Raw genomic sequence first — 72,089 nt, forward strand, 5'->3', positions numbered from 1 at the left:
TTCCAGTAAGCCACTGAGAGCGACAGAGGTAAAGCAAGCCCCAGGGATAGCTAGTGTGGAAGCAGCCAGGAGGAGCAAGCAGTCTGCCTTGAGAAACCCTTGAAAATAGTTCAGCATACAGCTCAGGGGTGATGTACTGTGCTCTCAGTCTGATTCCAACCTCTGCAACAAAACTTGGAAACATAAATACAACAGACAATAGAGAACAACAGAAAGAGACCATACAAGAGCATAGTCAGGGAAGACCAGAGGCACTCTGACATGTGGTGGCCACTTTCATTCACACACCAAAACCAGAAGTACAATAGATGTCAACTCTGTCCCAGAGACTAGGTCTACAATTGTGTCTGATATTGAGTTTGTCTCTCCAAAACAGAATACAACTCACAAATCAGTCCATGCTTCAGACACACATTTGGTTTTGCTTTCAATTTACAATTTTTGGGCAGTTTTGGTCAATGTTTCTGGGGACTTATCAAGTCCACCTTGAACTTGCTCTCTCTGGGAACTATCCTGAACCAGTGGGCATGAATCTGGGGTCTCAACTGTAATTAAAAGATTTATTGAATAGCTGCTAACAGGATAACAGCCTAAAAGCATAATCTCTAATGTGAGGGAAGGGTATGGGGAAGGCTTTTACTTTGAGGTAAAAAAAATACAAGTAGATCTTCAGTCTCTACATAAAGAGGCAATAATTGTCTGTGCTGCTAGTGTAAGTAGATAAGGCAACTCAAAACAATATTTGTGTCTCTGCATACAAACGTTACAGAAGCAAGGCGATGGTGGTGCACGCCTTTAATCCCAGTACTTGGGAGGCAGAGGCAGAAGGATTTCTGAGTTTGAGGCCAGCCTGGTCTACAGAGTGAGTTCCAGGACAGCCAGGGCTACACAGAGAAAACCTGTCTCGAAAAACCAAACCAACCAACCAACCAAACAAACAAACAAAAAAACCAACCCCCCCAAAGACCGCCCAAAATAAAAACATTACAGAAACCAAAATAGCAGTTTTGTCATATCATAAGACGTATAATGTCATGTTTACATTTCTGTGTTGGGGTGACTGAGTAAAGCCAGCTGTGAACTTATTATTCAGGGACTGAAGTCAGAGACATATGGCTATTGAGTAACAACATGGATGCTCAGCATAGAGTTTCTTTAGCAATCACAGTCACATGTCAATGTCTTTAATGTGTGTGGAATTCACATACAGTGTATATTCTTACCAGTTCTTTAGTGCTTGGTACCCTCAAATGTCAAGCACTTACCACATGCAGTGAATTAGCTTCTCTTCCTGGTCATGTCCACTTTGTAAGAGACCTTCAGATAAAGGATGCTTCCTGCCACTCTTCTTCACTTGCTCATTGGTTTCGAACAGCCTGTGCACAAAATGAGTGCTTTGCAAATAAGTGGTGGAGTCAGAGATCATGAAAGAGCAGTAGAAGAAACATGAAGGCAGGTGAGGTATGTGGGCACTTTTAAGCATAAAATCTAGCATGTGGAACAACAAAATTCTAATTGTGGGTGAGCGCATGTCCTCTTGTATTTCCCTACGAAGGATGCAGCAAGCTAAACTACATGTTATGAATGGTGTGATGGTAGGACAGTGAGCATCTCTGCCCACTTCTTAGAGCCAGTACTATTTTTCAGTTACCTAGCAACAGGTACATCTAAAGAAAAGTCTATTTTCTCAATGAATATATTGTTATGACACATTACTATAGCAAGGGGAAACTACTTCAGTATATATAGCATTAGATTATATAGACCTGATGTAAAAAGAAATACATTATTTCTCAGGAGACAAAACGGGTCTTAGCAATATGGACATCCCAGGTAATCAGGACAAAGGGGCTGAGACCAGCATAGCTAAGAACTAACAGTGCTTTCATATTTGGTATTGTGAAATCATTTGTCACTATGGAACCTATATATATGGAGAAAATAAAATCTGCCAAATAAAAGATGAGGAAACAGAACATGAGAGTGAGAACCCTCTGGGTAGCTCGGATTTCTGGCCTAGAATTGTTTGAAGACCTGGAGCTGTGAAGGTAGAGGACACGGACATGATGTTTGTACAGATGAAGAGCCATGGACCCACTGCTACAGCCCATGAGACCCTGGAAAATGACATCACGAAGAGCCATGAGAGAGAGGAACAGCCACTTAACTGTGTGCCTGGATGGCAGCATATAGCAATACCCAGTAAACATCCCAACTACAGACCTGTTGACACTACTGCCTGCTGTGATATAGTGCAGCAAGTTGGAGCTTATCAGGGAATTAAAGATCCAAAAGAGGAGGAGAAAGGCAAGAACTTGCCGTGCTGCCTGTGGTTTGAGCTTTCTCCAAAAGTTAGTCCTGGGAGTGATGGTGACAGTCTGGACCACACTGAGGAAACAGGTGGTGCAGATAGAGAGGCCACGGGCAACCCTTTCTAGATAAACTATAGTTTTACAACCAACACCACCTAGGAAGTTTCTAATATAAAAAATTGTAGCTATGTTTCTGACCCCTATGCAATAAATGATGATTGTGTTTACAAAAGCCAAGTGGATGAGAATAACATCTATATTTTTGTTCTCAAGACCCATGATGAAAGTATACATATGTCTCACAAATAAGATGATGTTTCCTAAAACCCCAAATCCAGTAAGTGAAATGAAAATTATTCTTTGGATGAAGTCACTCCAAATTATCTTCATGTTTAAAACTAGGCAAAATCTGAGAAACATAAGGAAGTAAACATGATTTAGTTCATGCCTGTGGGTTTTCTGTTTTCTTTAGTCAAAGGAACAGTGTATTATGTAAATACAGAGTTCTTTGCTACAAATGCCTGATTTTGTTCTTGGACCCTCTGTTCGTTCTTTCTTTCACTGACATGGAGATGATGATGATGATGATGATGATGATGATGATGGGACATGAGCACCGTGCTGATGCCTTCTCAGTCTTCACAGAAAGTAGTTCTTTACATTCTCCATCTCTAAACTTCTTTCCATGAGAAATCTAAACAAAGGACGACATCATTCAATTTCCAAGCCATGATATTTATGTATTACCTTTGATGCTTCCCTTCCCAGATCCTCTTTGCAGACCTGTACAGACTTATCCCTTAAGAAACACATTGCACTAATAAAAAAATATAGCTAATCCAAAGAAGGGCAATGCTTGCTCAAACAGGGTTGCTTCCCAGGGAAAGTCATGTGAATTTTCTTTGTCTTCAACTCTGACTTGACCTTGGCAATAAGTAACACATAGATTAATTAGATGCTGTTTACCAAATTTATCTCTGAATTACTTTCAGCTTCTCCTAAGCCCATGACATACTGGATTTTATCCTGTGACAAGGGTACAAGTAACATGACAATGGTACATGTAATGTTCTCCTTGCAATCTGATTTCCAGGCATGATCCTTTATAGCTTAGTGCTGCCCACATGTCACACATGTGTCTCCTACAATTTCCCTGAACCTCAGGACGGTGCTGTCTGTTAGTCTGCTTATATCAGCTCTGTGTTGAGAAGACGTGACAGATGCTTTAGTATATCAGTTACCTTGTATTTTTAAAGATTTTTGAGATATTAATAAAACATATTGAAATGAAGAAGTTGGATTTTTTTCCTGAATAACTTCCCTCCCAGAGTACAAAAACTATTCATGTTCATCTATTCAGGAACTGTCAAAGAGAAATTATATTTTATTTCTTTTTAAATCTAGTAATTTTTTGTGTTTGTGTGTTTTGTTTGCACATATGTCTGGACACCACTTTTGTGCCTGGTGTCTGCAGAGACCAGAGAAAGGCCTTGGATCCCTGAAACCTGAGTTGTACTTGGTTGTTAGTTGCCATGTGGGTTTTGGTAATTGAATTTGGGAATTCTGCAAGAGCAGTGAGTGTTCTTACCCACAGAGGCTGGTCTTCACTCCACATATGTATATTTTTAATTAGCTTTCACAAGCTTCTTACCTCCACAATGCTAGAATGAATCAATTCAGTGTGAGCTCAACCAGTTAAATGATGGTTCTGATGTGGTGGAGGTCATACCTATTCTAGAAGTTTAAGGAATACCAGAGCTTTAGAAAGAAATTTCAGGATTCACCAGAACATGCTTTGTGAACACCCATTATGAATTAAAGTTTTGGAGTTCCCAATTCATATATTCATCACTTTGAGCAGATTATTGTTTTGGCTTCCTTAAAAACTATTTTTATGTAAATTATGTTTTGTACAATATATGTATATTTTAGAGAGTCAATGGACTAGCATAGATAATACTTAGGGAAGTGCCCAGAATATTTTAAAGATCAATTTTCTAAAGTAGGTTGTTAAAAGTAGTATATAACCTCATGGCTGTTTAATTCTCATACTTCATGGTTTACATTATGTTTAGACAATAAATGAAATCATGATAAAGAAAGAGTGCTCCATGTACTGAAGTCACCAGAAGTTACACAGCCCAGATCAACGTTCTCAGTCTTGGGATAGAAAATCACACAAATTGTGCAGAAGCTGTGAGAGCAAGAGCTTCCTACTCCAGGCTACACTGCAGGTGCCCTGTGTCCTGCCCCTGCGTGTCCTGTGTAAGGAGCAGATCACCTCTAGTAACTACACACACTGTCCTTGTGGACACTGAGACAACTCTGGATTGCATTTAGGGAAAGATTGACCATCTTCTCTCTAAATCCTGTCACTGTCCTCTCTCTGAGTGACAGGGAGCTCACATCCTTCCCCCCAATACATTGGCCCTCCACAGATTTCTTTCTATGTCAAAGGAGCCCCATTCCCCATGTCATGGCAGCACTCACCTGTGCAGTCTGTGCAGGGCTCAGGGTGAGTGTCCTCACAGCACAGCCAGGCCCTGTTTATCAACCTCAAGTTCTTGTGCTCAAGCAAGGTGTCAGGATGTCCCCATCAGGAGTTTGGTTTCCTCAGGGGAAAAGGCTCTTCTGTCTCCATCCCTGAGGGCAGCTCTGCCTTCTCCTTGGTGCTCTGTCATTTGCTGAACCCAGAAACTTTATGATCCTAATTACAGTGCCTGTGGCTAAGGAGAAGGGTGGTGAACAGTGCCCAAGGGGTTCTGGCCCTTTGGACTTAACTCCAGTCTTGTCTCTTTCCCTCATGTACCCCCAAACTGAGGACTGCTTTGAAAATCCAAAGTGATCACTTTCTGAATAATTTTCAAGCATATTATTTAGTAATAATAAAGTATCATTGAGTACTACAGCCATGAGCTATCATCAGTGTCATGTTCAGACACAGTAGCGAGGAGACTGTGGATATGCTGTGCTCTCAGCAGTACATTGAATGGCTGCTGCATGCTCTATAGTTGCTCCTGAGTATTTTTTCTGAGTATTATTTTCATTTTCTTTTCTTAGAAATTTTTGTATAGTGTATTTTGTTAAGATTATTCCTTTCTGCCATTAACTTGCATATTTTCCATACCTTCCTAGGCACCTTACTTTATATTTGCTCTTTTGTGTTATACTCACTCCCCCAAGAAAACCCACAAAGCTTAAAACCAGAAAAAAAGAAAATCAAAGGAATCAAAGAATAAATCAAAGTAGGGGGAAAAGCTCAAACAAAACAAAACAAAACAAAACAAAAGCCCATAAAGCAAACCAAATCATGGTGTCCACTTTGTGTTAGATAACTATTCCTGGACATAGGGCCTGCCCTAGAGTTCTGTTAGAGAGAAGTGTGTGTCGCCTTTCCAGCAGTTACTAAGTGCAAATAGGTTTGTGTTTAGTGATGGGATCCCATGTCCACTTCCCTCTCTCAGTGTTGTGACCCTGGCTAACTTGTAGTTGTGTAGGACTTGTGTGCTGCTACATTTGTGTTAGTTCATGTGGGCATCAATCCTGTTGTATTTGGAACACACTGTTTCCTCATAGTATTCTATCCTTTCTGGGTCTTCCAGTTTTTGTGCTCAACTCTTCTGAATGGATCTCTGAGCCTTGAGGAGTGGGAGTTGATGAAAACATCCCCTTCAAGGCCAAATGCCTCTAAGTGTCTCACTCTCTGAACATTGTCCACTTGCAGGTCTCTGTGTTAATTCTCATCAACTGAAAGAAGAAACTTCTCTGATGAAAGCTGAAGGATTCACTGATCTATGGGTCTATCAATATGTCGCGGGGAGACAATTTATTGGTTCCTTTTTCTAGTAGTAGATTTTTTGTTAGGCACATGGCTCATCTAGTCTCATGTGTCTGACCACTTTAGCAGTGTCAGGTATGGATTTAATCTTATGAAGTAGTCCTTAAATTCAAAGGCAAAGTGATTGGTTACTTCCATAACATCTGTGTCACAATTGCTGCAATATCTATTGCAGGCAGGTCCCTGTTGTAGAGAGCAGTGTTTGTTGCTATAGTATAGTGATGATTACCCTTCACTTCTGGTGATTTGCAGAATACCTTTAAGTACTGTGAATGCTAGTTAGGAGTCATGAAGCTAATTTGGAACCAGGTTGACTTCTCTGATGACATACATGGCTCCCTCAGTAAGGACCTTACCATTGAGTTATGGAGAGCAATCAATAGCCTAGGCAGTATCCTATGACATTTGGAGGAGGGCCCATAGGACAACTTTGGTCAATGACTCAATAGAATGTTACCCATTCTTGGCCTGAGAAATTTTACTTATTGGTATAAAATGTCTACTTGGGACATTTCTCCCCTTTTACATGCTGACATCCTAAAATATGTGTGTATTTTAGAAAGCTTGTATAATAATAGGATTCTATATAACTTTTCAAAAGGACTTTAATGTTAGTTGTCCCTCCCTATGTTCTCTCCTTTACCCTTCATTTCCACTTCCCTTCCTGTTTCATCCTAATAATATTGTATTCTAATTCCCTTTCCTTGGTAAATCCCATTCTCTCTCCTGATCCCTCACTAGGCACCTGATGTCTGTAGTTATATAGATTATAGCACATGTAGTGAAAGCTGGAAGAGCTAATATCCACATATAAGAGAAATCATGTAATATTTTTCCTTAGCATCTGGGTAACCTCTGTCAAATTGATTGTTTTCAATTCCATCTTTTTATGTGTAAATTTCCTTTTTTAAACAGTTGAATAACATTCCACTCTGTAAACACCACATTTTCATTATGCATTCATCAGCTGATGGACATTTAGGCAGTTTCCAATTTCTGGCTGTTATGAGTAGAGCAGCAATGAGCACAGATAAGCAAGTGCCTGTAACGCGCGCCCCCAAAATCCCTTTTCGCCCGCGAATAAGGACAGGAGGCGATAGTCGGGTTTACTGCCACGAGGAACTTTTTACTACTGCACACGATAAAGCGGAAAGACGCAAGAAACCGGAAGAGGGTCCCTTAAATACACCCTAGAGTGACGTATTCACTCCTGAATGGCTGCTTGCTCACTACCCAATATTACGCCTCGGGATAGGCCAGTGGTTTGGCGCTCTTTCTGCCTAGCAGCTGCGCAGAATGATTGTTTATTGCTGGGGAAACATGTGGCCAGCGCCATGTTGGAAAAACGCACGTGTGCAGCCACAGCGGCTCACTACATCTCTCCCTGTTTAAATTATTAATATAAAACAGCCTTTCGCCCATTGAACGCAGCACCAACTCAGTGAGGGAAAGCAGAGGCCTGATCCCCTGTGCAAAATGAGATATTGTAATGGGTTTAATTCCCATACCCAATCTCGATATCTTTTGACGGGGAAAGGAAGCCTCTATCCTGGGGCGCCACCAGGAGGAGGTAATTGGCATCAAACCTTTGTGCAATCAGGCATGTTTTCGGGAAATCTATCCACACTCGTGGAACATTCTCTGTCGAGTACCCACTCGCTAACACCTCTAACTGCTCAGGTACCGGTTATTTAGGCAAGGGCTGAGTGGACAAGACCTCTCATCTACCCCAGTGCAATGGGCCAAACCCCTGGTGTGCATAGACTGAGAGGGTCTCTGTCATAGGCTATTTCTAGCCTAGATCATCAAATTTCAGGGAGGATGCTTGCCCCAAGGCTGCGCGTGCTTAGGCTTAGAGCTACCTTGTCACATTTTTGCTGGGCTTGAGCTTATAAACCATCCATCTATGAATACTAGTTCACATCCTAGAAGTGTATCACGCAGGCCTATTCCGGCTCTTTGGAAAGAAAGAAAGAAAGAAAGAAAAGGCAGAAGAAATTTATTTTTAAGAAGTAAAATCTCCACGGGCAGCAGGTTTCATCCGCTGGAAATTCGAGCTTGTAATCACAGCTGTATCTGGTCCAACTTCCCATTCCACTTTCCTTTTAAGTAAGTAGAAAGATTATGGCTTTAAATAAATGTATCATTCACAAATCTCAGAGGTGAAATACCTGGATATGGGGTCATTGAGACACAGCTCATTTGAGCCACATCTGCGAGCTGTATCAAATGTGCTTGGAGCGAATAAACTCTCTGAGCGAATAAACACATCCACTTTTTGTGGGAGGGTCAAAAGCCTCAGAGGTTTTTTCTGAAATTTGATTAGCAACAGTAGCTGCTGTAATTTGATTAACCATGTCTGAGTCAGCTGTCACAGCTGCAATTTGTAGGGATGGTAATAGCAGCGATAAGGGCTGCAGTTATATTAGAATCTCCTTTCTTGTCAGGATAAAATCAAGGTCTCAGACGTCTGAACGGGGATAGGGATCAGAGTGGTAAACTGGCTATTAGACCTGCTTATAGAAAAGCAGACCAGCACTGTAATATAAAGCGAGTTACATTGGTACAAGTTAGCAGCAGCAACACCTTTTAAGAAGGCAAGGGCATAGGTTTTTGAGAAGCAGATAGGTTAACCATCTAAATTTACTGTATATACTAGGAACCCGATTTTGGAGAGTCCAAATGGGAGCTGAGAGCGTCTGCAGATGAATCCTTCGGGGGGTCTTTTTCAGGAACCGCGAGTCGCCGCGTCAGTCGCTCTGGCAGCCAAAATGGATTGTCTTCCCCCTGTGGAAACACACAGACCGCTCCCCGGGATCTTATTAAAATAGGATCCGGGCCTTTCCATAGACCAGTCAAAACATCTTTCCATTTTACCATTTCTTTTGGCCTAGTTGGTTCCAGGCAATGGCGATCAGCCGCTGTATTGTCTTGACTGTCCAAGTTCAGAAAGTTGAGGGTAAAAAGTGCCAGAGAAATAGTAGCTCGTGGCACCATGGGCAGAGCTTCCTCAACTTCTCCCTTTTGTTTTATCAAATAAGTTTTAAGGGTGCGGTGAGCACGCTCAATGATGCCCTGTCCCTGGGGGTTATAAGGAAGACCCGTCAGGTGTGTCACTTCCATATGGCGACAAAATTGTTGAAATTTTTGAGAAGTGTAGGCTGGCCCATTGTCCGTTTTAAGGATTTTAGGCTTTCCCCAAGCACTCCAAACTTCGAGGCAATGTTGAATAACATGGGCCGCCTTTTCTCCGGTCAAAGGAGAGGCAAATATAACTCCAGAACAAGTATCAATAGAAACATGCAAATATTGTAATTTACCAAAGGATGGGATGTGGGTAACATCCATTTGCCAGATTTGTAAGGGCCTGATTCCCCGAGGGTTAACTCCTGTATGGGGAATAGGTAGGAATTGACAGCAGTTTTGGCATTGAGTAACAATATCTCTGGCCTCCCTTCTAGAGATGTTAAATCGACATCTTAATGTCTCAGTTGTCACATGAAACCTTTTGTGAAAAGCTTTAGCCAAATCTAACTTTGGCGAAAGTGCAATTGCAATTAACCTTGTGGCTCGATCTGCCAGGTCATTACCACGGGTCATAGGTCCCGGTAAGCCTGAGTGAGCCCTAATATGAGTTATAAAGACCGGGGATCTACGCTTAGCCAGGGTAAGCTGAATCTTTTGAAAAACTTCCACAAGTCTGCTAGATGTCTTAATTAACCCAGCAACTTCCAATGCTTTTACTGCATTAACCACATAGAAGGAATCTGAAACAATATTTAAGGGACCTGGAAAGATTTCCAGAACCTCTGACACCACTAAGCATTCCACCATTTGAGGTGAGGTTTCATGATATTGTTTGGATGTAACTTTATCATTAACCACATAGGCACCTATTCCTGTTTTTGACCCATCCGTATAAACTACCATTCCATCTGGGAGCGGCTCCTGAGACACAATACGTGGAAATATGATAGCTTGAGTTAAAGCAAATTGTAAGATGGGATGCTTAGGATAATGATTATCTATTTGACCATTGAAGGAAGTAACTAGCACTGCCCACACATCAGAGGTCGCCGTTTGGACTTGATGAGCAGTATAAGGCACTATTAAAACCTTAGGCTCTCTTTCAAAATGAGTAATAGCCACTTTTAGCCCTTGAAGGGCAAGCTGAGCAACTGCATTTGGATACCTTTCAATGATCTTTGTAGGAGACGCATTAGGGTGGACCCATAACAAGGGCCCCTCCTGCCATAATACAGCAGTTGGTAAGTGTCTAGTTTTAAAAACACATAAGTCAAAGGTTTTGGTTTCATCTATGCGTTTCAACTGGGCGTCTTGCAAAGCGTTTTCTACTACTTGCAGAGCACGGCTCGCAGCTGGTGTTAAGGCCCTTGGTGAGGAAATATGAGCATCTCCTTCTAAAATATCAAATAAAGGTTTCAGCTCGGCCGAGGGAATTTTTAAAAACGGTCTTAACCAATTTATATCACCTAATAATTTCTGAAAATCATTTAAAGTATGTAAATGGTCTCTACGAATCTCCAATTTCTGAGGAATTATCTTTTCTGGATAGATAACTGTCCCTAAAAAGGAACCAATCTCTGAAAATTGAACTTTCTCAGTAGCAACATGTAGACCCCACTGTTCTAAGGTTTTTAATAATAAGGGGTATGAGGTCTGTAAAGTACCTAAATCCTTATGACACATAATAATATCATCTGTATAATGAGCCAGCAACAGCGAAGGAAATTGCTTCTTAATTGGCTCGAGGGCCATTTGTACATACAGCTGACATATGGTAGGGCTGTTCGCCATGCCCTGAGGCAGGACTTTCCACTGATATCTCTTATCAGGTTCAAAAAGATTAACAGTAGGTAATGTAAACGCAAATCTTGGCCTATCTTGTGGACATAAGGGAATAGAGAAAAAACAATCTTTAATATCTATAATTATAATTTTCCACTGCTTAGGCAAGGCAGAGAGTAGAGGCAAACCTCGTTGCACAGAGCCAAATAGTCGCATCTGTGCATTGACCGCTCTTAAATCATGTAAAAGCCTCCACTTCCCGGATTTTTTTTTAATAACAAATATAGGTGTATTCCAGGGGGAGGTAGAAGGTTCTAAATGACCGAGCTGCACTTGTTCTTTAGTTTTGTAGCAGCTTCCAATTTCTCAGAGGATAATGACCACTGAGGTACCCAGACGGCCTCCTCTGTGAGCCAGGGTATGGGTATAGAGCCCTCAGTGGCAGCTAGGAAAAACCCAGTCCTTGCCTTCCTGCGTTTGATTCTTGTGAGACAGGATCTAACCTTCCTTGTTCGTTCCTGCCAAGACCTTTCCCTTCTTTAAATCCCATGTTTTTCATAATGTTTACAGCTTGTGGGGAGTATTCACTGGTCAGAACTAGCCCTAGGCCCTGTAAAATGTCCCTTCCCCAGAGGTTGACGGGGAGGGGAAGCACATAAGGTATAAAACTTCCTGTCTGACCCTCTGCTGCCTTCCAAGTCAACGAGCGGGAGCTGACTGCAGGGCTGGCTTCATATCCCAATCCTTGTAGGGAGTGAGATGATTTCTCTACAGGCCATGCCTTAGGCCACCAATTAGCGGAAATGATACTTTTATCCGCTCCTGAGTCCAGAATTCCGGTAAATTTCTTCCCCTCTATTGCTAACTGTAAGGCGGGTCTAGTTTTAAAATCAACCACCAGATGAGCGAAGTCAGTTCCTGAGGAACCAAGCCCCTGAGAACCTCTAAGCTTCTCAGTGGATGGAAAACAATCATGTAAGCTTGGAAGAACAATCAATTGAGCGATCCTATCTCCAGGGGAGATAGAGAATATACCTTGTGGGCTAGAATAGAGAACTTGAAGTTCTCCGGTATAATCCTGATCTATTACACCGGGGTGTACCACAAGCCCTTTTAAGGTGAGAGAGGAACGGCCTAATATAAGACCAACGCTTCTCTCTGGCAGGGGGCCTCTGTAATCGACCTGGATCGGCTGCACCCCCATGTGTGGCATTAATAAGACTCGGGAGGTGGAGCACAGGTCCAGTCCTGCGGAACCCCTTGTGGCTCTGCAGCGAACAGAGTCTCCTGAGTGTTCTGCAGTGTCCCATATCTTTTGGGGCCCTGGGATCTCGGGCCCGCATATCCGTTTTTTGAAAAATTTTCCTCCTTAATGGCTGACAGATTTGGGGGGAGAATTTGACCTTTTATATCCCTAGTAGAACGGCAATTTTGAGCCAAATGATAGCCTTTTCCACACCTAGTGCACAGTTTCGTTGGTATTTGATTATTTGGGCACTCCCTTTTTCTATGTCCGGCCTTCCCACAGGCATAGCACCGGGCCATATGTTTTGAAGGGAAGGTTCCACGATTCTGACCCTTAAGCAGCATTGCCGCCATTTCTAAGTTCGCTGCCGCGAGCCCTGCATTAGTAAGGGGACCTCCCAATCCTCGGCACACTCTTAACCAATCTTGTAACCCCTTAGCTCTCCGCGGAGCAATAGCGGCTCGGCATTCCGCCGTGGCGTTTTCAAAAACCATCTGTTCTATTAGCGGCATCGACTGTTCTGGATCCCCAAAGATTCTACCCGCTCCCTCGGTCATCCGCGCCACAAAGTCAGAGAACGACTCATTAGCTGTCTGAATTATCTTGGACAAATAAAGGTTACTGCCTTCCTTCCTAGGGAGGGACTTCTACGCCTTTATCGCAGCTGCTGCTGTCTGCGCGTAGACCTGCCAAGGATGAGCGGTCTGGTCATTCGCGTGTACGCCAACTCCCGCTAGCATATCAAAAGTCCATAATTCCTGTCCCTCAGTATTTGCATTAATCCTAGCTTGTGCTTGTAACGCCTCATGCCACAAGGCCTTCCACTCTAGGTATTGGCCCATATTGTTAAGTACCGCCTTCACCGTGTTCTGCCAATCTCCTGGAGTCATGGCGGCTGTAGCTAATCTCTCTACTTGGGCTACAGTAAAGTTAGCTCCAATTCCATATGCGCGCACTGCTTCCGCTAATTCTTTGACCTGTCTATAATCTACGGGAGCATAAACGCGGGCGCCTTCTGCTGCTTCAAAGACCGGAAATGCAAGCTGTAGCTGCCTCTGATCCGCCGGGCTGAGGAATGAGTTAAGGCCTCCGCCCGAATCATAAGTCGGAGGCAAGGGTGGGGCTGAGGAATTCAAAGGCTTTCTTAGTCTTACTTTGGAACCGCCAGCCCTAGTACAGGCCGCTGGTTCCTGCCCCAGGCCCTCTTCCTCTCCTTGTGTTAGATCTTCCTCGGAGCTGCTAAGGTGTATGGAAGCAGGCTCCTTAATTGGGTGCGGGGGTTCCCGCTTCTCTTCACCAGCAGGTGAAGGTTTCCTAGCTTTAACAGGCCCTGCAGTGGCCTGTATTCCTCCTGAACATTCTTTCCTATAACCAAACTCTCTGGCCAGTCTCTCTCTAGACTTCTTCGTCTGTTTCTCTTTTCCCAACCCTATGGCTGAGCACCTGTTGCCACATCCTGGTTCTGATAGCTTAGAGCAGACCTTTTTTGAAACCTCTCCACTCCTATTAGCTGTGCCTCGAGCTAGTTCCTCACAACAAAAATAGACTGCCAACGAAAACCACACAAGGCCAGCTACTACAGCAGGGGCAGTGAATGAAAATTCGGTCGCGACAAAGGTCTCCACGCCAAGCATACCTTCCACGATGCACCTCGCGTTCCCGCAGTTTTTAACCCGTTCCCAAGACTTGGGTGGTCTCCCGCAGCACCTTAAAATTTCCCGGGTTTCTCGGCACCAGATGTAACGCGCCCCCCCAAAATCCCTTTTCGCCCGCGAATAAGGACAGGAGGCGATAGTCGGGTTTACTGCCACGAGGAACTTTTTACTACTGCACACGATAAAGCGGAAAGACGCAAGAAACCGGAAGAGGGTCCCTTAAATACACCCTAGAGTGACGTATTCACTCCTGAATGGCTGCTTGCTCACTACCCAATATTACGCCTCGGGATAGGCCAGTGGCTTGGCTCTCTTTCTGCCTAGCAGCTGCACAGAATGATTGTTTACTGCTGGGGAACCATGTGGCCAGCGCCATGTTGGAAAAACGCACGTGTGCAGCCACAGCGGCTCACTACAAGTGCCTCTTTAGCAACTTGAACTTTGGATATATATTCATGCTTGAGTTACCTGGATCTTAAAAAAGATAGATTCTTAGCTTCCTGAGGAAGCTCCACAGTGATCTCTGTAGTGACTCTGTAAGTGTGGACTCACATCAACAGTGAACAATTGTTTCCCTTTCCAGGAGTCCTCACTAGCATGCATATTTCCCCATTGATCTTGGCCATTCTGTGTGGCAGGAATTTCCCTGTCCAAAGAATTTTAAATATTAGTGCAGCAGGAGGCCTGTGACTAGACAGGGGAAAGGGAGGCAGAGCTAAGAGTTTCGGGGGTGGGGGCAGAGAGAGACAGAGACAGAGAGAAAGACAAAGAGGTGGGGAGAGAGAGAGGAGGCAAAGACGGAGGCAAACGTGAACTGGAGTGGCTTTAACTAGCCACAGGTAGTTATGATATTAAGGTTAGAATAATTGAGATAACTTGTCTAAATTGTTTGGACATCTTGTATTGTTATTAATTGCCCTTGAAATTATTGTGTGGGCATCTTGTGTATTGAGAATTCATTGATATATAAACCTGACTAGATAACTACAATCTTTAAGAGTTTTGATTTTACCAGGTGATAGGTGTGTGGCAATTAACTCCGGGGTGGACAGTCATTGTGTGGGGCTGGCATGGCTGTGAGGGGAGCTCAGGACCTCCAGCCCTGTTGGAGCACCTGCTGAGATGAGAATACCCCGCTGAGGCCTGGTGGTCCCCTGGTGTTGGGCTTAGTGCCAGAGTGAATTGGAACTGGAACTGGAACTGGAACTGGAACTGGAACTGGAACTGGAACTGGAACTGGAACTGGAACTGGGAACACATGCCCATGATGGTTAAGGGTTTTGTACATTTCATTAAGTGTTTGTCGTCCATTTGTTTTATCTTTTAAGAAGTTTCTAGTTAGATCTATATTCCATTTTTAAATTGGGTTATTTGTTTTCTTGATGACTAGTTTTATTTTAGTGCTTTGTATAGTCTACCCATTACCCACTGTTAGAGGGATAGTTGGTAAAGATATTTTGCTGCTCTGTATCTTACCCATTTGACTGATTGGTAGTATCTTTTGCTATACAGAGCCCTTTGTTTCATGAGGTTTCATTTATTAATTGTTGGTCTTAAAGTCTGTCCTATATGTTTTCCACTCAGAAAGTAATTTCCTGTGCCAGTGATTTAAGCATGTTTCTTATTTTCTCTTCTATTAGGTTCAGTGTATCAGGTCTGATGTTGAGATTCTTTATTAATTCGGAGTTGAGTTTTTCTTTTAACATTTTATTACTTTTTTTGTGAACTTCCAATCATGCACCCTAATCCCACTCATCTCCCTTCCCCATGTACCCACCATCTACCCTTGCAATCTTCCCAGAAATACATTTAAAAATCTCACTGTGGAAGCTGTAGTGTGTCCCATAGCACTCTCTTTTGTCCACACTTCTTTGCTTTCAAATGTTCATTGCAATGACTCCTTGGTCTGGTATGAGGTCTCTGGGTTCTGCTTTTCTATTGAGACTAGAACCTCACTGGGACTCCTCAAATATCCTGCTTTTGGCCTGTGTCATGGAAATCCTATAGTTTTGGGTCTGTAGAACCAGCCCCTTCATGTACTCCAGCAGTTTATTCATGTGGTAGATGCTGGGGTTGGCCAATTCAAAGCCCTGGATTTGGGTCTGATAGGCAACTGAGATGGTCAGACTGCCTTCTTTCCTGCTCTCATGCCCTCAAGGTCATCACACCCACAACCCCAGCAACCAGGGTCAGCTCTACTGTGCTGCCCAGGTGAGGTGCAGGGCCTGCTCTCCTTTTGTTTCTCTACTTTGTATCTTTGCCTTGTTTACCAAATACAGTTGTCCATACCTGTGTAGACTTATGTCTGAGTCTTTAATTTAATTTGATTGATCACTATGTCAGCTTTCATGCCAATACCACTTTTGTTTTCTTACTATAGGACTGTGATACAACTTGAAATCTGGGAAGGTAATAACTCCATCTATTTTTTTTATTACTCAGAACTGTGTATAGTTATCCTGGCTTTTTAAAAAATTTTATATGAAATTTGAGGATTGATTTTTAGATTTCCTGAAAGAATTGTGTTGAGACTTTTGGGGGGATTGCATTAAATCTTCAATTGGTTTTGGCAAAATGCCCTCTTTTCAAAATATTAATCCTGCACAGCCATGTGTATGGGAGGGTCTTTCCATCATCTGTTGCCTACTACAATTTATTTCTTCTATGTATTGAAGTGTGCATTATATGAATCTGTCACTGACTTAGAGTTATCCTATTCTGTTTTTTTGGCTGTTGTGAAAGGTATAGTTGCTCTGATTTCTTTCTCACTAGGTTTGTCTTTTATATATAGTATATATAGAAAGTCTACTAATTTTTGTGTGTTAGTTTCGTCTCCTGCTACATTGGTAAAGGTATTTATCAAATGTAGACATTTCCTGGTAGAGTCTTTAGGATTTGTTATGTGAAAAATCATCACAGATATTGATCCATAATTTTTTTTGTTGGGTCTTTGTGTGATTTTGGCATCAGGGCTATAGCAGTTTCATAAAAAGAATTAACAAATGTAGCTGAGCATTACATCCTGATCTGGAGATTATATATATACATATATTATATATATACATATATATAATACATGTATACATATATATATACATATATATACATATATACATACATACATCTATACATACATATATATACATACATACATATATATATAAATAGAGAGAGACAGAGAGACAGAGAGACAGAGAGAGGGAGAGAGAGACAGAGAGGAGAGAGACAGACAAAGAGGAGAGAGAGAGAGAGACTGGGCCAAGTGTAGGCTTTTGAAACACCCCAAGACCTCCACTGGTGACATACTTCCTCCTACAAGGCCACAGCTACTAATACTGCTTTCCTCTGGTCTCTCCCTGATGAATAACCATTCAAATATAAGCTTATGGGGACCATTCTCATTCAAACTGCCACATTACTATTACGGAACAAATATCTAAATTTTATAACCACATATTTCGAGCTCCAAACTTGGAAAATCATATCATTGGAATCCTTGTTTATCCTGACAAGGCTCATTTACAACATTGATTATAGAACCTCATTGTTTTCTAACTCATTCCTTCCTTTCTTATTTCATTATGTCCTATTTTCTTCTTGTAATTCCAAATGCCAGGGGCTAAATCTATGCATCTTATCCATATCCTATGCACAGACACTCAGAAATGCATGTGTATTACCCATGCCACATACACTAACATTCAAGGAACCTGTTCTTCAAGTGTTTAATATCAAACATTAGCGGTCTTTCAACTTTTATTATGCCTCTGATATATATTTAAAATTATACTCATTTCATATGCATGTGTGTGTATATGTCTGGGCATACACATTTGCTGTGGTGTGAATGTGGAAGGAAGCTGGAAGACAATTCCCAGGAACTGATTCTGACTTTCTTCCATATGGTTCCTCCATGGAAGTCAGGTTGCCAGTCTAGGCAGCAAGTGCGTTCCTTGCTAGGCCATCTCAATGGACCACTACATTGATTCAGTTTCCCCTGCTGTCTTCCCCTTTGGTAAGCAAGTTGACTCCTATGGTTGCCTTTTCCCTTGTGATTTGTTTGTCTTTGTTTCACAGCCTAAATATTTTCTGGGTTGTATTTGAACCCCAAACTGATTTTGTTCTTTAGTATTAAATGTTATTTTAGGGTTCAATATTACATTAAACTACTCATTTTTTCAGTTACAGTTCAATAATTAAAGCTGAAACACCCAAAGATACCTAAAACAGTCCCTTGTTGAAAGAAAGTTATCTAGTAGGTGTAACCTGGAGAGTACCTTTGAAACAGTGGACTATACTCATCCAAGAGGTCTGAGTTTTGATTCCTGACATCTAAGGAAAGACTGGGTTTGATTTATATGTGTGGATGCTTTCTAAGGTAGATTACATGAAGAGGAACAATTTGCTGCCGTGTATTATCATGGGATTAGGGAAATCTGTGAAAATGGAATCTGTAGTAATCTCTTTCAGCAAAGAATATTGGTCATGGACTGAAATGAAATCACTCAGATCCTGGTTGTCATGGATACTGCATTGTTTCAGGAGTTCTGCAGTAAGTTCTTAGGTTTCCTCTGGCTCCACTCATATCTTTAGCCTTGTTAATAACTGGGTCACTGGTCTTTGTGAGATTAAGTTGATTTTCAGAGTCAATGTGAGGCAGGAGTTTACTGTTACTGTTTCACATCTAAGAGCTCCAACATCACGTCTCTCATATATACATGTACACATAAATGTGTGTGTATACTTGTATACACACATATACCTGCATATACATATGTATATATACACATATGTACACATGCTCATGTATATGCACAATATATGTATTTATACGATATGTATATATATGATATATACATACATTTTAAAATAAACATAAAGCTATAGAAAGACATTAAAGAAAACTTTACTGTGTACCTTGTGGTACAAATGTTTAGCAAGCACGCTATTGTTTAGTCAAGTACTAGATACGGAATTTCTTGAGCTAACATGACTAAATCTCCATGAAATTGTTACCAATTCTTCTGGATGCTTCCAGTCATGATAGTAGAAAAATCAGTTTAAAAAAGACACAATTAATACTATTTTCTTGGTGCTAGAAAGATGGCTCAGTAGCTAAGAGCACTAGCTTGTCTCCCAGGGGACTCAGGTTCAATTCAAAGCAACTGTGTTTGGGTCAATACAATCCCTCTAACTTCAGTCCCTCACAGGTCATGTGATGCTATCTTCCAGACTCTCTAGGCATTAGGAATGAATGTGCTACACAGACATAACTTAGGCAAACTATTCATACATCATAAATGAATATAAACATAAAAATGTTTAAAAACTTCCCTTCGAAATAGCAGCAAAATGGAGAATGAAGTTTATATATTACTGTAATTTGCTAAGATTACAGTGTTAATTTATAATTAATTTTCAGCTGAAGGCTTGATTGACCAGGAAAAGTGTCTGAGAATAAATAGTTGCTTAAACTTTTTTTGTAGGATTTGGTCTTAACCACAATATTGCGGAACTGAGAGTTTTTTCTTCCTTATTGAATATACAATTGAGAGACATATTTTCTCAATTTCTCCATCTGAGCATGCCAACATTCATTCAGAAGTCCATCCCTGTGAATCAGTACAAGGGGGCTAAAAGTTGCATAACCAAGGGTCAGAAGTTGTCTAGTATTTACCATCCAGGCATTGTCCCTTGAAGAGAGATTTAAAATTAGAGAAAAGGCACAATCTGTCCAGTAGAAGAAAGTAAAACAGAGCATCAGAAGGAGGACACTCTGGGCAGCTCTCAGCTCAGGGGGAGTTCTGTAGAGAAGCTTGGAGTTCTGAAGGTAGAGGACATGCTGGTGATGCTTGTGGAGAAGAAATACCATGTAGCCACTGGCCCCTCCCATGGCACCCTGAAACACTCCATCTCTTAGGACCATGAGAAGAAGACCAATCCATTTTATTTGCTGACTTTCTAGTGTAAAATAACAATAGTTGCCACCATTTTTATGCTGTGATATATTCAGACCTGTACTTGTGATGGAATAGATTAAGTTCATACTTATCAAAGCATTGAGCATCCAAAAGAATAGGAAGAATGGAAGGATGTACCATGCAGATTTTGACCTAAGCCTCCTCCACCCAGATGCTCTGGGACTGATGATGATGGCCTGGACCACAGTGAGGAGACTGCTGGTGCAGATGGAGAGGCCACGGGCCAACCTCTCCAGGTAAACAATTATCTTACAGCCTATGTCATCTAGGAAGTTTCTCAAACCAAAAGCTGCTATTATCTTAGGCAATCCTTTTGTAAGAAGGAGTATGATGTTTGTAAAAGCCAAGTGGATGAGAATAAGGTGTATGGGTTTCTTCTCAGGGCTTCCCCACCAACTGAACATATAATTCACAGAAACAGACATGTTCCCCAGAGTGCCAACCACTGTCGAAGAGAGGAAAACCATTTTATTAATAAACTTTAAAACCATTTTTACTTTCTAGGTTACTAAAATTGTGTATCCAGGATGGAAAGATGTTTTTTTTCCAGAAAGCAATAGTAATGCTAGACATGGGTCTGAACAGCACATCTGCATAATAGCATTTTCTACTTTTCAGGAGGCAGTGGTTGACGCATGTAATGTTGCAGGTGGGGTCTCTGAATCTCCCCAGTTTTCTGTAGACTCCGAGTTATTGTGTGTTCTCTCAGAGGTGAGTTTGTTAACAGTTATCCAAAAGTTTTAAAGGAACTATGTTCCATAATTATACTTAACTTGTTCAAGTGTGTGTATGTATGTGTATTCTGTATGTTTATGTGTGTCTGTCTGTCTGTGTGCCTAAATTATCCTTGTTAACTCTCAGCATTGTTGAATTGCACTCCAAGTTTCTCCCATCAAAATTTCCTCCTGTTTTCTACTGTATTTTTATCATATTGGCCATCAAATTCCCGTTTGAGGCTTCTTTTTTATTTTCATTTTGATCAGGTATAACAATTTCTAGATTTACATTTTGCTTTATAATACCAATTTCTACATCATAATATTTATATTTTTTATACTGACCATTCTGTGATTTCACTTTATATAAATTTTCACAAGTTATTTTTTAAACATATTCCTGAGTGTCAAGTCAAATTGAATCATTTTTCCAGATAGGGACCTGCAGTTAAAGCTGAATCATCAAAAATATGTTGCCAAACTCATAGTACATCTGGTTGCAGCCAGGGTGGGTGTCTAGCAGAACCCTGTGGTGCTTCGTAGGAGAAGGGGTAGCATAGTGCTGTGATCCCAGTGGATGACTTCAGGGCATCTGTGACTCCAGTGAGTGACCTCAGTCCATCTAAGGGAGCAAGGAGCAGCTCTGAATCAGGGGTTGACTATGAGGTGAACAGGAGAATTGGACTAAGGACATGTCATATGCTGCCATGAGATGAGTGATGTTTTGAGTTATGAGTCTTCAGAGTCAGCTGCAACAACACAGTAGCTTGGACTTTATTGCTGTGAACAGGGATCCCAACATCTAAGAGCTCATGCCTGCATTTGTCTCTGTGGGGCCTTTTGAACAGCAGTTGTGACACTTGTCTCTCAGCCTGCTTTTCCTCTAACTTGTTTATCAGGCAGACAGCTTTGTTCTACAACTGTCCCAGGTAAATCCAGAACTTAGACCTCTGCAGGGTGTTATTCTTCATTTTCGGGAGCTCCATTCTCATTCCTCAGGGATTTATGGTAAACTTTGGGCACGTTTTCCAAAATAAGAGGAGTCCAGATGCTTCAGTGGCTCTATGGATTTGTGTGTTCTGAGTATTTAGAGTGCCTCTGTTCCCTGCTCTCCTTCCTGATAAACTCACAGGATTATTTAAATGTGTATGTCCTGATGATCTCCCAGGTGACCTACATGACCTTCACTTTGTTTACAGCATTGGGTCCAGGTGGCCTCCTCACTGTGGAATTGTCAGTCATTGCCTTTCAACTGCTCCTCTGACAAAGAAGTAAGCATTGCCTGTTTCAGTGCTTCCTAGAAATCACAATCCTAAATATCTGCATATAATGAAATATGCTCCAGATAGTAATACCAAGCACATCACCATTCATTAACATACTTAGCATAAAAATTATGCTATTTTTATAGCATAATTAATTATAATCCAGTCAGTGATTGGAGTCTGTAACATCCCTGCTATCAGTTCACTCCAGTTTCTGATGGAAAATATTAACATTGTTCTGTTTGTTTAATGTTTGCTTTCCTGGGGATTCCTACTTTTCTAGTCTTCTCTTCTGTTTTCCAAACTTCAAATCATATTTGAGAGCAGGAGTATTTCATTAATGTCTCAAGTTTTTGATAGACCTCTGAAAATCTTTTCTATCTTACTGATTCCTTAAAAAAAAAAAAAATGAGGAGGTAACCTCAGACAAAGACCCACACAGGGCAATGTCCTGACTCCAGCCTGAGCATGGACAGCAATGCCTCAGTATTTCTGCCCCACTTCTGTATCTGCAGGAATTTGTCTCCTTCTGTCTTTCTAAACCCAGGGACCAGCCTTGTCAGGGTTAGAAGGAAATGGAGGAACCAAGGCTCACAGAGCCTCTCAATTCTTCCCTGACTTTGTCAGAGAGAGATTTAAACTTTAATGAAGCTCACTGTGGCACTGCTGAGGGGATGAAGTTCTTACCTCCATGCACTCACCTGGACCTCTGCGGTGCAGACAGACTCTGGGGCAGCCTGGATAGGTGACACTTGCCAGATCATATTTGTACTGTCTGAATCTCTGGGGCTCTTGGCTGCCATCAGGTACTGCAGACTTTAAGTTTCATGTTGTCACAGTGCCAGAGGGAAGGAAGGCCACTGCAGGGCCTCAGTCCCTGAAGTACAGCTTCCCTCTCTCCCACAGTTACAGCATCTGTTTTGCTCAGAAGTTATTTCCAGCTTAATTAGGCTTTAATTATTTTGAGAGGAAGGATATGAGGTGAGAAAATGAACAACTAACCAAGTACTTTGTACTGAACTTCCCTCATCTCCTGACTTGTTTTCACTGTCTCAAAGTTCCAGGCTGTGGCCTGGCTGGGGACTGACTTCTGTCACACAGGCCTTGCTTTTCCTTCTCAAATCCCTCATTAGACAGGAGTGAAACAAGTGATGCTCAGCACCCTGGGATTCTGCTTCCTGAGCAAACCCCAGACACGGATAAGGACAAGTTTAGCATCCCTTGTCTACCTGTGTCTGTCGGGATTGAAGGTCTTTGCTGTAACTGACAGTTTATTTTTAACATTGAATACATTAGATATCAGATGGGACTTGAAATATCAATGCCTTTCCAACTTTGGCCTTGTTCTAAAAACAATCCTAACTTATTATACAACTTCAATAACACTTCTAAAACTTTTGTGTCCTTCCATATATGTTTTGTTCTGGTGCCTAGGATGCCCTGCCTATCCTGCATGCAGACTAATGTAAATAAATGTGAGAGCAGAGCTGAGGTTAGAAATGAAAAGCCAAGATCCTCTGTAGGAGCTTCGAGTGCACTTTACTCCTGAGTCACCTCTCCAGTCCTTCCAGCAGTACTTTAAAGAAGATCACATGATAGTGTCAGTGACTGTAGAAGGAGAGATTATCCATGGCAGAAAGTTAGAGGTAATTAAACAATGTTCATATTACTCTTATGAAAATGTCCGCATGAAACTCAGCCCAGAGACTGAAGGAGAGATACTGTGAGGAATTTCCAGTAGGGTTCAAGTTTGCCTGCTACCCTTCTAGATAAACTTGTACTTTCTCCTGAACTTTGGAGTACTCAGGAGAACATACCTGTTGTGTGTAGTTTTAAAAACGTGCTACCGCCTTAGCCCAGGATCTGTGTCCGCCCTATAAGCCCCTCCCAACTCCCCTTTGTTCCTCCTGGCTTAGCTCTGAGCACTAACCTGGCTTCTCTTTCCTAGCTGCCTTTGCTCCTGAAGGGGTCATATTACCAGCCCACTCCTGCGACTCCCAAATCTAAAAGATACAAACACTGCTACAATTGCTGGGAGCAGCCACCTCCTGCCTGGAAATCCATGCCCTTATCAATTTATTATCTCTGTCTCTCCCTCTGCCCTAAACTTAGCGGCTTGCATCAGCTAGTCCACTTGAACATCCTTGCCCCCTGTAAGTAGCTGAGGCTGGAGGCCCTAACTGCCCTGAGACCTCACATGACTGCTCTTTCTCCTCACTTCAAAGCATGGCAGAAACACCCCCTTTCCTTCCCTGTGTCTCCTTTTCCTCTTGGGACCCAGAAGTCCCACCTGTACCTTTCATCCAGCAATGCCCTACCCCCTGCCCCCACCTTCTTTATTGACAACTCAAGAACCAATTGGGGGAATAACACCTTAGCAACAGAACCTCCCCTTACTGGGTGTTTCCCTGACATGGTAACCATGGAAGCACATTGAGGGAATGTACGTGTGGACAACTCTTACTTACTCCTTCTTTATTTGCTTTGCTAGCTTCCTGGGAATAGAATCATCCTTCGGATGACTGCAGTGCAGTGTCTTTATGACCTGGGATAATGATGATTCCTGGACTCTTTGGTTCTCTTGGGCCTGAGGTTGTGGAGGTCACAAGGCTCCCAATGTCCTTCCTCTTCTCATGGATATGCTGCTGGCTTATTCCAACACTGTTCCAGCAAATGGATCCCCTTTGCAACCTCATTACTTTGGCTTCCTTATTTTCAGCTCAATAAGGTGTATCTGTACAGCATCAGGGAAGATGGGGTCAGGTATGGAGCAGGGCAAGGAGGCCTAGCAAACACGTGGATGTTCAGTAGAGGCCATTGTGAGTGACTGGGAGTGAGAGGTGGAAGGTCCAGTGTTTATAATCTATGATCAAGGTTTTAATATACCAATGTGCCAGTGAGCCCTGGGCTGCAGCATGAGCGTACACAGAACCTGAAAAGCATCATTCCCGAGAGCCCACGTTTCAGAGTTTCTTGTACTAGCACTATAAGTTCTTTTTTTTTTTTCAAGTCAAATGTGTTTATTTTTCAAATAATTTACAAAAAAGATTGTCACTGTTGGGCTGGTGAGCTATCTCCCATATTGTTTTGTAGGGTTACATGTCCCCTCATTTTTTTTTAAAACTCAAAACACTTTATTTATCAGTAGTTGTATATACATATATACTTATACATGTATACATATATACATACATATATGAAAAATAATTAAATAATAAGATGTATTTGAAAAGTATGGGGGTTGGGAAGAGTGGGAGGAAGGAGAGAAAGGGAAAAATTATGTAAATACAGTGCTCATATATGAAATTCTCAAAAAGGAATCCAGTTTTCTAAAATGTTCAACAGATTAACTAGCATTTTACAATATGAAAATAAATATGACCTCTAATTATGTTGAAGGACTATAAGTTCTAACCCAGTTATAATTGGACAGCATCATTGATATGTTATTTTTCATTCTGGAATCTAGCCAAGTCACACAGTTGGTGACCATGCATTTGGGGTGCCGAATTACCTCAAGATCAGATTGTGCTACAAATAGACTGCCAGTTCAACTTACACTGCATAGCAAACATTATGTCCCCACATGTAAAATTAGACTGCTTTCGGTAAGATGGTCATTTTTACTATATTAATTTAATCCATGATCTGGGAGATTTTTTCAACTTCTGAGGTCTTCTTTGATTTTTTTCTTCAGAGACCTGAAGTTCTTGTCAAACAGATCTTTCACCTGTTTGGTTTGAGTCACACAAGATATTTTATATTGTTTGTGACTATTGTGAAGGGTGTTGTTTTCTTAATTTCTTTCTCAGCCCATTTATACCTTGAGTATAGGTGTGTTAATGATTTGTTTGAGTTAATTTTATATCCAGTAACTTTGCTGAAGTTGTTTATCAGATTTAGGAGTTTTTTGGTGGAATTTTTTGGAGTCACTTAAATATACTTTCAAATCATCTGCAAAAAGTGATATTTTGACTTCTTCCTTTCCAATTTGTATCCCTTTGACCTTTTTTTTTTTTTCTTTTTTGTCTAGTTGGCTCTAGCTAGAACCTCAACTACTATATTGAATAGACAGAGAGAGAGTGGGCAGCCTTGTTGTTCCCTGATTTTAGTGGGATTGCTTCAAGTTTCTCTCCATTTAGTCAGACATTGGATACTGGTTTGCTGTATATTGCTTTTACTATGCTTAGGTATGGGCTTTGAGTTCTTGATCTTTCCAAGACTTTTAACCTGAAAGTTTAATTTTTGTTAAATGCTTTCTCAGCATCTAATGAAATGATTATGCGACTTTTTTTCTTTGAGTTTGTTTATGTAGTGGATTATGTTGATTGATTTCTGTATATTGAACTATCCTTGCATCCCTGGGACGCAGTCTACTTGATCATGGTAAATGTTTGTTTTAATGTGGTCTTGGATTTGGTTTGTGAAAATTTTATTGAACATTTTTGCATCGATATTCATAAGAAAAATTGGTCTGAAGTTCTCTTTCTTTGTTGGGTCTTTGTGTAATTTTGGAATAAGCAAAATCATGGCTCTATAGAATGAATTGGGTAGTGCTCCTTCTGTTTCTATTTTGTGGAATAGTTTAAAGAGTATTGGTATTAGGTCTTCTTTGAAGGTCTGATAGAATTCTGCACTAAACCCATTTGGTTCCAGGATTTTTTTGGTTGGGAGGCTTTTATTGACTGCTTCTATTTCTTTCTATTTCTTTATATAGTTTATCTGATCCTGATTTAACTTTGGTACCTGGTATCTGTCTAGAAAAATTTTCATTTCATCCAGATTTTCCTGATTGATTGAGTAGTGGGATCTTATGAGGTTTGAATTTCCTTAGTTCTGTTGTTATGCCTTCATTTTCATTTCTGCTTTTGTTAATTTGGATATTATCTCTGTGCCCTCTGGTCAGTCTAGCTAAGGGTTTATTCATTGTGTTGATTTTCTCAAAGAACCAGCTCCTGGTTTTGTTGATATTTTGTATAGTTCTTTTTGTTTCTACTTGGTTGATTTCAGCCATGAGTTTGATAATTTCCTGCCATCTACTCCCCTTGGATATGTTTGCTTCTTTTTGTTTTAGAGCTTTTAGGTGTCATGTTAAGCTGCTAGTGTATGCTTTCTCTAGTTTCTTTTTGGAGGCACTCAGAGCTATGTGTTTTCCTCTTAGCACTGCTTTCTTTGTGTCCCATAAGTATGGGTATGTTGTGCTTTTATTTTCATTAAATTCTAAAAGTCTTTAATTTCTTTTTTTTTTTTATTTCTTCCTTGATCAAGTTATCATTGAGTAGGGCATTGTTCAGCTTCCATATGTATGTGGGCTTTCTCTTGTTTTTGTTGTTATTGAAGACCAGCGTTAGTCCATGGTGATCTGATAGGATGCATGGGATTATTTAAATCTTCCTGTATCTCTTGAGGCCTATTTTGTGTTTTGGAGAAGGTACCATGAGGTGCTGAAAAGAAGGTATATTATTTTGTTTTTGGATAAAATGTTTCTATAGATAACGGTTAAAACCATTTGGTCCATAATTTCTGTTAGGTTTACTGTGACTCTGTTTAGTTTCTGTTTCCATGATCTGTCCACTTATGAGAGTTGGGTATTGAAGTCTCCCATTATTATTGTGTGGGGTGTAGTATGTGCTTTGAGCTTTAGTAAAGTTTCTTCGATGAATGTGGGTGCCCTTTCATTTGGTGCATAGATGTTCAGAATTGAGAATTCTTTTTAGTAGATTTTTCCTTTGACTAGTATGAAGTATCTTTCCTTATCTTTTTTGATAACTTTTGGTTGAAAGTCAATTTTATTTGCTATTAAAATGGCTACTCCAGCTTGTTTCTTAGGACCATTTGCTTGGAAAATTGTTTTCCAGTCATTTACTCTGAGGTTGTGTCTGTCTTTGACACCGAGGAGTGTTTACTGTATGCAGCAAAAAATGCTGGGTTCTATTTATGTATCCAGTATGTTAATCTATGTCTTTTTACTGGGGAATTGAGTCCATTGATATTAAGAGATATTAAGAAATAGTGGTTGTTGCTTCCTTTTATTTTTGTTATTTAGGGTGGAATTATGTTTGTGTAGCTATATTGCTCTCTTGGTTTTTCTAGGGTGCAGTTTTCCTCCTTGTGTTGGAATTTTACATCTATTATCCTTTGTAGGGCTGGATTTTTGGAAAGATATTGTGTCCATTTGCTTTTGTCGTGGAATATCTTGGTTTCTCCATCTATACTAATTGAGAATTTTGCTGGTTATAGTAGTCTGGGCTGTCATTTTTATTTTCTTTGGGTCTATATGACATCTGCCCAGGATCTTCTGGCTTTCATAGTCTCTGGTGGGAAGTCTGCTATAATTCTGATAGTTCTGCCTTTATATGTTACTTGACTTTTTTCCTTTCCTGCTTTTAATATTCTTTCTTTGTTTTGTGCATTTGGTGTTTTGACTATTATATGATTGGAGAAATTTCTTTTCTGGTCCAGTCTATTTGGAGTTCTGTTGGCTTCTTGTATGGGCATCTCTTTCTTTAGGTTAGGGAAGTTTTCTTCTATAATTTTGTTGAAGATATTACTGGCCCTAGATTGGAAATCTTTGCTCTCTTCTATACCTATTATCCGTAGGTTTGGTCTCCTCATTGTGTCCTGGATTTCCTGGATGTTTTGGGTTAGGATCTTTTTGCATTTTGCATTTTATTTGACAGTTGTGCCAATGTTTTCTATGGTATCTTCTGCCCTCGGGATTCTCTTTTTTATCTCTTGTATTCTGTTGGGGATGTTTGTGTCTATGACTCCTGATCTTTTTCCCAGGTTTTCTATCTCCATGGTAGTCTCCCTTTGTGATTTCTTTATTGTTTCTATTTCCATTTTTAGATTCTGGATAATTTTGTTCAATTCCTTCACCTGTTTGGTTGTATTTTTCTGTAATTCTTTAAGATATTTTTGTGTTTTCTCTGTAAAGGCTTCTTCCTGTTTACCTGTGTTCTGAATCTTTTTAAGGGAGTTATTTATATTCCTCTTACAGTCTTTTATCATTATCATGAGATGTGATTTGAAATCAGAATCTTGCTTTTTTGGTGTGTTGGGTGTATCCAGGGCTCACTGTGGTGGGAGAACTTTGTTCTGATGATGCCATCTATCCTTGGTTTCTGTTGCTTATGTTTTTGCCCTTGCCTCTTGCCTCTGGTTATCTCTTGTGTTAGTTAGTCTTGCTGTCTCTGTCTGAGGCTTGTTTATCCTGCAAGCCTGTGTGTTAGCACTCCTGGGAGACCAGTTGTCTCTGGGAGGAATTTTGGAATAGATTGCTGTGGTACAGGGTCAGCTCTGGGGCATAGACAGAAGACAGAAGAATCCTGGTTCTGGCTGTTCCTTGGTTCATGTGTCCTGATAACTATGGGTGAGTCCCTTGGAGCAGAAATGTTGGTCTTACCTGTGCTCACAGATGTGTCAGCACTACTGGGAGACCAGATCTCTCCCAACAGTATTTGGTTATAGATAGCTGTAGCACAGGATCAGCCAGTTTGACTTTTCTTTACATATGTATTTTTATATATTGATTTCAGATAGATCTTGGGAAAGAGGCATAGAGATCTGAGCTATGGCCCTTGTGATTTGGTACAGGAGTGCTCTGTGAAGAGTACATTTGTCCATGTCTACATCTTGAAGTATTTTCTGTACATTTCAATCCTGTGGTCTCAGAATTTGGGGTTTCACATGAAGGTTTGTGATTTGTTTTGAAATGTCATTTACACAAGACAAGAAATACTCTTTAATGCATTCTTTACATGTAGATTTCTATTTTTCCCAGAATTTTGTTCAATGGGTCTTTCTCCAAAAGCATTTCTGCCCACACCTGTAGAGGATCAAAGGGTGTGTGTGCTTGCATATTCATCTTCTACTTCACTTCAGTGGTCTACATCTCTTTGACTTGGTGACATTTCCACACTGTTATTTCACCACGTGTTCATGTTATAATTAGAAGATATGCCCTGTGATGGTTCCAGAATTATTCTTTGTACTTTCTTATTTTGGGCGTTTGTCATCTTTCATGTGTTCCCATGGTTCCTAGTGTCCCCAACTGGGGTTCCAAGCTCCAAATCTTCAGATGTGAATCCATAACCTAGAATAACTGCAGAAGCAGGGGATGTAAAAAAGGGCTATGGGCATGTGTGGAAGTGTGGCAGAGGGCATTTGTGAGAAGAATAGGAGGATATATGTAATCTGATTGGGAAAGTGGAAGTATAATTCTGGAGGGAGTGAGGTCAGTGTAGATGGCAAGAAGTGTGAGTATGAATAAGTAACACTAAGGAGGTTTGAAAATCTACAGTGTCTAAATTAGGATTTCTATTGCTGTGAAGAGACATCATGGCCATAGCAACGTTCATAAAGGAAAACATTTAAGTGGAGTTGGCTTACAGTTCAGAGGTTTATTTTATTATCATCATGGTGGGAAACATGGAGATGTGGAAAGGTGGCTCAGAGTTCTACATCTGGATTTGCAGGCTGGAGGAGGCAATTTCCACACTTGGAATAATTTGAGGATCTGAGACTTTAAAGCCTGCCCCCATTGACCACTTCCTCCAATAAGAGCATACCTTCTTATGATGCTGTTCCCTATAGGCCTATGGGGTCATTTTCTTTCATACTACCATTTCTTTTTTTCATACTACCACACATAAGAAATCGTATTATGTTTGCTTAAAATTGCATGTCATGCACATATGTATGTAAATAGAGTCAATGAAGTTGTGCCCATATTTCTCTAAAGAGCCATAGTCTGTCTGGAAGAAGCTCCAGTGTCATGCATGAAAAATCTCTTTCGGAGTTTTTGGCTTAGATGGCCAAGAGACTGTGAAAATATCATAGGCTATTACTGTTGCCCTTGGTTGCCATCCATAGTTGAAGGGAAAATTTCAATTTCTAAAGGTAGCATGTACTTGAGATATAAGACTTGGGATATTCGAGTTGGACCTAACCTGAAATTCTCCTCCCTAAAGACTAACATTCATAGAAAAAAAGAGCCAAAAAAAAAAAAAAAAAAAAAAAAAAAAAAAAAAAAAAACCAACATACGAATGAATGAACCAATCAACCCACTAAACAAACAAAAAACCCCTTGAACCCCAACCAGAACTAAAGAAAACTAACCCAACAAACAAAACAAAACAATTGCCCCAGACCCCCCAAAAACAAGCAAACAAAGAGAAACAAAGAGTTTTTAAAACTTACTTTATGAGTGATATGCCTAAAGATTTTAAAATCTTATTTTATGAGTGTTATGCCTGTACACACACACACACATACACCCCCCCCCCAAGTGCATCATGTGAGTGCCTGGTGCACATGGAGACCAGAAAAGATATGGGAACTTCTAAAAATAGAGTTATAGGAGGTTGTTAACCATCACGTGGGTGCTGATGGACAATTCACTGCAAGAACAATGAGTATTGTTAACTGCCAAACCACTCCTGTAGCCCCACCAGCAAGGATCATTATTCTTCCCACACATATTGATCACCAGTATGGCTGAATAAAACTGTAAATTACCACAAACAGAATTTGTTCTGTGATTTTCTTTTGTTTAATAACATTTCCTTTGTCTGGTGCTCACATTTAACCTGTTCGTGTTTCCACACCCATTGGAGATATGAGTAACATTTTGCTGCTTTACTCTATTGAATTCTTCTCAGATGCAGCTCGTCTATGGAACTGCACAGTGATTATCAAATCTATATATACATAAAGAGTTAAATATATAGAGTTTTTATTTTGATTATACAAGAAAAATAAGACAATAAACAGCTCTGGATAAGAATGCCAGGTGAAGCAGAGAGCTCTCATTCTTGCCCACTATCCACTCATGAGAATGACTGGATACCCTGTGTGATCACTCAGGACGTATTTGCAGAGACAGCCCTGCTCATCAAGGTGAGTTTAACCTAGTTGCACATTATTAAAATTTAGCAAAGAGACACCACTATTTGAGAAAGCCACAACCACAACTGTTGAATGCATTTTTGGGGAGAATTTCAACTCTTGACCAGGGAGAAGACAAAGGAAGATGTGTGTGTGTGTGTGTGTGTGTGTGTGTGTGTGTGTGTGTGTGTGTATGCATGGGGCCTTGGCTCCCCTGCGAGGTTCTGTTTGGTACCCTGTCAGTGACTGTTGAGATGTTTACACTTCTCAGGTAGGAGCTCCAGTGAGCTGATGGAGAACTTTGGTGAACTGTGGAGCCATGAAAGGATAGCTTGGTTCTTGGCTGGGCACAGGCCTTGAACCCTGACCCTGATGGGACAATAGCAGGTGTTCGGCCATGCCCCCAGAACCCAGGCTCCTGATACTCTGCCAAGATCTCCATTGACTTGAGCCTTGCAGTCAGTAGGGCAATGCAGCCCCTCTCAAAGAGGTGTCACCTAACACAGGTAGAGGGCTTGACTACAGGTCTCAGCCTTAAGAGATTTCCATATTAATGAGATACCTAAAGGCCAGAGGGCATGGCTAATTAAGTGACCCTCCTCCCCCTCTCCCTCCCTATTTAAGTCAGGCCTGCCCTGACTTAAGTGGGGTGTGCATCCAGATCTATCCACCATCCGCCATGAAAATGAAGCCTATAAAACTCATGGACTTTCTTGCATCATTGGGGCTACACTGTGAGGAACCTGTTGGGGAAGGCCTTTAATGGGCCACTGTAGCTGCAGTAGCCGTGCTCCCCTGAGGACCTCTCTGCATTCAGCCATGGGGACCACTGTTTCAAGCAAGCAAGCTAGCCTAGCCGTTCCAAACCAAGCAAGTAACCAAAGAATCCCTCTCCCACTGGGGGTGGGGTGGGGTGGGGACAGCTCTCCCTTCCCCCCTCATTTCTCTCAGACAGCCCGTGGGCAGGTCACTCGCTCACTCGTCCCCAGTCTCAACTCTTCTGAGGCTTCCAGTGGCATCTGGGAGCCCAAGAGCTTGAGACCAGTTGGTCTCCAGCAGCCTCCTGGCTTGGGTATCCCCACTCGAGAGCGCTGCCCCCCCCCCCCTCCGTGGAACCTCAGACTGAGTGAGAACTCCCCATGCTGGACAGGGCCCCACTAGCGCCTGCCCAGTGCTGCGCTGAACCAACTCAGTCAAATTTTCAGGCTGTTGCCATGCTGAGCTGCAGTTCCAGCTGACTGAGCCGTGGCAGACACTACCCAAAACTACCCAACAAGATTCAAGAACCCACACCCACATGTGAGCTAACCATTCCCCCCCGCAGTGAACAGCACATAGGACACCTACAGGAAGCTCTCTGGGAAGCCTGTAGCATAGGGGCCTGGAGGATGAGGGTTCAGGAAACTTTCTGTATCCTTCTTGTCTTCCTGGGCTGGAGGCTGTGGAGTTCTAGGACCTGCAAGGTCCTGTTCCAGTACAAGGCCACACTGCATGGGCTTCAGCAAGCAGCTCCTTTCTGGGTCCTCATCATGGCAGTCCTTTCATTAGCTGAACCCCATGCACCTGAGCAGCAGTGGGAGGATGGAGCCCAAGCATGGCTGGTATTCAGGGAGTACAATCACCTTGAAATGCCACATGTTCTGTGTACACCCTAATGTGTAAATATCAGTGGGAGCCAGCTGCAGTGATTCAGTGTTCCCGAGCTTTTCACACAGCACTGGGCTCAGCAGTGTCACTCTCAACTGGAGCTTGTTTTCCAAACCAGGGTGGCAATCTCTGAAAATGACATTTCCCCTGTGTTTTCTTATTTATTTTGTGACCACACATCAATGTCTTGAATGTGTTTGGAATTGCCTTAGAGGGTTTGGTCTTACCTGTTCTTCAGATATTAGATCCTGCAAAGCCAAGCACTTACTAGGGACAGTGAATAAGCTTCTGTCTCTGGTCATCTCTACTTTGCAAGCAGTCTTCAGATAAAGGATGCTTTCTGACATCCTTCTGCTTCACTTCTTTTCCTGCTCACTGGGTTAGAACAGCCTCTGGGACACAGTAAGTGCTTTATAAGTAAGTAGAGGAGTCAGTGATGATGGAAGAACAGTAGAAGGAACAAGAAGAGAGGAAAGGCTTATGGATCCTTACAAGCCTAAAACTCCAGCATGCGGAAAAATACAATTCTAACTAGGCAACTGCATGCCATCCTGAGTTTCCTGATGAAGGATGCAGCAAGCTTAACTTCAGGATAGGAATGGTGGTATGGTGGGAGTGTGAGCATCCCTGACCACTTTCTAGAGCTTGAACCAATCTTTAATTATCTAGGACAAACTGTCAAAAAAAAAAAAAAAAAAAAAAAAAAAAAAAAAAAAAAAAAAAAAGCAAAAAGAAAACAAAAGAAACAAGTGAACAAAAACACAAAACAAAACCCAAGTCCACCAAACAACAACAAGATAACCCAAACCTAACATTTATTATCTTAACCAATTTATTGCTGTGATACACTAGCATAGTAACACAAAGAAATACCAGTGTTTATAGCTTTTGTTCACAAAGAACTAGAGGTGAAAAGGAAGTTCTTATTTCTCAGGGGACACAGCAGGGCTTAGGAACATGGGCATCTTTGATGATTAGGACAAAGGGACTGAGACCAGCATAACTAAGAACTAAAAATGCTTTAATATTTAGTATTGTGGAATCGTGTGTCACTGTGGAACCTGTGTATAAGGAGAAAATAAAATCTACCCAATAAAAGAGAAGGAAACAGGTCATAAGAGTGAGAACCCTCTGGGTAGCTCGGATTTCTGGCCTAGAATTCTTTGAAGACCTGGAGCTGTGAAGGTAGAGGACACGGACATGATGTTTGTACAGATGAAGAGCCATGGACCCACTGCTACAGCCCATGAGACCCTGGAAAATGACATCACGAAGAGCCATGAGAGAGAGGAACAGCCACTTAACTGTGTGCCTGGATGGCAGCATGTAGCAATATCCAGTAAACATCCCAACTTGAGACCTGTTCATGCTTCTGTCTGCTGTGATATAGTGCAGCAAGTTGGAGCTTATCAGGGAATTAAAGATCCATAAGAGGAGAAGAAAAGCAACATTATGCCATGCTGCCTGTGGTTTGAGCTTTCTCCAAAGGGTGGTCCTGCAATTGATAGTGCCAGCCTGGACCACGCTGAGGAGACAGGTAGTGCAGATAGAGAGGCCACGGGCAACCCTTTCTAGATAAATTATAGTTTTACAACCAACATCACCTAGGAAGATACTGATATAAAAAATGGTGACTATGTTTCTGACCCCTATGCAATAAATAATTATTGTGTTTACGAAAGCCAAGTGGATGAGAATAGCATCTATATTTTTGTTCTCAGAATCCATGGTGAAAGTATACATATGCCTCACAAATAAGATGATGTTTCCTAAAACTCCAAGTCCAATAATTGACAAGAAAATTATACTTTGAATGAAGTCACTCCAAATCATCTTTATGCCCAGAACTAGATAAAACCATTTGAAAAACCCAAGAACTTAAATATGATGTATTTCATGCCTGTGGGTTTTCTGTTTTCTCTAGTGAACAGAATAGTGTATTATGTAAATGCTCAGAGTTCTTTGTTTGTAAATACCTTTCTGTTTCTTTTTTTTCTTGTTTCCACTGACATGGAGATGATGTTAATAATTGGACACGAACACCATGCTGATATCTTTACTGCCTTCACAGAAGATGCTGTTTTATATTCTTCATCTCTAAACCTTTTCTCTTGAGCACATCCTAACAATGGACAGCATCCTTCAGTTTACAAGCCATCATATCGAACATCAGATGCTTCCCTTCTCAGATCCTCTTTGTCATCTTGTACTTGTTCATCTCTCAAGCCCACACTGAGCTAACACAGAATAGTTTTGCTAATGAATTTTAATGCTTGTCCAATCAGTGTTGCTTTCCAGCCAAATGCATGTAGGGTTTTTTTTTTTTGTCTGCAATTCTGAATTGGCTTTGGCAATAACTAACAAATAGATTAATTAGGATGACAAGTGTCCTGAAGTTGCTGTTTGGCAAAGTTCCCGTGCTTGGACAATCTCGACAGTCTTTGATAGATATTCGTTGCACACCTTTTGCTATACTTATGTTTCTTCCTGTTAAAGGCCACTCTCTGAAAGCTAGAGCTGGGAAAACAAAAAGCTAGTGTAAACAAAAATGAAATTTATGAAAGTTCCCTGGAAAAAAACAGTTATACAGAAAATTGAATCTTTCTTAAGAACTTATTACTTCAATAGACATTTAGATCATTAATAAGTATTGTTAGTAAGTATAAGATAGAAGATTTTAGAAGAATTATTAAAGAAGAAAAACTTAGAGAAATTCTAGAAGCTGACAAGCTGTAATTGAATTTCTAGGTTTTTAATGTTCAACCTTAGAAACAAGGAGCTTGGATGAATAGGGAAAGATTTTGATCATACAAGTTAATGACAAGCCTTGGTACCGTCCCAAAGGCAAAAGGCATTTTTTAGGAATCCTGATGTTATTCTGTTCTTTAAAAAATTGTAATAAAAATAGGAATCTTATTGAAACAAAGATTCATGACAGAGATGCAGTGGAGGGCATCTTGGCTCAGTGAATTGCCTGCCTTCTTGAACAGACTTGTCAGACCAGAACTTTATGATAGACTGACTTTACTTAAGCAAAGAGACTGAACAATATTTTAAGAATCAAAGAAAAAGAATGGTGCTACTTTTCCAAATATAAAAACATATAGAGGAAAGAAGGGAAGAATTATCTATGGGTTACAGACAACATTTGCAAAAAGCCAAACTTAATATAATCGGTAGTAGGAAATGCCTTTTGATCTGTTATCTTATGCCAAACTGAAACAAGAATCAAATTCAAATACAGTCATCCTGTCTAGCATTTCTGTGACCACAGGCATTATGCCACCAATCTTAAGGAAGAAGATAGTGAATTTAAAAAAATTGATTTTGTCATGTTAATTTCTAGTTCTCATAAAATTGCTGTTTGTTCATTCTGTTCCTCTTTCAGTATTCTTTTGTAACCAAGGAAGCCTTTAGAAGAAAATGTATTTTGAAAAGCTGTGTAATAAATAAATGAAATTTCTGAGGAAATTATTTTATGTATTAATAAATCCTGAAAAAGACAAAAGTTGTCATAGTAGGAAAAGCCATATAGAGATGTGTTTCCTCTCTGTCCCATCTCTCATGAAAGGAATGACGTCACATGTCTGATCTTTCCTTCATTTCACTGTGCTTGTATCCAGCCTTCTCCAGGCCCTGCCCTCAGTTGAGGCTGGTCCCTGGCATACTAAGTAGGTAGAATAGTAGATAGCCTATGGGAGGGTGTGATTAATTCTTGTTCCATATGATCTTATTTGTGGAATCATATCAAAAGTAGCTACCCCATTACTTACGTGCTTTTCCTGTTCATTCCCAGGAACCTTCTCCCAAGGAAATATTTAATCTCAGTTTACAGTTTAGCTATTGTTCCTCTGGACTCCAAGCAGAAGCACTTCCTAATACTTTGATTTCTAAGGTTCATGAAATCAGTGATTTTTATCAGTCAGTTATGCTATACCTTATAAATGACAAACAATCTAGTACCTCATACTGATTTAGGTAATTTTCCACATGACATCTGTTTTTTCTTTTCTTTCTTTCTTTTTTTTTTTTGTATTCTCCTGTTTAAATTAAAGTAAGGATTAAATCATAAGTATATTCATTGTAATTCTATTTTCCTAAACCATAGATAATTTTATATGGGAATCTTAAGTCTGTGTCTTCCACATTCTAGTTTTCTTTGCTGCTCACTGAACTTATCTGGGAATCACTTTCAGCTCCACCTGAGCAGGTGTAACACTAGCACTCACCCTATGACCATGGTTCATGCGATATTCTCCTCCTGATCTGAGTCCAGGCAAGACCCTTCATAGCTCAGTGCTGCCTCCAGCTCACACATGTGTCTCCTACAATTTTTCTGAACTCTTAAGACTGTGCTGTCTGTTAGTCTGCTTATATCAGCCCTTCTGTGCTGAGAAGATGTGACAGATGCTTTAATCCATCTGTTAGTGTATAACCCTGTTATAAAATGCTTGAAAAATGACTTATGCATAGATCACTAATTGAATGTTATGGCTGTACTTTCTTATGGAAATCACAGAGATAAACTGAGTGAAAAGTTGTCCTGGTTGCTGTCATTCCTTAAAGCCCTCTGAAAGCCAATCCAGTTTGTTATACTCTTTCAGTAGTGTTTTCCGTTTATCCTTGCATGCACAGGGGAAGTAAATTTCCAAGTTCCCACATATTCACTGAATATCATGGACTATCTTTAAAATCATTTTTCAACATGACTAATTTTTAGCTGCATTATCTCTGTATATTTTTAAAATGTATATTTTAAAATGTAATGTATATTTTAAAAATTGTACCCCTCGCTGTTTTGAAATATCATATTTATTGAAATAAAGCTTTGAATAGTGTCACTTCTGCACTGAAAAATTACCCATTTACATGAGAGACATTTATATGAATATTTTATTTTAATTTTAGCTATTTTTTTGTGTGTGTGTGCATATATGTCTGGGTACCACTTGTATGTCTGGTGCCTTCAGAAACCAGAATAAGGCAGGCGATTCCTTGGACCTGTAGTTATACATGATGGTTAGCTGTCATGTGGGTGCTGAAAATACAATCAGGGGATTCTATAAGTGCTTTTAACCAATGATCCAGCCATTCAATCCCCAAATGTACATTTTAATTAGCTTTCACAAGCTTCTTACCTCAGTGATAGTAAATCAGTCATTTCAGTTAAATAAGAAATTTGTCACAAATGATGTGGTGGAGGGTTACACATATTCCAGAAACTTGAGTGATACCAAAAGATTAGTAATAGAAAGTTTAAGATTCACAAAATGATTCTTTGTGAACACCCAATGTAGTTGTAAATTCTGTTTTCCCTAATTCATATATTCACCATTTTGAGTATATTATTTGCTTTTTATAAAAACTATTTTATATGTAAATTAGGTTTTGTTCAGTAGAGATATATTTTAGGTGATCAATGAGCTGACAAACATAATACTTAGGGAAGTGGCCAGTATGCTTTAAAGATCAATATTCTAAAATTGATTGTTAGAAGTAATATCTAGCCTCATGTCTACTTTATCTAAAATTTTCATATGCTATGATTTATATTGGGTCTAAGAAAGAGTAAATTCGCAATAAATAAAATCATGATAAAGAAAGTGTGCTCCATTCACAAAGGACCGAAATCACCAGAAGTTACACAGCCCAGATCAAATTACTCAGTCTTTAAAGGGAAAATTACACAGATAGTGCAGAAGCTGTGGGAGCAAGAGCTTCCTACTCCAGGCTGCACTTCAGGTGCCCTGTGTCCTACCCCTGCCTGTCCTGTGTAAGAAGCAGCTTATGCCCAGTGACTAGACATACTGTCCTTGTGAATAGTGAGACAATTCTGGGTTGCCCTTAGGAAATGATCGACCATCTTCTCCCTCAATTCTGCCACTTTCCTCTCTCTGAGTGGGAAGGAGTCCACATCCTTCTTTCCCACAGATCAGCCCTCCACCGATTTCTTTCAATGTCAAAGGCAGCCCCATCCCCATGACATGGCAGCTCTCACCTGTGCAGTCTGTGCAGGGCTCAGGGTGGGTGTCCTCACTGCATAGTCAAGCCCTGTTTATCAACCTCAAGTCCTTGTGCTCAAGCAAGGTGTCAGGATATTCCCACCAGGAGTTTGGCTTCCTCAAGGTAAAAGACTCTTCTGTCTCCATCCCTGAGGGCAGCTTTGCCTTCTCTGCTCTGTCATTTGCTGAACCTAGAAAGTTTATGATCTTAATTTCAGTGCCTGTGGCTAAGGGAGAAGGATGATGAACAGTGCCCAAGGGGTTCTGGCCCTTTGGACTTAACTCCAGTCTTGCCTCTTTTCCTCCATGTACCCCTAAACTGAGAACTGCTTTGAAAATTCAAAAGCATACTTTCTGAATAATTTTCAAGACTATTATTTAGAAATAATAAAGTATCATTGAGTAATACCACCAAGGGTTATCTTTAATATCATTTTAGAACAAAGTAACCTGGAGACTATGGCTCCTTGGGATTTAATTTTTTCTGATCTATTTTCTTTTTCTTACTTAATTTTTTCATATAATATGTTTTATTCATGTTATTTCCACCATCTAATATCTTTCCTATCCCATATTCCACCATACCCACCTAATTTATGTTTGCTGTCCTGTGCTCTCCAACACAAAACAATAAAACAAAACAACAGAAATTATTTTTTCTTTCTGTTGTCTTTCCAACAACAGAAAGAAAAAATAATGGAAAAAAAAAAACTCAAAAGGAAAAACAACCCACAAACAAAACAAAACAGGGACATGGATGATTTCCTTTTGTGTTAGACAACTATACCTGGGCATAAGTCCTTCCCTAGAGTGTGGCTGAGTGTCACTTAGTGACATTACATTGGAGAAAATTGATTGCCCCATTTCCAGCAGACATGAAATTCAAATAGGTTCTTGGCTGGCCATGGTGTCTCCTTCCCCTTTTAGTTCTGGAACCCCCATCTAAATTGAGACTGTGTAAATCTTGTATGTGTTTCCTCAATTGATGTGCTTCTAAGCACCCATGCTGAGGCATCTCTTCCCCCTGAGGAACCAGCCACAAGACAACTGTATAGTATAGAATAGTTTATTCAGGGCATGGGGAGGGGAGTTGAGAGGACAATAGAGTCAGAGAAAGGCAGAGAGAGAAGGGAGGTAGGAAGGGAGGGAAAAAGGGAGGGAGGCAGGGAGGCAGGGAGGGAGGGAGGGGGGGAGAGAATGGAGAGAAAAGAGGGGCCAAGAGGAAATGGGGAGAGAGCAGGAGCAAGAAGGCAAGCAAGGGCATGAGCAAGAGAGAGAGGAGGAGACAAGCAGCCCTTTTTTTTTTTTAAAGATATTTTATTTATACTTCAGATGCCATCCCCCTTTCCCTATCCCCCCCCCTTAGAAAACCCCTATCCCTTTTTGCATTTATACATTTTTTTAAAAATAATGTTAATCCTAGGCTTTATAAGTTTGGAATTGTTCAATCAGAGGTGTAACCCACTACCTAACCTAGATATAACAACTATCTTTGACTGGTGGAGATACATGAATATCTGCCTCCCTGTCTCCCCCCTCTTTCTCTCTTTCATCACCTAGCTTCTCCTCTCCTTCTTCTTCTCCTCTTCTTACTCCTTTTCTTCCTCTCAGTACTCCTCCTACCTTAGCTCCTCCTACACATCACCCTTCCTGTTAAAATGAAACTTTTCTCTCAAAATACAATTAGAGCATAATTATGCCAATTTGTACCAGTGAGGTACAAGATAGTCCTAATACCCAGTCCATCCTTTTGTTGACTAACCAGCACCTCTGTCATCTATTCTAACTAAAACATTTAGTTCTGAACCTGGCTTTAGGATGAATGTCAGATGACGACCATCCACTCAAATCTTTTCTCTTAAGGTAAATAGCTATAAGTTTTCAACCCCGTCAGAAATCCAGAATGACTGAGTTAACTATAATTGTGGGAAGCACAAAGCATAGCTTCTAAAACTTAGCCAATTTATAAAGACCTCTGAACACCTGGACACTCGCTCTACTTCAAAAATTGAAGCATCTGTTCTTCTGCCTTCTGGCCCAGGATCATCTGACAGACCTTAGTGCTGCAGAATTATTAAGGGCTGATTACTCTATCTAGGCAGATATCTGATTACTCTATCTATTATATCTAGGCAGATATAATCAGTCGACTATTCTGCAAGTGTGTCCTTTTCTGGACAGTAATTTGTCTGTAGAATGAAAGTGGCAATTCTTGCCTAGTGGCTGTCTCACCACAACTGGAGTAACTCCAAGGATACTCAATTTCTTCTTAGAATTCAATATAGGAAGCTGTCTGGAGCAGACAGGTCTCTAATGAAAATGAACATTAATACAGAAATGTTTGTCATGTCAATTCTAAGGATTTCTGATGTTTTGAAAACCAACTATCCATGTAAGGTAATCTGGACTGTTGCCTGTTAACTCCACTCAGCTATTTCTAAATAAAACATAGAGAACACCCTTATAATAAACTCCAAGTCATGAATTTGCTATAGTCCCTTAACTCACAGGCTGACCATCTCAAATCAGTTAAAAAAAGTTAAAGAAGGACTGGGTCCAAGCTTTGTATTCCTAAATGTGTTATACTGGTACAATGCCTATGAGAGTAACAATATTCATCTCACTCTTATATCACTAAGAAGCTCATGCCAGTGAAAACCTTAAAATCTGTAATCAAAGTAAATTGGTGCCATTTAAGAATTTATATCTTCATCTTGATATTAATTATACAGATTTCTACTAATAGGTTATGGCTATGCATTTAACCCCTAGCTAATCCTCTCTATTCCCACAAAACCACTACTTTTCCCTAGAAAGACGGTCCAACATTTATCACCTTAGTCCCCAAGCCCAGGGAATAGGGGCGCTGACTCTTCATTAGCTTCTTCAAGCTGATTATGGGCATTGAGATATTAGAAGAGGAGTGGGGGGGGGGGAAGAGCAAATTGACAATCCTCTGATGCTGTGTCTTTGCTGCCTCCAGATGGAATTCCCGGACCTCAGAGGTTTGAGCAGGTCTGTCCAGCTTGCAAGCAGCCCTTTTAATAGTGAGTCAGCATACCTGTCTGTTGCCAGGTAACTGTGGAGCAGAGCTTAGACGGAATGCTAACATCAATCTCCTTGAAACTGTATATGTATCAGTCCTGCTCTATGAAGAAATTGTAATTTATCACCTTTAGCTCTTCCCATATCTTCTTTCTCTTCTGAATAGAGGTCTCTGAGCCTAGAGGGGAGGGAGTTGATGAAAGATTCTCATTTAGGACCACGTGCTTCAAAGTCTCTGTACATTGTCCAGTTGTGGATTTCTCTTTTTATCTCATCAATTGAAGGAAGAAGCATCCCTGATGAAGGTTGAGCAATACAGTGATCTATGGGTACAGCGATATGACACTAGGAGGTATTTTATTGCTATGTTCCATTAGCAGAATAATTATAGTAAATTTTCCCTTAGATCCATGAGCTACCTAGTCACAGGTTCTTGACCACTTTAGCAGTGTCAGGTTATGGGTTTCATCTCATGGAGAGACCTCATATAGAAACAAAAAGTAGTTGGTTACTTCCATGACATTTGTATCACGATTGCAGAAGTATGTATTGCAAGCATATCACTGTTGTAGGGAGCAGCATTTGTAGCTATATGATATTGATGGTTACCTTTTACCTCTAGTGGTATGCAGGCTATTTTCATGCTCCTTGAATGCTAGTCAGTAGGGGTGAAGTTTCTGGTTGGGAAATGGCTTGAGTTCTCTTGTTTGATGACATGTGGTACCCTCAGCAATAGGGCCTTAGCATCAGGTTGTAGAGAGCAAACAATAGCTATGGTAATATCTTGTGATGTTTTGAGAAGGGCCATGTTACACCCCAGGCAAATGACTTAAGAAGATGTAACCCATTCCTGGCATAGGAGATTTTACTTGGTGTCATAAAATGACTAGTTATGGCATTGTTTTCTCTATTATATGATGACTCCACTTAAATTCCTATTAAATATGTAAGTAATTTAGGAAGTATCTGTAGTAGTAGGTTTCTGCATGGCTTTTCAAAAGGCTTTTAGTGTTAGTTGTGCCTCTGTGTTTTCTTTTACCTTTCACCCCACCTCCCTAATTATTTCATCCTTTTATCTCCTTGTAACATTCTAACTTCCTTGAGAAACCCCATGTTCTCCCCTGATCCATCCCTAAGCACCTAACTCCTGTGGTTACACAGCTTGTGTCACTTATAGTAAAAGCTTAAAGGTTACCATACACATATAAGAAAAAAAATGTGACATGTGTTGTTAGGAGCCTTGGCGAGCGGTGATAATATTCGCCATTACAATATGGTTCGGGCATCCAGTGCTCCCACAAGTAAACAACTAAACTGCGCAGGTGCAAGAGGCGAAAGCGCGCCAAACCACTGCCCATCCCGGGCGTAATATGGGGTGATGAGTGAACAGTCAATCAGAAGTGAACATGCCACTCTAGGGTGCATATAAGCAGTGCCTTTTCTGGGCTTGGTGTCTTCTGCTTTAGCTGATACAAGAATAAATCCTCACTGTAGTAACTACCCAAACACTGCCTCCCGTGTCTCTCTTGTGGGCGAGGGGACTCGGAAGGGGCGCAGAACAATGTGTAGGTTCCCTCCTTGTGTTGGAGTTTTCCATCTATTACTCTTTGTGGAGCTGGATTTCTGAAAAGATGTTGTATCCATTTGGTTTTGTCGTATAACATCTTCGTTTCTCCATCTATGATAATTTAGAGTTTAGCTGGGTATAGTAGCTTGGGTTGGTATTTGTATTCTCTTAGGATCTGTATGACATCTGCACAGGATCTTTTGGTTTTTAGAGTTTCTGGTGAGAAGTCTGGTATAATTCTGATAGGTCTGCCTTTTTATGTTACTTGACTTTCTTCCCTTACTACTTTTAATATTATTTCTTTGTTTTGTGCTTTTGGTGTTTTGATTATTATGTGACAGGAGGAATTTTTTTTTTCTTTTGGTCTAGTTTACTTGGAGTTCTGTAGGCTTCTTGTATGTTCATGGGCATCTCTTTCTTTAGGTTAGAGAAGTTTTCTTCTATAATTTTGTTGAAGATATGTACTGACCTTTTAAGTTGGGAATCTTTACTTTTTTTTTATACCTATTTTCATTAGGTTTAGTCTTCTCATTGTGTTCCCGATTTTCTGGATGTTTTGAGTTAGAATCTTTTTGCATTTTGAAGTTTCTTTGACTGTTGTGTTAATGTTTTTTATGGTGCCCCTGAGATTCTTTCTTCTATCTCCTGTATACTGTTGGTGATGCTTTTGTCTATGATACCTGATCTTTTTCCCAGGTTTTCTATCTCCAGGGTTGTCTCCCTTTGTGATTTCTTTATTGTTTCTATTTCCATTTTTAGATTCTGGATGCTTTTGTTCACTTCTTTTACCTGTTTGGTTGTGTTTTCCTGTAATTCTTTAGGGGATTTTTGTGTTTCCTGTTTAAGGGCTTCTACCTGTTTACCTGTGTTCTCCTGTATTTTCTCAAGGGAGTTGTTTATGTTCTTCTTAAATTTCTCTATCATCATTATGAGGAGTGATTCTAAATCTGAATCTTGCTTTTCAAGTGCAGTGAGGTATCCGGGACTTGCTTTGGTGGGAGAACTGGGTTATGGTGATGCCAAGTTGTGTTTGTTTCTGTTGCTTATATTCTTGTGCTTGTCTCTCACTATATGGTTAACTCTAGAGCTAGGTGACCTCCCTGTTTCTGACTGGAGCCTGTCTGTGCTCTGATCCTGGTTGTGTCAGAACTCCTTAGATTCTAGTTGTCTCTTTGATCCTCTGATTGTTTGATCCTGTGATCCTGGGTGTGTCAGAGCTCCTGGGAGTCAAGTTGCTTCTGGGATCCTAAAATCCTGCTGTGACTGACCAAGCTCCTGAGATCCTTTGATCCTGGGCATGTTAGAGCACCTGGGAGTTGAGCTTTCTCTGGGAGTTGTGAGACTTGGTGCAGAGCCAACACCCAAGGTCAATTATTTATTTTTTGATGTCCAGCTATTTTGAGTTCTTCGTATAATCTACATACCAACCCACTGTCAGATGCCTAACTGGTGAAGACCTTTCCCCATTCTGTAGATTGCCACTTTGGCTGAATAATAGTGACCTTCACTCTATAGAGCCTTTCAGCTTCAAGAAGATCCATTTTGTAATTGTTGGCTGTAATACCCTTGCAACTTGTATTCTGTTTAGGAAGGCATTTTCCATGCCAGTGAACCTTTTTCTTTTCTTACATTTTCTTTTCTTACATTTTTATCTATTGAGTTCAGCATATCAATGAATTTCTGAATGCAGAAAGTTCCTCCAGGTGGGAAGTTAGGGAACTGTTAGTTAGGGAACAATTAGTTAGGGAACTGTGGCTCCAGTGGCTCATTAAAGGCCTTCTCCATGGTTCCTCATGGCATGGCTTCAATGACACCAGAAAGTTCTTGGGTTTCCAAAATGGCTTTATTGGCATGATGTATGATGGTTGAGTCTGTATGTGCACCCCTGTGAAACTCAGGGCAGACCTGAGTTAAATAGGGAGGGAGAGAGGGGCGAGGGGCTGGGGAAGAAGGCTTAATTGGCTCTGCCCTCTGGCCTTCAGGCATTTCATTAGTATGTAAATCTCTCTAGGGCCTAGGGCTTGTAGTCACACCCTCTACCTGTGCTTTTTGGGTGGGGCTGCATTGCCTTGAATGTGACTGAACAGTGCAGGTCAATGGAGCTCCACGCCATGTGTTAGGAGCCTGGATTCTGGGAACCTGGCAGAATAGATGCCCATTTCTTACAGGCAATGAACACCTGTTGGGTCTCTGGGCTTTCCAGCAAGCACTTTGACCAAAACCAAGACCCTTTTCATGGCCCTACAGTGGATAACATTTGAAATGTAAATAAATAAAATAACCAATAACAAATGAAAATAGTAAAATGTTAAAAAAATAACAACAACAACAATAACAACAAATCTTTCCCTTACTTAGAATTATTCCAAGATATCTGTTAGTCTACTATGAAATATACTGTTTTCCTCTATGTTTGTCTGTTTTTTTATACGAAGCCTACTAATATTTGTGTGTTAGTTTTTTTTTTTTTTAATCCTACTACTTTATTAAAAATGTTTGTCAGTTATAGGTGTTTCCTGGTAGTGTTGTAAGGTTTTTTACATTTAAAATCATACCATCTGCATATAAATATACTTTGAATTCTTTCTTTCCTTTTTGTGTCTACTTGATATTTTTCAGTTATTATATTATTGTTGATGGGATATCAAGTGCTTTATTGAATCATCTTGGAGAGAGTGAACATTCTTGTTTTGTTATTGATTATAGTGAAATTGTTTTGATTTCTCTCCATTTAGAACAATGTTGGCTGTGTGTTTGCTGTAAATCACTTTTAACATGTTGACATATGTTCCTTGTCTTTCTAGTCTGTTCAAGACTTTAATTAACAAGAGAATGTTGGATTTTGTCAAAGGTTAACTAGACATCACCTGTTTTTTTGTCTTTCAGTCTGTCTATGTGGCAGGTTGCATTTAACGATTTCAAACAATAATGCATAATATAAGTTAAACCATCTGTGTATCCCTTGGATGAAGTCAATATGATCATAATTGATATCACTTTTGGAGTATTCTTGAATTTAGTTTGCAAATTTTATTAAGAATTGTCCTGTCAGTGAACCACCGGTGGCTCGGCCCTTAAGGCTCCCGCCCGTAGAGGGCGCACCGTCTCTTGGAGTGCGGGTTCCAGTCCCGCTCTCCCGTTTCCTGCGTCTCGTGGGAAAAAAAAAAAAATTGTCCTGTCCAGCAGGGCATTAAACAGGGGTCCGGGGAGGTCACCTGAAAGAGAAGATGGGGGACAGACGAACGCAAAGAATGGTGATCTATCTATAGGCTGATCAAGTTGTAATTTTTACTTTTTCACACAGGGGTTATATACACAAAAAGACAGGATGTGGGAGAAGTGGATGACACAGGAGCATAAGTGTTCAGGGGGAGTACAGATATCTTCCAGAACAGAGTATCAGCTGGGTGAAGCTTCAGGGGACAGGTCTCTCTGACTCCTCCTATGATTCACTTGTCCCTATCTAAGTTGGTATTATCCATCAAGGTTACTTATCTACAAGGTTTATGACTGAGACCTGGCAGCTTTCCACCAAAGCTGCTTGTTTACAATAGCTTCTAGCCATTTGTTTCAAGGTTTTTTCAGAGACCTAAGACGCAAGACTTTGTGCTAGCAGGCAGGCTTTAAGCCTATGGCTGATTCCAGGCCTTCAGTGTACAAGCAGAGATGCCCCTGACAAAGAATGTTTGTGTTCATATTCATATAAGATGTTGATCTATAATTTCTTTTTTCTGATGGGTCTGTAACAGGCCTTCAGGCCTTAGCACAACTGAGTTCATGATAGACATATCACTCAGGCTGTAAAACTCAGTATGTAGACAGCCAGGATGGGTGACTTCACCCAGGTCCTATTACAATAGTTCTATTGTGATAAAAAAAAAAAAAAAGGTCTTTCTGGCCTGCTCAAAGCTGGGGCAAGGCACAGCCCCTGGTGGTTGCATAGACTCTTTATATTTACCTGTCTCTCAGCACTGTCCAGTCTCCAGATCCACCTCCCTCCACAGTGCAAGAGCCACTCAGCTTTGCTTTTGTTCCCACCTGTTTACCACACACTCCATCTTTTCCTTCTCTCTACCACACATTCGCTCATCATCATATTGGTACCTACTCTTGGATGGGTCTGGCACCTAGGTGTATTTCTTTTATTCTCCACTTTTCAGAGGGGATTGTGGAACCCTAGTTCTGGAGATTTGGTGTTTCTGTTCCAGCCACTCTGAGGCTGCCTTATCAAGTCATTTTAAATTAACAACAATAACAACAACCTTCAGATAAAGTATGCTTCCTGCAATCCTTCTAGTTCACTTGATCACTGGTTTAGAACAGCCTCTTGCACATAGTAAGTGCCTTGACATAAGTAGAGGAGTCAGTGATGATGGAAGAACAGTAGAAGGAACAAGAATCCAGGAAAAGTTTGGAGGTTCTTACAACAGTAAAACTCTAGCATGTGGAAAAATTCTCATTTCAGGTGACTGCATGCTCTCCTGCAGAATGGGCCTCTTGCCCTTCTGTTTAATGGAATAGCTCAAGGAGCACTGTTGTTGGATCTTCTCCAAAGATCTGTTAGAACTGCTATTGCTTTCATTGGGAAACTGCTTATCACTGCTCCAATCTGATTACATGCTACAGATTGGTTTAAAGTGTCTATGTCTTCTTCATTTTATTTTGGTAAGGCATGTATTTCTAAATGTTTGTAGATTTTGTACTAATTTTCCTAATTTGGAGATATGAATTTCATTTTGTTTGTCAGAAAACAGTGTCTGATGTAGAGTAGGCAGACTTGAACCTTACAATGTATCCAAAACAAGACTTAAACTCCAATCCTACTGCCTCTACCTCTGCAATGGTGGGATTATAATGATGAACAATAATATCTCGCCTAGTATATAGACTTCTCTTTCTTTTGCTGTTTTTCTTTTGTCGTTGTTGTTGTTCTGAGACAGGTTCTCACTCTGTAGCCTGGGATGGCATGGAACTTACTATGTAGACCATACAGGCTGCAAACAGTTAGAAATCTGCCTGACTCTGCCTCCTAGAATGTGTATTTTTAAATTATCCTTGATGGTCCTCTGGATTTCACTAGTGTCTTGCCTCTGGTTTTATTAAATTGAGGCTTCTCTGTTTCTTTTGGTTGGTTACAGCTAAAAGTTTGTCATTCTTTTGTTTGTTTTTCAAAGTATCAACTTCTGTTCCATTTTTGTTTGTAGTCATCATTTGATAATTCATATCTTTATTATTTCTTCATGTTTACTGTTTGAGTTGTTCATATTTTTAGGACCATGAGGTAAGATTATTTATTTGAAACCTTTAAAATTTTATAATGAGTCAGTGCTTATGTATGTAGAGTTGTTACATTTTTGTGATGATTTGTTCCCTTTATTAGTACATAGTTCCCTTCTTAATGTCTTCTGATGAATTTAGGTTTGAATTCTAGTTACTCATCTATCAGAATATCTAAGCTGGCTTGTTTTCAGCTTCCCTTTGCTTTGCAACAGATCCTATCCCTCAGTTGTCTTTGGAAATAAGTTGTGTTTCTTGGAGACAATACAAAGTTTTAACTTGTTTTAGGTTCTTTATTTGTGTGTATGTGGGGGGAATGTTCATATATATGAATGCAGGCATCTGCATGATTTGGTGTGTGTATGTGTGTTTCACAGGACAGCAGATACAGATTTCTTCTTTCAATTCACTTGGCATATGGTCTCTTGTTGCTTACCACTGCATTATTACTTAGGGTGGCTCATGAGCTTCTGGGCATTCCCTTGTCTACACTACCCATCTTGTTGTAGGAGAGTTGGGATTATAGATTCATGTTACTGTGTCTCACAACTTCTAAGATCTGGAGAACCAAATTCAAGTTCATGTTTGTGCACTAAGAGTTTCAGCTACTGAGGCATCTCCCAAGCCCTGGATGTTGTTTTAATTTAGTCATTTAGCTTGTGACTTTTAATTGTAGAATTAAGGCTATAGACATTATTATTAAAAGTGTTCTGCAATTTTGTTCATTGTTTTTCTGATCAGTTGACTGAATTATTGTATGTTTTTTTCTTTCTCCCATCTATTCAGTGAGACATGATTCTTTTCTACCTCAACATTGTTTCTTTATTCATCTCAGGAACTTTGTTATTTCATATGGTCTTATTAACTGAGATTGTCTTTCTTCTCCTACTGTATTTAAGATCATTTTAGTTCTTCTGCAGTACCGACTCAGTGATCATAAATTTCTTTAGTATGTGTCTATGCCTTGATTTATCTATGCATTTTAAAGTTAAACTGCTTTGAATATAGCAATTTTTAATAGACAGTTATTCACTTTCAAGGCTTGAAATACATCATTCTATGTTTTCCTGGATGTTATGATATTCATTGAAAAGTATATTGTTATTCTCATGTGTTTTGTTTCTGAGTTGGTGTTTTCTCATACAGCTTTTAATATTTTTCTTTGTTTTGCATATTTTGCAGTGTGACTGTGATGTACTAGAAGAATTTCTTCTCTGGAAAGATCTATTTAGGACTTTAAGTGTTTCAGGCTTAGATGTCCTTTTCTTCCCATAAATTTGCAAAATTTTCAGCTAAAGTGTCATTGAATATGTTTTCTATACCTTAGGTTTTATTTAGCTTCCCTATGGAGTCTTTGACTTGGTCTTTTGATCACATGTCAGAGTTCTTGGATATTACTCTTACATATTTATTTTTCTTGTATTAATTCTGGGTATTTTATTTTTTGATATTGCCCTCTATCTCCAAATTCACTATCTTCTGCTTTGTTGAGTTTCCTGCTGATGCTTGTTACAGATTAGCTCTGTATATTCATTCCTGCTTCTGTCTGCATTTCCTGCAAAATCTTTGGATCTTGAATTGTTTTTTTTTTTTTTTCTTCATGCTTCTGCTTATTTGTGTCATTTTGAAGTCACTGATTATTTTTACAGAAAATTTCTATATTCTTCATCTGGCATTTTACCCATTTCACTCTTTCAACTTGATAATTGAAGAATTACAATCTTTTGGAGGAACTTGGTAGCCTTACCTTTTCTTCTCTCTTGGGTTCTGAATTGCGAAGACATTGGTGAAAAAATGAAAGGCAGAAATAAGAAAAGAAATATACTATAGTTATGAGTTAGAAAGTCAAATATTAATAAAATTACAGTTCTTCAGAATGATCTATACAATGCAGTTGAAACATCCAACAAGCTTTCACATAGATACTGTTAGATTGGTTTAAAATGTGTGTGAAAATGAAAACAATGTAAGCTCTTCATAATAATCTTCTAAATGGACAATAATAAAACACTTAAAACTACCTGGCTTCAATACTTCTTACCAAACATTGATGTGCCCTTCTCAGTCTTGAGCAGGCTGAATAGATCTTGCTTGCCACAATGGACCTTAACAATCCAGGCGGAAGTCACCTTCCCTGGCTGCACTTGCAACTTCCTACAAGAACTTAGAAAAATAGACTGCCTGCTGAGCGTGCTTTGCAACTTAATCTATTTGAAACAAAAGATGGGTTCAGTAGGCTTCCCCTATATAAATACAGTCCTGAATATTAAGCTTTGAGCATTGATCAGAATCTTGTCTTGGCTTCATGCTTCTTTTGCTTTTTTCATTCCCTCCACCTCTTTTTCATTCCCAGCTTCTCTTTCTGGTAACCCCATTTCATCCATGGCTTCTGGATAGCTATAGGTGGCACCAAAAGGAGGGGCCTGAAAATGGGAGTGGAGTGGGGTGGAAGGGACCCACTGAGAAATGCTGTTTTGGGTGGAGCTCCACAGAAAATGGAAGAAGTAAGAGTATCCTGCATGGTAAACAACGAACATCATTAATGCTAGCACTAGTTATAAAGTTTATTTTTGGAGGCTGCTGTTGCAGGAGGTGGATTAAAGGGATACAGCTAGGCTGAAGAGGTGTTGACCAACGCTGACTTTACCGATGGTCTTTCATGCAGGAGATGCTGTCCAGATGGACATGCAAGTATATTAATTAGAGATGGAAATTAAACTGCAGAAATTGATTAATGAGCTACAGAAGTTAAAGAATGTGTCAAGTGCAGGAAAGAGCAATGATTCTGAGATTTGCCAATTGCCACTAGAAAGAGTTGTGAATAAGGCTTGCAGGTATGAGCAGGATACATCTGACATGTTAGATTTTCCTGTAGTTGAGATAATTGACCGGCAGGACAATACACTCAGACAATATCAGACATTAGAGTTCAAAATGATAAAAGAATTAAAAACAGCTGTTGAACAGATTTGGGCCTACAACTCCCTTTACACAAGCTTTGTTGGATAATGTAATGGATACAAATTTAACTCCCCAAGATTGAAAAACTATATGTAAGGCTCCCTTGGCAAGAGGAGATTACTTACTTTGGAGTTCTGAATGGTGTGAAGCAAGTAAAAGAACTGCCATGATGAATGCTCAGCAGGTGATGAAGATTGGGATATTAACATGCTTCTAGGAGAGGGTCAATGTGAAGGTAAGTGTTAATCAGATTAGGACACATGCAGGAGTGTACTCACAGATTGTAATGGCTGTCCACCATGCTTAGAATCAATTATTGATTAAAGGGGATCTCAGCGGAAATTTATCTGGTATCAAACAAGCCCTGATGAATTGTTTCAGGAATTTGTGAACAGGCTGCTAAAAGCAGCTGGTAGAATTTTTGGAGACCCTCAGGCAGAAGTTCCTTTTGTTACACAATTACCTTATGAGAATGCTAATGCAGCCAAATGGCCATACAAAGCAAAGACAGACTTACCTGGATACATTCATCTTTGTGCTGAAATTGGACCCTCATATAATTAGGGGTTGGCTATGGCTGCTGCCTTACAAAAGACCACTGTGCAAACAATGCTTTCATAGAGACAAGGGAATAAAGGAAGTTTTAAATGTGGAGGTTTGGGTCATTTTAAAAATGATGGTCCCAGGAACAGAGGCATGAATGGACAATCAGGCTGTGCCCCAAAAGTTTACCTTTGGTGCAAGAAGGGTAATCATTGGGCCAGGGAATGTAGATTTAAAACAGATAATCAGAACCATCCCTTGTCAGCAAACAAGCAGAGAGATGAGCCTCAGGCCCCGAGAAGTACACAACTAGCAGCTTATGGGGCCATGAAGCTGCTTCCTAGCCAGGGACCTGATCTATGAAGGAGAAATTAGAATTTTGCACCCACCCCCCCCCCCATGACATTATAGCTGTGTCTGGTAATAAAAAACTGCTCAACTTATTTTACTTCCCTTTGTTAAGAGTGAGAGAGGACAAAGTGGCTTTTGGTTCCTCTAATGTGTTCTGGGTTTAATCTATTACTAATAAGAGACCTAACCTTAAATTACTAATTGAAGAAAAAGTTTTGAAAGATTAATAGACACTGGAATGGATGTACTCACTCATCTCCAAGGGATTGATTATTTCATTAATTGAAAACAGAGTTCAAACTTAAAATTTATGAAAGGTTAATGAAATTAGCAACTTGTAGGGGCATTGTAGCCTGGCTTGCCTACTCCAGCTGCCGTTCCAAAAAATAGGTGTAAAATTATTATAGATTTATACACTTCCTTTGCATCTTGATGGTTGTGATAGGTTTGCATTTAGTGTGTCTGCTTGTGGTTTTGAATAGTTGATGAAGTGATATCATTAGATTTTGGCTTGGGGATTGTTTAATAGCCTTACATTATGTCAAGGTTTTGTTTCTGATTTAGAGCAAGAGGTTGAGACTTTGAATCCTTCACTGTATATTATTCATTATACGCATATTTTATTAACTGATTCCTCTGAAGGAGTTTTACTGCAAGCCTTTGCTCTTATACAAGGAGCTTTAAAATTTTGGAATAGTTGTTGTTCCAGAAAAGATTCAAAGAAAATATCTTTTTCAATATTTGAGACATCAGTTACATCCTAAACAAATTGTGGCACAGAAAATTCAAATAAGAAAAGATAGTTTACTTACTTTAAATGATTTTCAAAAGCTTCTAGGAGATGTTAATTGGCTAATACCTCACCTTAAGCTTGCCACAGGAGAACTTGGAACTCTGTTTGATATTTCTCACGGGGAATGCAAATCCTAATTCTCCTAGACAATTAACTGATGAGGGACAAATAGCTTTGCAAAAAGTAGAGGAAGCTATTAGCGAACAACAGATACACTATACAGATGAATCAATTGTTGGCTGTTTCACAGCAGTCCTTTGGCAAAAGGGACCATTAATATGGATTCATCCTTTTTCATCTCCAAGTAAAGTTTGAACACCCTATTATGAAGCTGTTGCTATGTTAATACAGAACTGTAGGATAGAATTATGAAAGTATTTTGGAAAGAATGTCTTAAGAATCTGGTGAGGTATTTGTTCCTTGTTTCAAGCAGAAACTGGATTGGTTGTTTCAGAGTGCTGATGTTTGACCTACTGCATGGCAAACTTTTTAGACAAGTTTGATGATCATTATCCAAAAGACAAGTTGGTAGAATTTAATTCTATGCATACTTTTGTATTTCCTGTGAGTTTACTCGTGAAGCTGATAATTGATAAATACAGAAAATGATAAGAATGCATTTACTATATTTATAAACAACTCATCTAATTAATGGGAGAGAAATATATGTTATTGGATCACATGTTTATTTTCTCAAGTTTCCCTCCCCCCCCCTTCACAAATAATTGAATTATGTGCTTTAGCCACTGGGTTTGAAATGCTGAAAAAAAATCAAGCTTTTAATTTGTATACTGATAGGCAACATATAGCTCATGTTTTATGAATACTTGAAATTGTTCTTTTTTGATATTGCTAATTCTCAAATTTTATAGTTATTTATACAAATACAGCTTAAATTAAGAAACATGTATTGTTCCTTACTTTATAGGACATTTAAGAGCTCATACTGGATTGCTTGGACCCCAGGGCTATGCCACAGCAGATTTGTATACCAGGCAGATTGTGGGCCTTACAGGAATGATTAGCCAAGTAGTCTCATTTTTTACATCATTGAAATAGTGGTGGTTTGAGAAAACAATTTGATATTTCTAGAAAATATGTAACTTTAAAATAATATCTTCATTAAAAAACAAAAAAGGGGATCTATATCACCGTACACCACAAATTATTTAAATCATGCCTTTCTAAAAACAATTTTAAAATTTGGATATCATGGAACTCTCCTGAATGTTGGAGGAGCAGCTACTGGCACTTCCGCCCTGGTTTTTCAAGGAAAAAAATGAGCTCCTTAGAATGGCAATAGATACAGGTATAGAAAGGATAGAAACCTTTATTTCCCATTTGCAAGAATCTACTTTTATATCGATCATTCAGGAATAGAAAATGATTCTATGGCTAAAGTTTGAGATGGACTAGCCAAAAGGAAAAGATAAAAAAGACAGAATTAGGGATGGTTTGAATCCTGATTCTCCACTTCCCCAAGGCTTACAACTTTAATTTCTACATCAACAAACCCATAAGGAAGAACAATGGTCTACTACAAAAATAAATTTAAAAAACCCAAGGAGCAAAGGTTTCAATATGCTAGACCAAAAATGTTTGGGCCAAATACAGGGAAAAACATGGCAACATCACATTTTTTTAGTTCATAAGTTGATGTAACCATGCACCTGCTCTTCATCTCATCTACATTCTTTAATTACTCTGTGAAAAATACTAATCTGAGTACAGAGTAGAGTGGTTATAACACAGTGCGCTTTCTCAAGGAGGTTATAGTCTGGTAAAAGAGGCAAGGAACAATAAAGCATGGTACAGATAACAATTGATATCTGCTCCAAAAGCAGAATTAAAAAGTGATGATTATGTTCAGAGGTATAGGAATAACTTTAAGGAGTGGATCATCTGTGCCAATTCTGAAGAATCTTGACCTTCTTAGGTTGAATTTAGAAGCTTACCAGTCTGGTATGCTGATGTGTATGTAATCACATATGTAATCACAACACCCAGAAGGCTGGGACAGGAAGATCATGAATTGGAAGTTAGCATAGTTTATATAGCAAGACCCTGCCTGTCTCTTAAGAAAATGTCATCTGGGCATGAAGGCATGTGCTTATAATCCCAGCACTTGAAAGACAGAGGCAGGTAGAAGTCTATTCTCATATTAAATTTGTTGGGTCCATTTTAGAGTACCAGAGAGAAAAGTTGAAATAAACCTAGATATTTGAGTGTTGAGCACTAACGCATTGAGACTGTACTGATGAGATCTGAATGAGAAGTCTGGGAACGTGTCAGTAGGAGGCAGAGAATGGAAAGGAGATCAGTCATTAATACCCTCATTTTTCCAGAAGAAAAATCAGAAGGAACTGAGTTGGAGTGTAAGACTTAATTAAGTCCTGAGAAATCAGTATGGGTAACTTATTATTTCTGTTTTCCCAAGACCAGAGTCAAGGCAGAAGTGGATTGAAGAAGGGAGGTGATAAGTCCATTATGGAACATGTTCATTGCTACTGTAGCACATCTGTGAGGTTCTGTCACTGCTGCAGTCTTTGTGAATTGCCAACTTTCTTTATATATCTAAACCTCAAACTAACCTAACTTTTTAGATTAACAGATACCATTGTGTTATTTTATTACAATACCAGCTGCTGATAACCACCATTTTTATGTTTCTATGAGATAAGTAATTTGGATTTCATATGAGTGAGATAATGCAATATTTGTCTTTCCATCTGCTTTACCTTCCAGCATGCTTCTTCCAGCCTGAGCAGCATAAAGATCTTTAAACAAGTCAAGTTGTTTTAGATATTTTTGGCCCCAAACTGAAATGCCTTTATTTCGTCTTGCTGCTCTTTTTTTCTAGACTCACTCAGACATGATGTCCCTGAGGGGGGAAAAGAAAGCCCAATACCACCCCACTTGGCAAAGTTAATATGTAGCCACTGACTCATACTTGACTGTTGCAATTTTCAGGGATATCTAAGCAGGCAACGGGTAGCACCTCTGTATTCATTGTGACTGGCATAGACTACTAGGAGGAGGGCATCAGCAAGTGTTGTTTGAATGAACAAATCAGACAAAAGTAGTTGATGGAGGGTTGGAAATTCAAAACAATAATAGAATAAAACATACCAAAGACCAATATGAACACTCTGTACCTGCCATTGATTCTTCTGCCTCAGCTCTGATGTTCATCTGTCCTGGGAAATAACTCTTAGCTTGGATATGGAAGTAACTGGAAAGAGAGAGTGATCACAGAAACCTAGCTAGGAAGGCTGGTGAATATTTGGAGACTGAAGTAGTACCAAATGCCACCAATGCCATAAGTTGAGGAGAACCTGGCCAGCACACCTGGTTCCTTTCCTCTGTCTTAACTTCTAGGCACTGTCTGCTACTACCACCTGGTGGCCACATCTATAAGTAGCAAATTCCTAGCAAGGGAGCTAAGGGAAGGCAGATCTACCAGTGGCCCTCAGTTCAAACACCACCCAGGAGAACACATGTGTGAGTGTGAACCTACACCTTATTCTGGGAAGAGCTCCAAGAGCTTCTTACTATATTTTTAAAAAATACATATGGTCTACAAATGATAGAATTACTGCTGAAGGGGTTGATTTCTTTTTCTCACCCCCCTCAGATGAAATCCTCTGAAGCATCACCAGTGATAGAAAAGCAGACCTGGCACCCTGCTACTCAAACCTCACTCTCCAGTTTAACACAGTGCTTATGCAGAACCCAGTTTAACAACCACTCTTGTGAAATGAAAGGTTTATAGAGCCTCTGATCCAGGTGGACCCTTGGATGTCATTGGGACTTAACTGGTCACACCTAGAACATCATGCTGATGTTCACAGGTGTGTCACTAGCAATTCTAGCACTGAAAATAAGTTGCACTCTTATCTGTTACTTTCTTTAATGTTTGCCTTGCTTCTCATTACAATCATTTAAAATAATGAAAACAATACTATTTTCTACCCTAATATAGCTCCCAAATGGACGTAATTTTACCTACGTATTTCTAGATTTCTGAAAAGAACCAGTGGCTCTCATCAAATCATGACCCCTAGTAGAAGATAGAGCTTATACCTTAAGTTTAAATTAGTTCTTTAAAATGAGTGCACCAATGCCACGAGCTGACTTTAAAGAAGAAAAAAAAAATAAAACCCAGAGAGAAAACAACTCCTTGTTTTCTGTAACAACTTGCTACTGTCTCGGAGCTTTTGTACACCTGTGTGTTTTGTGGCAATTCAAACAGTGAGAAGCTTATCAGTGTGACTGGTTATTGATATCTGTGGATATTCACAAAGGTTAACGTTGCTGGAACATACATATGTTAGATACACTAGAATTGGCTTCCTAAAGAATCTTTAGAATATGATTTTAATTATTGCGTTGGAGATGCCTAAAGTAGAAGTCCCCAGATTACACAGTTAACATGTACTAGGCACTAGGTGTACCTGGGGTCTGCCTGACTCCTCAGTGTTCCCACACCAACGAGCTGTGTAATGCTTTGGACATCCTCTGTCCTCTTCTCATTATTCTCTTTTCTTCTCTCTGTTAGAATTGTAAGCTTCTTTCAGTGCACCTGGCATAAGAATAATACATCTGTGCAAAAACCTGTCCAGGGTAATGGATGCTCTATCAGCAGATTCAGTGGTCAAGTCTATAGATTCTATAGCCTTCCCTAGCCAAGGCAACAAAAGACAGAATTCAAAGACAGTACTTATGCTTTCTCATGGGGCCTGACTTCACATGCGCACTTTAAGAACAGCTTCACAAGGTCAGTTACTGATAATGAGGATGTGTACACCTTCAGGACACCCAGGACCAACCTGTGTCAGGAACTGAGAGAGCTCTTTGGGGCTAATATGGATGTTCCAACCACCCCTCTATCAGCCTACCAGATGCCTAGAACATTCACTTTGGTCAAGAACCACAGTTCTGTGACAGTGGCCACTCCTGGAGACTCAGCCATAGCTCCCCCATTCTGGCCCCTAAAGCCAAGTCAGACAGAAATACCTTGAAGGATCAGCCCTCAGCAAAGACCTCCAGTCAGAAAAAATAGCAGATCTGTAGCTGCTACTATATCCAGGCACAATAACTTCCCTTAATGGACAACTGCTGACACCATCGAGGTCAGTGTAATCTGTAGTTGAGAACAGAGGGTCAGGGAGGTGGTCCAGGCATTCTCAGTTTATTGTTATCCCTTGTTCACCCCCAGTCCAAAGTAAACTTAAGGACTACTGAATTCTGGGATACAAGTTGAAGCATCTTCGGTGCAATTTCCTCAGCAGTTGATGTCCCACCTAGCTGTCAATATGACACCTACCATGGCAGAAGTGTAGCAGATTCTACCCTGGAGATGTTGATATTTTGGCTTTGGAGTCTCAAATAATACTATTTTGTTTATTTAAAACTAAAACCAAAATTGTAAAAACAAATTGAGAAGATCAGCAATGTTAAAGAATATAATACAAAATGGGATCTTCAGGATATTTTCATGTCATAGAAAAATCTCTTGTTGGAGTCCAAACTTGGTCTTGAAGCTACTAAATTCTATGCTCACTTATCACAGAAGAGTTCCAACTTTGCATACCTCCTCTGTTCAGTGAGCTCTCTTTAGGGCTTGCAAAGCCTTCTTATCCACCTGCTGTGACAGCAGCAAACATGAGCCTCAGGCCTATGGGGCCAAGGACCCAGTTTAGAACTCTGCAATCAGTCAGGCTATCTGAACAGTCCCCCTCTGCTTTAGAACTGTGTAACACATACACACCACATCCCTGCCTTTCAAAGATCACTTCTTACTGGAAAAAGAAAAATCACATAAGTAATTAATATAAATGCTATTACCAAAGTATTCCCTAAGGTGAGAGTGGGCTAAGTGGAGGTATTAGAAGAACCTAGGGCTAACTAAAGTCACGAGGCACAATGCAGATACCCACACTGGAACAGACATGAATATCAGGAGAATGGCCACAATGGACAGGGGCAGAAGAGTCAACATGGAATCAGCATGAGTATAAACCCTCTTCCTTCCTTAATCACAGCTTCTTTCTGTGAGACCCAGATACTCATGATTTAGGCTGTTAAACTTACCCAGTTTTACTCTGTCATAACTAAACTGAGTTTCTGCATCCCCTGTTCCCAGTGGCACTGGTACTAACAGCCCAGCTCCAACGAAGAGTACTGGCAGTGTGGACTTCCAGCTGGGCTTCCCAAGCCCCCACTGCAAAGTACCTGGAGGTTGGTGATGTGGGGATCCATCCAACTAACCCCTTTCTAGAGAAATTTTATTCGTTCATTGCAGAGCTTCAGTCACTCAGTCTAGATTTCCATCAGTCCACTCAGGTCCTTGCCATAGGATATACCCACAGAGATTATTCATGATTAAAAAGGGAATCAGTAAGCAATATAAGAAATGGAGATCCTGTCTCCCTTCCCAGAGAGAGAGAGAGAGAGAGAGAGAGAGAGAGAGAGAGAGAGAGAGAGAGAGAGAGAGAGAGAGACTGAATGAAGTTCAATGTCCTGACAGAGACACAGCATCCCTTGTAAGGGACTTCAGGGCCTAGTCTTTTTACCATTTAAGATTGGTGTTTATTGCTGAGAATAGTTCTCTCTATCCTGGGTTTTTTTGTTATTCCAAATGAATTTGCAAATTGCTCTTTCTATCTCTATAAATAATTGATTTGAGATTTTGATGGGGATTGCATTGAATCTATAGATTGCTTTTGACAAGATGGCCATTTTTACTAATTTAATCCTGCCAATCCTTGAGCATGGAAAATCTTTTCAGCTTCTGAGATATTCTTTGACTTCTTTCTTCAGAGATCTGAAGTTCTTGTCATACAGATCTTTCACTTGCTTGGTTAGATTCACTTCAAGGTATTTTATATTATTTGTGACTATTGTGAATGGTGTCATTTCTGTAATTTCTTTCTCAGTCTGTTTATCCTTTGAGTAGAGGAAGGCTACTGATTTGCTTGAGTTGATTTTATATCCAGCCACTTTGCTGAAGTTGTTTATTACATTTAGGAATTCTCTGGTGAAAGTTTTAGGGTCACTTAAGTATACTATATCATCTTCAAATAGTGAAATTTTGACTTCTTCCTTTCATATTTGTATCCCTTTGACTTTCTTTTGTTGTCTAATTGCTCTAGCTAGGACTTCCAGTACTATATTGAATAGGTAGGGTGAGAGTGGGCAGCCTTGTCTAGTCCCTGATCTTAGAGGGATTGCTTCAAATTTCTCTCCATTTAGTTTGATGTTTGCTATTGGCTTGCTGTATATTGCTTTTACTATGTTTAGGCATGGGCCTTGATTCCTGATCTTTCCAAGACTTTTAACATGAAGGGATGTTGAATTTTGTCAAATGCTTTTTCAGCATCTAGTGAGATGATCATGTGTTTTTTTTTTTTTCTTTGAGTTTGTTTATGTAGTGAATTACATTGATGGATTTCCGAATATTGAACCATCCTTGCATTACTGGGATAAAGCCTACTTGATCATGATGGATGAGTGTTTTGATGTGTTCTTAGATATGGTTTGCGAGAATTTTATTGAGTATTTTTGCATCAATATTCACCTGGGTATCCATCCCATGTACAGTCACCAAAGGTAGATGCTGATATGGATGTCAGGAAGTGCATGCTGATAGGAGCTTGATATAGCTATCTCCTTAGAGGTCTGCCAGAATCTGACATATTCAGAGGCAGATGCTCACATCTAACCACTGATCTGTTCAAGGGGCTCCCAATGGAGAAGTTAGAGAAAAGACTGAAGGAGCTAAAAGGGTTTGTGGCCCCATGAGGAGAGCAACAATATCAACCAACCAGAGCTCCCCAGGGTCTAAACTACCAGCCTGGGAGCACATAGGGAGGGACCCATGACTCCATCTGTATATGTAGGGGAGGATGGCCTTGTTGGGCATAGGTAGAAAGAAGATCCTTGGTCCCATGAAGGCTGAACACCAAGTTGGTGGTGGTGGGGGGGAGGGTGGAAATGGGGGGATAGGTGGGGCACATCCTCATGGAAACAGGAGGAGGGGGGATGATATAGGAGGTTCCTGGGTGGTGGGAGTAATGGGGTAAGGGGATAAAATCTGAAATGCAAATAAAAGAGCCAATAAAAAATTGGTGTTTAATTTTTCAAGTCATTTTTGGTGCCTAATCACTTACATTATTAATTCTGTTTTTTTAAAAGTAATGTATGTATCTTGTGAAGTCTGAAGGTTAGTTTGAAAATGTGAGTCATGTTTCACAGTGGTTAACAAATTATACAGGCCTAGAGCTCACAGGTTCCTTTTATTATGGTGTAGAAGCAGGACAATAAAGTTCTTTAGAAATGCAACCCAGAGTGGGCTGCTTGAGACTGTGTTTAGGGGTGTGGAAAGTTACTCTTGTCCCATCCCGGCCAATCTTGGGACTGATGCTGTCCTACAGATACTTTCTCTGACAAACTCATTTCAGTAGCATTTTATGAATAACCCAGGAGCTGGTGTGCCCAATAATGTTTATTTTGATGGGTTGTAATTGGACACTTTTCCAGGCCAGGAGCAGGAGTGAACCTTCTTTTCTCATATAATCATCTGGCATCTGTAGTAGTGCACACCTGTAATCCCAGCACTCTAGAAGCTGAAGCAGGGACAGGACAATCAGACTGGCTCCAGAGTCAGGCATTTGGAGCAAAACCTCTCCCCCTTGTCACAGCACCATTTTGACCTTCCAGATGCTTTGTTCTTAAAAAGATGGTCTTGAGTGCAGGCTAGTCCCAGGCCCTCCTTCAATATACAGCCACCCATGTCCCTCTTCAGCTTCAAGAATGTGACTATGAATCAAAAGAGCTTGATATTGGGCTAGAGACATGGTTGGCTGTTTGGTTCCCAGAACCCACATTGGGTGACTCCCAACAGCTTGTGACTCCAGTTCCAGGGGAACTGTTGCCCTCTACTGGCCTCCACACATTCATGGAACACATACATTTAACAGAGATATACATTCATACAACACACCATTTCTTTAAAGTGCTAGATATTGACTCTAGAGTGCTGGAGAACTGCCTTCTAGCCTGTTTCATCTCACAACTTGTCTAACCAGGAACAGGCTATGGCCCACTTCTCAGAGGAGAAAAATAGGGAGGCAATGATGGCATGTTTCAAGTCCAATAGGTGAAATAAAATGTATTCTTTGGTTCAGGTCACTCTAAATCATCTTCATGCCCAGACATAGTACAATCCTTTTGAGAAACACAAGCAAGTAAACATGATATGGTTCATACCTGTGGGGTTTCTGTGTTTAGGGGGAAAAATCTCTAGCATATTATGAAAATGCACAGAATTATTTGCTTGTAAATACCTTTGTTTTGTTCTTGTGCCCCCCACCCCGCCTCCTCTGACATGGAGATGATGTTGACATTTAGACATGAACACCATGCTGATGCCTTCACAGAAGATGGTTCTTTTTTATATCCTCCATCTCTCAGTTTCTTTTTATGAGAACATTCAAACAAAAGGAAGCATCAGTCAATTTCTATGTCATGATATTGACCATCACTTTAAATGCCTCCCTTCTCTGACCTTTTTTTTTGCCATTCTGTACACAGTCATCCTTCAAGTAAGATTGATCTAGCAAAAATTGCAGCTCCTCAAAGATAATACTTGACAAATGCAAAAAGAACATGCCTATTGATACTGTAAAGTACATCTGTGATGAACCCACAATGTTTAGGAGAAATTATCTGATATGACAGTTAATTTTTCAAAATAAGGTGTATCCCTTCCACTAACCACACTAAAATATCATACTCAATGATTATGTCAATAATATTTTAATAGTTTGTCCATCAAATTATTAGAACTATTTCAATAACATTGCATTGGTCTTATTTAACATAGTAAGCAAATAATTCTTCATTGAAATGAATGTAGAGTCAGATTAAATTCTTTGATGATAAAGAGCAAGATAATGCTGTTGAGAGCTCACAGGCATTAATAAAAGGCAGTGGCTAACAAGCCGATGTTAACTTCAGTCACCTATTAATTCATCTTGGAAAAGGGCAATTACACATTTTAAAATCAACATAAGAACTATAGACAAATATTAAATGGATGTTCACTGTTTATTTGCTATCTTGTTTATCCCATATCTGTAGTCTTTATTTCTGTAGAGAACCTTCAGGAATATAACACCAATGAAATCTTTCAGGGCATTTAAGCTATGTGACTGGTGCATTGGGCTCCTCTCGATTGAATGTAGAGTACATGTCATTCTTTCACAGTCTTGTAAAATCTATTCTATGGATGGATAATTACTGATACTTTGAAGTAGCCTAAAGTAGCCCCACAGTTCTAATATTTAGCAAGCACAAAGTAAGGTAAAAAGATAAGAAAATTTTAATTTTATAATGGGCTACATGATTACTTTACTGTGAATTTTGATAAAATTTATGAACTTAATCTGCATGTTTTAAGTCATGGTAGTAGCACTGCCAGTTTTACAAATTCTAGTTAGGTATTTTTTTTTTTTTTTTTTTTTTTTTTTTTTTTTTTTTTTTTTTTTTTTTTTTTTTGTGCTGGAGAGATGGCTCAGCTACTAAGAGCACTAGCTGGACTTCAGGGAACTCAGGTTCAATTCACTGCAACTACACATTACTTCAGAACCATCTGTCAAATTCAGTCATTCACAGGAAATTTGGTGCTCTCTTCTAACCTGTAAAGGACTCAGACATTCATATGCAACATAGTCATAAGTGCAGGCAAGCTATCCCTATAGTAAATTAATACAAAAAAGTTAAAAAAAAAGTCCTTTTAAAAAATTAGTCAATAGATAATGAGAATTCTATACTATTGTAGTTTGCTAAGATTAACCCAGTGCAAGTCTTCAATAATTAACACATGACTAAACTGCAGTGTGGGATTTAGTCATATCCACAATATTGCAGAACTGAGAATCTTTTCTTTCTTGTTCAACACATAAATGAGAGACATTTTTTTCAGTTTCTTTGACTGAGCATGCCAACATTCAATCAGAAGCCCATCCCTATGAATCAGCACCAGGGGGCTAAAAGTTGCATAACCAAGGGTCAAAAATTCTCAAGGATTTCTCATCAAGGCATTGTCCCTTGAAGAGATACTTAAAATTAGAGAAAAGGCACAATCTGTCCAGTAGAAGAAAGCAAAACAGAGCATCAGAAGGAGGACACTTTGAGCAGCTCTCAGCTCAGGGGAAGTTCTGTGGAGAAGCTTGGAGTTCTGAAGGTAGAGGACATGCTGGTGATGCTTGTGGAGAAGAAATACCATGTAGCCACTGGCCCCTCCCATGGCAACCTGGAACACTGCGTCTCTCAGGACCATGAGAGGGAGAACAATCCATTTAATTTTCTGTGTTGGTAACATAAAATAACAATTATTGTTGTCACTCTTATGCTGCGATGAATTCGGGCTTGTCTTTGTGATGGAATTGATTAGGTTCACACTTATCAATGCATTGATTACCCAAAAGAATAGAAACAATGGAAGGATGTGCCATGCAGACTTTGGTATAAGCTTCTTCCACTCAGATGCTCTGGGACTGATGATGATGGCCTGGACCACAGTGAGGAGACTGCTGGTGCAGATGGAGAGGCCCCGGGCCACCCTCTCCAGGTAAACAATGATCTTACAGCCTGTGTCATCCAGGAAGTTTTTCAAACCAAAAGATACTATTGTCTTAGGCAATCCTTTCACAAGAAGGAATAGAATGTTTGTAAAAGCCAAGTGGATGAGAATAAGGTGTATGGGTTTCTTCTCAGGGCTACCCCGCCAACTGAACATATAATTCACAGAAACTGACATGTTTCCCAGAATGCCAAGCACAGTCAAGAACAGAAAAAGTATTTTCTTAATAAACATCAAAATCATATCTTCTTTTCTTGTATGTAGGATGCAAATATATTTTAAAGAAAGCATCAGTAAAGTTAGAGAGGGATCTGAACAGCACATTTTGGACAATAGCATTTTCTGGTGTTTAGGATGCAGTGGTAGGTGTATGTTGTAGGTGAGGTCTCAGAAACTCCTGTCTCTCTTCCTGTGGACTCTGGGTTAAGGTGTGTTGACAGGTGTTTGGTAACTGGTTGATATGTAAATTTTAAAAGAAAATTTTATTTGATAAGTCTACACTAGTAAAACTGATGTGTTCAAGTGTGTGTGTGTGTGTCTGTCTGTCCGTCTGCATTTATACATTATTCTTTTTAATTCTCAGCATAGTTGAATTGAACTTCAAGTTTCCCCAATCAGTTTTTTTTTCTGTTTCTCATTGTATTTCCCCATCCAATTCCTGAAGCCTGAGGCTCATACTGAACCTCTGCCTTCCCCACACCACATACAGACACTGGGAAACCCTGTTGCTCAGCACCTGCAGCATCTCTCACATTTAGTTACTTTCCCTCCACATCTCTCCTCCTTTGTTCTACATTCCATTCTTGTCTGCATCTTGATTAGCAAAACAATGTCTAGATTTTCATTTAGCTCCTAAGTTTGTATCTTATATTTCTATATTTTAATATTTCAAAAGTTTTTTTTTTTTTTTATTGAGCATTTTGTGATTTCGCTCCATACAGATGATTACTGGGTACTTTTTAAAAGGTGGTCCTCTATATCAAGTAAATTGAATAATCCTTCCAGGTAGGGCCCAGCAGTTAAACCTGAATCACTAAAAGATATCCTGAAAAACTTATGTAATCACCAGGCTGCAGCCATGGAGGACGTCTAGCTGATTTCTTGAGTAATTTCTGGGATAGTGAGTAGCAGAGGTATGTGATACAAGTGGAAGATTTAGGGCAACTGATCCCCAGGAATGTCCTCAGGACACCTAAAGAAGCATAGAGCAGCCATGTATGGACCAAGTGCTGCTGCTGCTGGGTATGAGAGAAGGGGACTCATGAGGTGTTAGCTGCTGCCACTTGATGAGTGTAGTTTATGAGTTACGGATTCTCAATATGGCTGCATGCAGCACAGTAGGTTGGGTCACACAGTTGTGAGCAGGGACTCTTACAGCTAAGAGGTCATGGGAGTATTTGACTTTGTGGGGTCTTGTGGGCAGCAGTTATGTCAGTTTGCTTTACATCCTGCCTCTCATCCTGTTTCTTTTCCAACCTGCTTGTCAGGCAGGCTGCTTTGTTCTACAACTGATTCCAGAACTTAGAACTTGGCATGAAGTTATTGTTCAGGCTGTGGATCTACATTCTCATATCTTAGATATTTTTAGTAAGCTTTGTGTACATTTTCTAGAATAAGAGCAATCTGGATTGCTTCAATGTCTCTATGGGTTTGTGTGTTCTGAGTACTTGGAATGCCTCTGCTCTCTGCTCTCCTTCCTGTCAAACTCACAAGATTATTTCAATGTCTATATCCTGGTGATCTCACTCTTGGTATGTGTGAACCTGTTTTTTCCCCCTAGGTTTGTGTCCAGGTGGTTTCATGACTCTAAATTTCTATTTTTTGCCTTTCATCTGCTTGTGTACAGCATCTTGGAAATCACAATCTCATCCTAAATAACTTAACAGAGTTAATAATGCTCCAGACATTAATATCAAGGACATCAGCAATAATAACAGATTTGACATAAAAATGAAGTGTGCAGGTAGTGATTGCAACCTGTAAAAAAAACCTTGTTCTCAACTTACCCCAACTCATAATGGGAAATTCTAAAAGATGGGTTGGCCTTCTGTTTAGATAGATGGGTAATATACTGTGTGGGTTTAATCACCAAGCCTTGGGAAGGTTACAACCATCCACTCTGGTTTTCTGAAAAGAACAAAGAAAAGCAAAACCAGTTTAGTGCTCTTTGCAGTGGGATGAGCTGTTTCAGGATGTAGTTTGTTCACAGCAGTTTTGTAGCAACTAAGTTGACAAGTATGCATAGTTGTATGAGATAAAATCCAAAGAATGTTAGGATAGATACAGAAAGAAAAGTTTTAAATTAGGAATTCAACATTACACTAAAGAAAACACATGTCAGTATATAAAGCATGAAAATATATGAAAAGCAAAAAAGAACAAACTTTAAAAAACTAGCGACACTGTTTGGAGTCACAATACTGGCAAGCATGAAGGCTAAAATATAAGAATTTTGGTTTGTCAATGACTTCCTGAAATTTTTAGGCAAATGGATGGAACAAGAAAATATCCTGAGTGAGGTAACCCAGTCACAAAAGAACACATATAATATGTATTCACTGATAAGTGGATATTAGCCCCAAAGCTTGGAATACCCAAGATACCATTCACAGACCACATGAAGTTTAAGAAGAAGGAAGACCAAAGTGTGGATGCTTCAGTCTTTTTTAGAAGGGAGAACAAAATACTCAAGGTAGGAAATACAGAGACAAAGTGTGGAGCAGAGACTTAAAGAAAGGAAATCCAGAGATTGCCCCACCTGGGGATCCATCCCATATACAGTCACCAAACACAGACACTATTGTGGATGCCAAGAAGTGCTTGCTGATAAGAGCCTTACACTGCTGTCTTCTGAAATACTCTGCCAGAGCCTGACAAATACAGAGGCGGATTCTGGCAGCCAACTGTTGGACTGAGCACTGGGTCCCTAAGGGAGGAGTTAGAGAAAGAACTGAAGGAGCTGAAGGGGTTTGCAATCCCATAGAAGAACAACAATATCAACCATCCAGACCTTCCAGAGATCCCAGAGATTAACCTACCAACCAAAGAGTACACATGGAGGGACCCAAGGCTCCAGCTGCATATGTAGCAGAGGATGGCCTTGTAGGACATCAATGAGAGGAGAGGCCCTTGGTCCTGTGAAGACTTGATGCTCCATTATAGTAGAATGTTAGGGTGGGGAGGCAGGAGTAGGGAGATGGGTGAGGGGAACCCTTGTAGAGTCAGGGGGAAGAGTGATGGGATGGGAACCAGAAAAGCAGTTATTTCTTATTTTTGAGATAGTATCTTCCTGTGTAAACCAGGCTAACATTCAGAAATTATCTTGTGTCAGTTTCTCTCATTCTGATTTTACAGGATTTTGTCATTATGCTTGTCTCTAATTTTTGATTGATATAAAAAAACTTTTTCATATCTTACTGATTCCATCAAAAAACAATATGGAGGTAACCTTAGGCAAAGGCCCGCCCAGAACTCTGTCCAGACGTCAGCCTGAAGATAGACACCAATGCCTCAGCATTTTTGTCTCTTTTCTGCATCTCCAGGAACTTTTTTCCTTTATTCTTAATGGATCCAGAGACCAGCCTTGTCAGGATAAGAGGAAAGTGGAAGACCCAAGGCTCACAGAGGTGATCAACTACACCCTGGCTTAGTCAGAGAGACTTTACCTCTAATGAATTTTTCCATGGCACAGATGAAGGGATCTAAGATCTTACCTCCATGTACTCACCTGGACCTCAGTGGTGTAGACAAACTCTGGAGCAGCTCTGGGAAGGTGACACTTGCCAGGTCATATTTGTACTGTCCTGATCTGTGGGACTCTTGGCTGCCATCAGGTACATCAAGTTTCATGTTGTCACAGTGTCAGGGGGAAGGAAAGCCACTGCAGGGCCCCAGTCTCTGAAGTACAGCTTCTCTATTTCCCACAGTTACAGCATCTGTTTTGCTCAGAAGTTATTTTCAGCTTAATTAGGGTTTAATTATTTTGAGAGGAAGAATGTGAGGTGAGAAAATGAACAACTAATCATGTTTCTGTGTACTGAGCTTCCCGCATCTCCAGAGGATCTCCTGTACACTCACTCAGGCCCTGTGCTTGCTGCTTCAGCTTCTTTTGGCTCATATGTGACTTGCTTAGTTGATTCAGAGGTCCTTGTTCTCCAGATTTTTTTCCATTCTCTCTGGCTCTTACAGTCTTTCTGTCTCCTCTTCCAAAAGATCCTCTGTGCTTTGAGGGGAGGAATTTGATGGAGACCTCCCAGATAGACTTCTTTTCTACCTTATATCTGCCTGTGGGTCTCTGCATGTGCTCTGCTTCTGGAGGAAACCTCTCTGATGATGACTGGATAACATGGTGCTCTATGACTATAGAAGAATATTATCAGGAGTCATTTTATTGAACTATATATTTTGAAGACTAGTAGTGTTTGGTTTTACCCTAGTTCAGTGTCCTCTCTAGTCTCGAGTTCTTAGTTGCACAAGCATTGTTGGGTATGGGTTCCTTCTGGTGCAGTAGAGCCTTAAGTAACATCACATATTTGTTGTCTAGTCCATAAGTTCTGTGCCACCGTTGTCCTGGGATATTTTCTGGCAGGACAAATTGTAGGTCAAAGGTTTTGTGGTTGACTTGGCGTCCATGTTTCACTTTCTTAAGGTTGAAAGAATCCCTCTACACATCAAACAGTTTAGAAGTAGGGATGAAGACACCATGTATGTATCAGATCAGTGTCTCCATGTTCAATGAGTTGTGTGGTTCTCATCATTGCTTATGGGGCCCTAATATCAGTATTCAGAGGGCTACCCTTTTGTTATCAAATACTCGGTTGTTTGGGATAGTTTTGTAGTACACCATTGGCAAATAACTCAAATGAATGCAGCCCAGTTTGACTACTGGAAACCTGTTTGCATACAAAAGATGGCCAGTTCACAAGTAGTATTCCTCATAACTAGAAATCCTCATTAGGATCACCTGAAGTTACCACTGCTCTGGATTTCTACCCCCAAAATACTTTCCCATTCTATCCATCTCTCCCCACACTCTTCCTCCACCCTATCTCCCCCTCAACCTCACCCCCTTGTGACTGTCACCTCATGCTCCCAGTCCGTTTATAAATCTGTTCTTTTGATATTTTTTAAGGATTTATTTATTTTGTAAAGAGTGTTCTGACTGTCTGTGTACCTGCACACCAAAAGAGGGCACTACATGTCATTATAGATGTTATGAGCCACCATTAGGTTTCTGGAAATTGAGCTCAGGACCCTTGGGAGAGCAGCTAGTGCTCTTAAACTCTGACCCATCTCTCCACCATACTCCATAAAATCTATTGAATTTGCCCCACCCAGAGAGATCCATGTGTGCTTCCTGGACTTGTCTCCTTTTCTTGCCTCACTAAGTCTACAGGGAAAAGCTAATTTGTTTTACTTATAAGGAAACCATATTTATCTTTCTGGGTCTGTGTTACCCAGACAGTTTTACTTGTAAGCATTTATTGCAATGAGTCATTTTTCTGCTTCCAGGCCTCTGGCTTTTGTTACACTATCAACACTAGTACTTCCTGGGAACTCCTCTCAGGAATCCTGTTTTTACCCTGTGTCATAGATATCCTGCAGTTTTCAATCTGCATGATGAGCACCTTAATGTGCTCCTGTAGTTTGTAAATAGTGTAGATATTGGTGTAGGTCGGCTGGATCTGGACCTGGGTTGTTCAGCCTGTCAGCTCTCCCGTGCTTCTCCCACTAAGCCAGCTCTCTTGCTTTGTCCAGGTGATAAATGGGGCCACCTCACCATTTCTCATGCCCTAAGGATCAGCTCTTTAAAGTCACTCACTGGGGGCTGGCTCACATGTATGGAGGACACTAGGATTATATCTACTGAGCTGTCCAGTTTAGCAGGTAAAATACAGACACATTCTAGCAGGTGCTGCAGCTGGAGTAGAGCCAGCTGTCTTCAGCCCTCAGACATTAATATGGCACCAGGTGGCAGTTCAGACCAGGGATGGTCATTGAACTTTTCCTTCCTTCCTTCGTTCCTTCCTTCGTTGCTTCCTTCTTTCCTTCCTTCCTTCCTTCCTTCCTTCCTTCCTTCCTTCCTTCCTTCCTTCCTTCCTTCCTTTCTTCTTTTTGCTATTTTGGGTATACTGTCAAGTTGCTAGTAGGAAATCTCTTAAATTTTTAATATGGATGCACATAATGCTATAAATTTTCATAGTATTACCACTTTCACCGTGTTCCATAAGTTTGAATATGCTGTGTCTGGCTGACTGACACCGTTGCTCCCCCCATGGGGCTGCAAACCCCTCAGCTCCTTCAGTCCCTTCTGTAATTCCTGCTCACACTGTTTCTTTATTTGTCAGGCTCTGGCAGAACTTCTTAGGAGACAGGCATATGAGGCTCCTGTCAGCAAGTACTTCCCAGCATCCATAATATCATCCAGGTTTGAAGACTGTATATGGGATGGATTCCCAGCTGGGGCAGTCTCTGGATGGCCTTTCCTTCAGTTTCTGCTTCACATGTTGTCTCCATATTTCCTCCTGTGAGTATTTTGTTCCACC

At 40.1% G+C, this 72,089-nt stretch overlaps 4 protein-coding genes across 4 annotated transcripts; all 4 read right to left on the reverse strand.

The window, feature by feature from the left end:
• Nucleotides 1-1,793: 1,793 nt before the first annotated feature.
• Nucleotides 1,794-2,702, reverse strand: LOC117714067 (putative vomeronasal receptor-like protein 4). Its single transcript, XM_034510686.2, has one exon. It carries the CDS (start codon nucleotides 2,700-2,702, stop codon nucleotides 1,794-1,796), a length of 909 nt encoding a protein of 302 aa, XP_034366577.2.
• Nucleotides 2,703-19,393: 16,691 nt separating this feature from the next.
• LOC117714037 (vomeronasal type-1 receptor 4-like) lies at nucleotides 19,394-20,332 on the reverse strand. The gene has a single exon (XM_034510643.1). It carries the CDS (start codon nucleotides 20,330-20,332, stop codon nucleotides 19,394-19,396), a length of 939 nt encoding a protein of 312 aa, XP_034366534.1.
• Nucleotides 20,333-34,288: 13,956 nt separating this feature from the next.
• LOC117714204 (putative vomeronasal receptor-like protein 4) lies at nucleotides 34,289-35,329 on the reverse strand. The gene has a single exon (XM_034510889.1). The coding sequence runs from the start codon at nucleotides 35,189-35,191 to the stop codon at nucleotides 34,289-34,291; it is 903 nt and encodes a 300-aa protein (XP_034366780.1). The 5' UTR covers nucleotides 35,192-35,329.
• A 29,651-nt stretch (nucleotides 35,330-64,980) lies between these two features.
• Nucleotides 64,981-65,868, reverse strand: LOC117714044 (vomeronasal type-1 receptor 4-like). The gene has a single exon (XM_034510655.1). It carries the CDS (start codon nucleotides 65,866-65,868, stop codon nucleotides 64,981-64,983), a length of 888 nt encoding a protein of 295 aa, XP_034366546.1.
• Nucleotides 65,869-72,089: the final 6,221 nt, after the last annotated feature.

This window comes from Arvicanthis niloticus, chromosome 8 (assembly GCF_011762505.2).
Source record: "Arvicanthis niloticus isolate mArvNil1 chromosome 8, mArvNil1.pat.X, whole genome shotgun sequence".
Taxonomy (NCBI): domain Eukaryota; kingdom Metazoa; phylum Chordata; class Mammalia; order Rodentia; family Muridae; genus Arvicanthis; species Arvicanthis niloticus.

Bases quoted from the DNA above. Each gene is read 5' to 3' on its own strand.
- LOC117714067 (XM_034510686.2), bottom strand. From the start codon at position 2,702: ATGAAGATAATTTGGAGTGACTTCATCCAAAGAATAATTTTCATTTCA.
- LOC117714037 (XM_034510643.1), bottom strand. From the start codon at position 20,332: ATGGTTTTAAAGTTTATTAATAAAATGGTTTTCCTCTCTTCGACAGTG.
- LOC117714204 (XM_034510889.1), bottom strand. From the start codon at position 35,191: ATGATTTGGAGTGACTTCATTCAAAGTATAATTTTCTTGTCAATTATT.
- LOC117714044 (XM_034510655.1), bottom strand. From the start codon at position 65,868: ATGTGCTGTTCAGATCCCTCTCTAACTTTACTGATGCTTTCTTTAAAA.